This window comes from Penicillium canescens (genome assembly GCF_028828765.1).
Source record: "Penicillium canescens strain IBT 15451 chromosome Unknown utg000010l_segment0_segment0, whole genome shotgun sequence".
Taxonomy (NCBI): domain Eukaryota; kingdom Fungi; phylum Ascomycota; class Eurotiomycetes; order Eurotiales; family Aspergillaceae; genus Penicillium; species Penicillium canescens.
Window position 1 is genome coordinate 4,168,184 of NW_026703972.1, and position 71,612 is coordinate 4,239,795.

The 71,612-nt window shown below is 48.3% G+C and overlaps 8 protein-coding genes across 8 annotated transcripts; 5 read left to right on the forward strand and 3 right to left on the reverse strand.

The window, feature by feature from the left end:
- Positions 1–31,601: 31,601 nt before the first annotated feature.
- On the reverse strand, positions 31,602–34,840 carry N7446_012650 (DUF3723 domain-containing protein; the record flags this gene model as incomplete). The annotated part of the gene is made up of 3 exons (XM_058521392.1): positions 31,602–34,013; positions 34,074–34,372; positions 34,423–34,840. 3 exons carry the CDS (start codon positions 34,838–34,840, stop codon positions 31,602–31,604), a joined length of 3,129 nt encoding a protein of 1,042 aa, XP_058366758.1.
- Positions 34,841–35,094: 254 nt separating this feature from the next.
- On the forward strand, positions 35,095–36,506 carry N7446_012651 (uncharacterized protein; the record flags this gene model as incomplete). The annotated part of the gene is made up of 3 exons (XM_058521393.1): positions 35,095–35,664; positions 35,717–35,816; positions 36,322–36,506. 3 exons carry the CDS (start codon positions 35,095–35,097, stop codon positions 36,504–36,506), a joined length of 855 nt encoding a protein of 284 aa, XP_058366759.1.
- Positions 36,507–36,758: 252 nt separating this feature from the next.
- Positions 36,759–39,012, reverse strand: N7446_012652 (uncharacterized protein; the record flags this gene model as incomplete). The annotated part of the gene is made up of 6 exons (XM_058521394.1): positions 36,759–37,083; positions 37,133–38,270; positions 38,331–38,481; positions 38,529–38,582; positions 38,634–38,828; positions 38,884–39,012. 6 exons carry the CDS (start codon positions 39,010–39,012, stop codon positions 36,759–36,761), a joined length of 1,992 nt encoding a protein of 663 aa, XP_058366760.1.
- A 10,913-nt stretch (positions 39,013–49,925) lies between these two features.
- Positions 49,926–50,512, forward strand: N7446_012653 (uncharacterized protein; the record flags this gene model as incomplete). The annotated part of the gene is made up of 3 exons (XM_058521395.1): positions 49,926–50,152; positions 50,211–50,228; positions 50,332–50,512. The coding sequence occupies 3 exons, from the start codon at positions 49,926–49,928 to the stop codon at positions 50,510–50,512; spliced, it is 426 nt and encodes a 141-aa protein (XP_058366761.1).
- A 5,437-nt stretch (positions 50,513–55,949) lies between these two features.
- Positions 55,950–56,405, forward strand: N7446_012654 (uncharacterized protein; the record flags this gene model as incomplete). The annotated part of the gene is made up of 3 exons (XM_058521396.1): positions 55,950–56,114; positions 56,169–56,195; positions 56,256–56,405. 3 exons carry the CDS (start codon positions 55,950–55,952, stop codon positions 56,403–56,405), a joined length of 342 nt encoding a protein of 113 aa, XP_058366762.1.
- Positions 56,406–58,067: 1,662 nt separating this feature from the next.
- On the forward strand, positions 58,068–59,968 carry N7446_012655 (uncharacterized protein; the record flags this gene model as incomplete). Its single annotated transcript, XM_058521397.1, has 2 exons — positions 58,068–59,868; positions 59,907–59,968. 2 exons carry the CDS (start codon positions 58,068–58,070, stop codon positions 59,966–59,968), a joined length of 1,863 nt encoding a protein of 620 aa, XP_058366763.1.
- A 3,868-nt stretch (positions 59,969–63,836) lies between these two features.
- Positions 63,837–64,028, reverse strand: N7446_012656 (uncharacterized protein; the record flags this gene model as incomplete). The annotated part of the gene is made up of 1 exon (XM_058521398.1): positions 63,837–64,028. The coding sequence occupies one exon, from the start codon at positions 64,026–64,028 to the stop codon at positions 63,837–63,839; it is 192 nt and encodes a 63-aa protein (XP_058366764.1).
- Positions 64,029–67,836: 3,808 nt separating this feature from the next.
- Positions 67,837–69,868, forward strand: N7446_012657 (uncharacterized protein; the record flags this gene model as incomplete). The annotated part of the gene is made up of 2 exons (XM_058521399.1): positions 67,837–68,140; positions 68,199–69,868. 2 exons carry the CDS (start codon positions 67,837–67,839, stop codon positions 69,866–69,868), a joined length of 1,974 nt encoding a protein of 657 aa, XP_058366765.1.
- Positions 69,869–71,612: the final 1,744 nt, after the last annotated feature.

The window sequence follows — 71,612 nt, forward strand, 5'->3', positions numbered from 1 at the left end:
CTGCGGCCCCCAAACTTTATCTCAATCACCCTCCTCATCTTGATTACGACTGTAGCGAGAGAGATCTTTCTAGTACACTGCTGATCTATTCCAAAAGCCCTGCATGAGCAGGTCGAGACTGTGGTGGTTCTGCTCCAATTCTCTGGACTTCTCTTTTGGGCTGTAGGGCTGAATCACGAGCAACCTAGAAAGCATGTCCGGCAGAAGCCCGGGCCTGAATCCTACATGACCACCGCATTTTCTCACCGAGCAGGCGATTCCATGGGTCGTCCAAACTTAGCGGTCGAATGATTTGCGGTTCCGCTAATGATCGTCAGCTGCCCTCGTGATTCCACGGTCTCTGTCAAACTAATTTCCTCCTGACTTGGGCGTAGGTCAAAACAAATCGTACGCTTCACCCCAAGATTACCCTGCTTTCGACCATAGATCCTATCAAATCCAAGCAGACGTATTACCTTGAGCCAACAAGAATGCCGTATTTTCATTTTCCCAGAGCCCCTTGCTACCATGTCCTGTCTCCCTACGGGAACACTCATAGTATCGTAAATCCTTACACGCTGTCCGCAGTACTTACCGGGCCACATAACACTCCGATGAAATCCTCCTGGTTTTGCATGACAAGGATGAAAATGTGTAGGCTGGCCTGTTCCAAGGGCACCACCATCGTGCTCGAGTCCTTTGACTTTGGGACATCCTCTATATTATTGTCATTCCGAAGAAGTCGATTGCTCCTTTCTATACGGCATACATGGAATGGTATACAAACACGCTTATATTCCTCATGCTGAGGCTTCGTTGCTGATCACCGCCTTTATTATAGTAACATTTACTTGGACTAGTGTATCGTGGTAGTTGGCCACTGTTCCTTGGACATCGCTATGTAGCGATCCAGCCGATGAATGCTGCTAAAGTGCACGCTCTGTCCGCCGGTATCTCAGCTTCCTAGCAGCACAGACACGATGCACATAGTCCCACCTCCAGGATGACGACCGTGTTCTTTTAGGCCGGCACGGAAGCGGTGCTGGCGTCAAGCGGTCTGTGACAAAGGGTCAGCATGCAGTATGAGATGACTAAGGGTTTCGTACCTGAAATCAAGTTCGTTTGAGTTGGCCTTTTGCTGTCATCAGGCTGGTTAGGGTCGACCGCTAGAATCGGGTGGAACCATTTGTCGATGTTCCTTTGGGCCGGGGTCTTGGCTGAAAGACTCGACTGTGAAGCGCTATCGACCACCGAGCATCGTACGGGAACGGCTCGCTTTGGTTTGCCTGACTTTTGGGGAGCTTTGGTGCCAGTGCCACTCTGCTTCCGCAGAATATGGTACTTTTTCCCTCGTAAAGATTCAACGCTTCGATGCACCTGGTATTCTTCATAATATGCGTCGGAGAGAGCTTTCCACGGCAGCCCCGGATGGGCATCCAACCATGGAAGAAGGTTTTTCTCCTCCCATTCTGGCCAGCCGCATGCGTTACTTGGGGACATGGTTATGCTTGGGTAGTTGGCAGAAGTGGTCAGAACAGGTGAAGAAAACTGCAGAAAGTGAACTTGTAGATGTAGGTTGTTGAGTTTAAAAGATTGAAGTGTGGCAGATAAAACCGACTTTTATGTGTTTATGAGACTCAAACGAGCCCTCATTTTTGATGCAACGCACATCGTTGAGAATTAAAAACGTTGAACGCGGCCACAAGAGTCCGTTCTTGTTGACAATTTCCCGTTTTTTCACCCATTGTTGAATTCTATTGTCTGATCCGCCTCTTAGTGAGTCATTGTTAAAAAATGTGCAGATTCAGAAATAGATATCTACGGGCAGAATGTAGGAATGAAAAATGCGTGCACTTGCGAACCCCTCCTCAATTGCGAGCAAGCAGTCAATCCTGATCCCGCGATACAGCATGCTATAAAACCCGAGCGCCTCCTCCTATCACAGAAAACCAGAACTAGGACCACTCCTCACCCCAGAGTAACTCAGACCCAAGTATGGGCGGAATTCGGAAAGTCTCGCACACTCCTCGACGACACAACTTTCGAAGCCGATTGCAACGTGCATTGTCCTTGTCGTCTTCTGAGTCTGAGGATACTGGTAGTCCATCCATATCCGCTACAGGCGATACCACAGAGGACGATTCATCCTTTCAGGAGGAACACGACTCTGTCGACCAGGACAATAGCACCTCGGCCGATGAGAGTGAACAAGAAGCTGTACAACAGCGGATGACTGTGTTTGGACACCAAAGGGACTTGGAACCACGTGGGCAGACTCAGCTTTCCGGAGATGGCAATTCGGTTGCTCTGGAATGCCTGACGGAGTAAGTACAATCCTATCAAGCACATAATCATGATTGGCCTGCTAAAAGCATCTAGACTAGATAACCGGATGCGGTCAGTTGTGGTCCATCTTGAGTGACAATGTAAAGCGCTAACTGTCTCCGCAGGTCTATTGAGCGCTCATCGCAGGGCCAAGCAACCTGGAATGAAACCATTCGCAACGATCTGGCCGACATTTTTGGTCGATTGGCAATCGTCGAAAGTGAGATCCAGAAGGGGACCAGGCAGGGTTCAAACAAAGCTACAGAGGGCCAGAAGATTGGCCGACCCCTACGTCGGCAGCAGTGATGCGACTGGAGGTTTACTTGGATGCCGAACCATGTATATCAGACCAAGATCAGTCTGTATTGGTCTTGAGGTATGATCACCAGCTCAACCAACAGAATATGAACACGCTCATCATCGATGCTGGATAGGACGGTCACTGGACAAGGTCGATAGACTCACTGCCAAGCTGATGCCATGGCGAGTGACGTATCGTTTGTTGTTTCATTTGGGTCTTCGTATTTTACCTATGCTTCCCTTAGCTGTGCAGACGGAAAACTATGACTGGTATATGAACTGTGCCGAGATGGCTCTCCTGAACCGACGGGCTATAGTCACGAGCCACTATATGTTGCCGAGTAGAATAAGTATTTGATTAGTTCCATTATTGCAGATGATTTGTAACAGGAATATCCTGTATAGCTAGGGAAATACAATGGATGTACTAGGCGATTGGCGCAACGGAATCAAAAAGGGGAACTACCCAAAATGATGAGATCAAAAGAGTGTTGATTCCTGTCTCCTATCTACTGGGATCGAGGGGGTTAAAATAGCCTCGAGAATACCTGGTATCGAATCCTCTAGAATCCCAGAGGTACCGTTTGGGTCAATACGATGCTGATCACCATTTTCCTGACACAAAGTGAGTCGGTTAAGAAACGTTGGGTCACTGTTGAATCTACGGTCATAATATTGAGGCAACGGAAGCTGTTCATTCTTTGATCTTACCAAGAGCGCTCACAATTTTCATCTAAAAAACATGGAAATTTTCTGGCCTCGCTCGAGTGTTGATTGTCTGCGTTGTGTGTGGTTCTGTCCCTCTAGGCTGCGGAAAGCGTCAGTACTCAACCGGTCAACCCGTTGAAGCTTGGCCGTCCTTGTTGACGGGAGTCACCTTTTGAACTCGTGATCATGGTTGAGATGGATTCCCCTAACAGCACGCCAGACCAGGAAAAGGAAGGAGAACAACAGCCCAGTGCGTTGCCAACCATTTGTGAAAAGGGCAATTCGAGGAAGACTTCTAATCATGTCCCTCCACTGGTAAGTGAAGCGGCTCAGCTTCCAATGCTCTTGCTAACCATCGCAGCTCTCTCCCTCGCAACAGGAAGCAGAAACAAGACATACCTTGGCGACAGAGCCCTTTCAACCTATTTTGAAGGCGCATCAGACCTCGAACGTGACGATACCAAGTTCGCCTTTCCAGCAGGTCGAATTGTCGGACTCTATCGACGCCTATGGGAATCGTGCGTGTCCAAACACATCGATGATCAGAACTTAGAGCAGAGCAATCAGATCTTGAAGGAGGCTGGCACACACCTGATCAAAGAGAGGGACGGTCTACAGCTGCGCCACGACAAGCAGCTGTCTTGGCTGCGCTTTTTCGAGCAGGTACTGGAATCCTCTCGCTGTCGACTGACTCGCGTACTCGATGACTGGAACTACCCGTCCAGACTCAATCTGGCAGGGCTGCCAGACATGGCAAGAGAAGGTTGAAGGATTGTATATTCTTAATTATCCTATTTCTTTTACAGTGTGGAAAGTACCCTACGATGCATCCAACGATGTCGTAATGAAGAAAATTACCGCATGGAAAGCACCTTATATCTTTTCAAGAATTCATATTGTAACTTTGTGGAATGTGTCTGCGAATAATGCCGCATGTCCTAGTGTCGCTTTTATTAACCCAATATATTATAAACAAAAAACCACGGATCCAGCGACAATGTGGGCAGTGTAGCTAGCGGAGAAAGTGTCAATTAACTCGGCCGTCCCGCATTGCATCACGACAGCTACCCGAAGTAGATGTCGCCAGCTCGTACAGACCACCAAACCTTCTCCCCGGAGACCGCTTCAATAATATTTGTGGATTGTTGGCGTCTTCCATTCTGCTTCGAATGGTCCTCTGGGTGCAATCGTTCCTTGTTAGATCCAGGGATTTTGTCAAACTGAAATAGTTCAGTCTGGGATTGACCACAAGTGTATCAACAATCGAGGAATGCCCGCCTTTGACCGCCAACATCAATGGATCCTCAGAACATTGGTTCCTGAGGTTCACGTCAATCCGATCATGGCTTAGTAGTGCCTCGACCATCTCCAAGTCACCACCACTGGCGGCAATGCAGAGAGCAGTGTCGTGAGTTGCGATCGTACTTTCATTGATGTTCAGACGTGCGCCTTGCTGCACTAAGAGTCTTACCACATCGAGATGGCCATATGCAACCGCTCGACAAATAGGCGGATCTATTACATCCCTTCCATTGATCTCCACGCCCTTCATACTCAGTAGACAAGCAACCGTGTTCACGCGTCCGTGATATGCGGCCACGGAGATTGGGGAGTGGCCTCCAACACAGACATTCAGACTGGTCCCTGGCACCGCAAGCAGCCGTCGTAGGAGCACGGTATCCGACCTGGCCGCGGCGTGGTGTAGAGATGTAGACGGCGCTCAAGTCTTCCGCGGCCTCCAACAAAAGTGACGTTGATGTCTTTCTCGGCCAACAGCCTCTCGGTTATCTCGTCGCATGACGAGTAAATGGACAGCCAAAGTGGCGTATAATTCTCGATACATCAAACAAGTATGTTTCGGTAAGGTATAAGCATCGTATAGTATTATTTTGCCTGGTCTTCTTTATTCATATTGCTTACTTTATATTTTAATATGACTTACTGAATTTCTCCTTTTGCGAGCAATATTGTTTAGCTTACGTAGAATTAGTTACATCGTTGAAATTGATCTGTAATAGCCCTTGGCCACCAAACAAGAAGAGATTCCTCGCGTGGATACAATTACATTGGTGTCTTGTTGTCACAGAGAGCCAATAGAACTAAGTTCTTGGGACTTCTGCTGGTTTACAGTAAGATAGCTGTTCCTAGGAGTCCAGGAGCTTTGGGTTTAGGAAGCTACTTAAACTACTTGAGGGGTGACGACGGTATCTTCTAAGAGTTAATTGATAAGATAGAGAAGGCACAACTGCTGCCAGGAACGAATCAGGAAGTTGTCAAGGATATAGATGAAGCATGCGGAACGGATGGAGTTATGATCCGCACGGGACCCACATGATGTACATGGGTTCCTCTGAACGCGAGGAAGCTACCTTTCTTTTGCTTCCTCGCGCTACGTCTTGTATCTAGAGTCAACTATAGTTGTTCTTAATATTGATTGTTAATCTTGAAACACTATCCACCTCTATGTATACGTGAGACCCTCACAGAAGTAGCGCTTCTCCCCGCCAGCAAATATTCTAGCCCATGGATTGCTCGCAAGGCCTGTTACAGAACAAACGAAGAAGTCCCAACTAGCGATTCCCACCACGTATAGAACGGAAAGAGGAAATCGACCCAATGACGTACCTATAGGGTCTAAAAATTGTGAGGGCTGCTACAACACAAGATTCGGCGCTCCATTGGGGTATTGACAAGAACGGATTTGTTTCTCACAGTAATCTCAGTAAAGTTGGGCTAGGACGTGCAATTGCTTACACTTTTGATCCATAACATGACCCATGTACACCTTATCATTGCCTAGATACCTTGTATCTTCTTTGTGTCCGCACTTTCATTCTCGCGGAAAAGGTAATTAACGTTAAAAGATCTAGAAGTTTTAAAATTCACTGATTGAATAATTCTGGAGCCTTCTTCTCTCTCTTGCTCGGATGCGGGACCTGCCGCAGACCAGCGAATGGCATTTTGCCCACAGCTCATCTGTCTAATATTTCATCCTCTCCAAGTATATTCAGTGTCAGTGAACGCATCTTCGGAAAGGCCATGAAACTGAAGGGCCGTCTGGAGGTTGTGTTTGTAGTGGAGGTATTTATTCGCACTCTTGTTCAATATATCAAGATAGATTAATAATAAGCTGAGGACGAGGCGGAGTGCCACTCACTTAAAGGCCGAAGCAGTATGTTCGCGAATTTCCAGTGTTGTTGGGGAATCTGCCGCTTGCAGCTCCTTACTCAGTTCCTAACCGTTTGTCCTTAACCGTATGTTCTTACAGTAGCTAAGAAGAACGAGGAGCTTCTCAATCATATAACCGCTCCTCATCCGCAGCAACACACCTCCGGCACTTGTCTTCTGGTACAGTCTGTGAAGAAAAACAATCCAATAACCGTGTATCTGTATTGTTTCCCTCGCGACGATATCTTCGTACCTGCTCTATAGTAGTTGTGTGGCGAGGTGCATCTTGGCCTATTCCCTGGAGAAAATCGTGTCGGAAGCTGAGATGTGGTCAGATACCGCTTGTAGGTATTGAATCGTATCGTTATCATGGTCGTACTGATTGCTGTACCTCTTCGAGGTCTCTATTGCTGCATGTCTTTTGTCGCCAGTTTCGTGAGAGGGTTGAGGATTCGGCTGCTCTCTTTCTCCCTTCCAGTGGGGGTAGATCTTGTTTTCCTGCCTTCATCCAGCTTTCAGGCGATTTAGAGTCTCTTGAGCTAGCAAGAAGGGTAGCAACAGAGGTAGCTACAGTCATAGCTACAGAGTCAGACAGAAATCGGTCAACGAATGGTTGCGGAACCTGGTTTGCGTGCCGCGATCTCCGTGGATGAATTGGCCGACGACCTGACGGAATTTTTCACCCGATTCTTTGCCTCCATGAAACAGGTTTCTTAGCCAATGGATTCCTCGAGAAAGGGGATCAAAAGGATGATACCAGCTTGCCATATATGTCCGTTTTGTAGTTCTGTGTCTGGGGTAAGGGGCCTGTTTGATATCCGTGGCAGCTTATAATCCATGATTGCTCGGTTCCCCTAATGGATATTGTAATGACAAGATCTTGTAGGGGAAAGAAAACTTGAGAGAATCGACCACAAGGACAATTATGACCTTTAAATGCTGTGGGCTGAAGCGGTCATGTCAGCCTTTGAATAAATATTCACAATTATCTTTTCGCGAGTCAGCCTTATCGGCACCGGCTCCTAGGAGCACTATGGATGTCAATATTGCCTCAAACGCGGTATAAGGGTAAGATACCTCAGCAGATTAGCAATATCCTCAGAGTGGTTGTGTCTCTCCACTAAGCCATGAGCCTACATCGCTTCTCACTTGGAACGTTATGTCAGGTATCATCTCCTTCTATCCTGGAGCCTGATCATCCTCTCGCATATTTGCTTGGATTTCTGCTAGGTGTTTATAACAGGGAGTTGAGAAGCTCCACCATCGCTTCATTTCCATATCTAGCTGCCCATAATAGTGGTGTTCGACCCTCATTGTCCTTCGAGTCCGCCTCCACATCGTCTCGTTCCAGAAGCAGCTTCACCACCGCTTCACGTCCATACAGAGCTGCAACAGACAGTGGCGTTTGACCGTTACTGTTCTTCGGGTCCACTTGAGTACTACTTTTCGCTAATAGCAGCTCTTTCAGTCTGCCCTCAGCTCCTTCTGCGTGAAGGTGCAAGATTGTATTTTCTTCTTCATCCTGAACAGAAGTGTGTCGGAACGACAAGACTCGGACGAGGTCAGGAACGGCGCGTAAGAGTGATAACTGGTCACGGGGGTTGAGATTCTCAGCCGTGAGGAGAATGATCTCTCTCGGGAGATAAGCACTATCTTTTGACGTTCTCATCGTCTAGCGCGTGAGAGATGCGAAAAGATAATAAAACCCCACAGCAGTCTGGTCTTCTTCTCGCCACGCTTAGAGACGTCGTTAGTCTTGATCGCTGTTTGGGGGAAAATGTGGTTGCTAGCAGAGGTTCGGGCATTCCGTTTTGTTCTATTCCTGCCCATCCCAGATATCTCCTCCATTCCACTTTCTCGGGATCATAAATACAGAGAAACTTGGAGGTGATAACGTACTTAGGGGCGGGCTCTGCTTGAACTTGTCAGCCTGTCAGAGTCCTCCAAAGCAAAGTGAGAGTGGGGGTGAAACGTCAGCAGCGGACCTTGCCTTTTCCTAGTGCAAAGTTGACAAGCTTTCTCGAAGCCTTTTTAGGGCTTGAACCTTGTGAAAAGATCAGCCGTGGCTCAACGAATCGAACAATCTCGCTGCCTGAGTTACGCCGCGTGCCTGGTGATGGGCCGGCAGGCATTGGACGGAATGGCCGAGGACGAAAAGTCAATTTGCTTCACTCTAGAGCCGCATACATCCAATGTGCTTTGTGAAACCCATCCAGTTACTTCAGCGCTGCGGGCTAGTGCCCCATCGTATTGCACCAGTACACCCACTGAAAGGTGCTAAAACCGAAAATAGACTAGCATGAGTCATAATAGAGTTCGGGGAAGAGTCTCTAGTGTCTTCCCCCCTCATCTGTCCGATTCGCCCCATAAATAAAGTTATCGGGCCGATCCATAATGTTTCCGTGGGCGCAAAGCATAAACGCTGGCAGTAACCAGTTGAGCTGGGGAGAAAGTACATGAAAGGACCGTGGTTGGAAAGGCCCAATGATTTCATTTGTTGCCCAACCATTTCAGGCCTCCCGTTAAATCTGTTCAGGGATTTTCAATTTCATTAATGCTAGATCACCTCCATTTGTCCAACTTGAGAAATCGCCGATATGAAACATGAGCGAATTTGGAATTCTTTGCCACAATCCATAATTCGACGTGCCAACTCGGTGGGATACTAGAGTTCAGGCATTAGTCCCAAAGCAGGTCAAACAAGCGAGATTGGGGATGAATCCCAGCGCAATGGTGGCTTGCCCCGCTGTTGGAGGGATTTTTATTCATGGACACTTTGGCGCTGGTAGCCTTTTAAAACTCACCGCCAGTCGTTGCCCGCAATTGTTTTGCTTTTCTGCAACTTCCTGTTTCGAACGAATACAAAGCTGGTACAACTGTCTCAAAGACGAAACATCACTGTTACATCTCGTTGATTCCTTTAGCTCCAGTGAAACATTTCTTAATATTACGACCCACTCGTCTCGTAGTCGTAATTTCCGAGGACTACTTCGTTGTTAACGTAGCTCGCCTAGAGGTTCCGCAAAGAGCACAAGACTCCCAGATGTCCCATATGAGATGCTCAAGCTGATCAGAGATAGTAGTTAGCGGTGCGCAAGCGGAGCGTGTAACCCTCTCGCTCACCCAAATCAGGCTTGTCAAGATGGAAAATGTTGTCACGCAACTCAAGTGGAATAAAATCATCAGTCCAGTTGGCTATCATACGGTGGTTAACGTCAATGTCTTGATAGGCCTTACCGTGTTGAACTAATGAAGAACAGCGAGCACCTTAAGCTTTCCTATGTGGAAGCTCAGATTTCGTGACGCAGAGTGAATTCATCTGGAGTAACTAGAAAGTGAGAGAAACGTAAGAGCTAGAACACCGGTTCTTGATGCAGAATGAAATAGCAAAACACCACCGGGAATAAACAAAGTTTTCAATTCTAACCAAACCTTGATTCACGCCAGGGGAAAGCAATACCTACTGGCTTGGAAAGTGAAGCAGAGCGAGCCAAAGAAGGCAGGTCTACAGGCCCCTTCAAATGACGATTGCTTCTGTGGCACCGAATCGTCGCGGGAGCACTGCTTGTGCGCCAAACCACCAGCAGTCTTATCTTAACCATGCAGCCATTGCTTAGTTCACGGCTAGTGAATTTCCTGCCGCTGCTCTCTCAGCCACCATCCCGTCGTTCTTTTCCTATCAACCTCCGCTATGCCTACACCTCACCACCCTTACTAAACCACCTCAGAAAACGCTGGCTCTCAGTCCGTGTCTAGCGCGCAATTTTCCAGACCTCAGATATACCCTCAGCCATCAGTCAACTTCACCGATCTCCCTCTTAAAAAGCCACGAATTCCCGGATATAGCAGACCTCCTGGCTGGCCAGGGCCAACAGCGTACGATGAGCCTTCCGTTCAGATTATCGATGCAATGCTGATCCTCCACAAATAACCTAGAGAATTGGACAATTCCCAGCTTTATCGAGTCAAAGCCTTCAGCATATCCACCCTTAGACTTACGGGACTTCGGTGACCACAGAATAATCAACGCTTCTTTTCCCACCAGCATGCATTACCAAGACTACGATCCCCAGGTGCGATTATCTACTCCCTACTACGGAAACGAATCGACCGATGATACAAAAGATGTGACCCTACAGGGTTCCAAGCTGAAAGCTCGACGGAAATGCTCACCATGCAACAAGGCGACAGAGACTGGTATGAAACTACCGACCAAGATGCTCTGGGCCCGTGCTGACTACCACAGGGAATGTTGTGAGGGCCTGTAGTTCCTGCAGTTCTAGAATATCTGGAGAATACCCTTGCCTGCGATGCTCTCGAGCCGGTACAAATTGCAGGCACTCGACCCCATGGACCAATCAAAGGGGGGTTGCAATCTCAGATTTAGCAACAATTTGCAAAACCAGCATGTCCAGTCATGCCTATCCCTCGAACCCGATAACAGTGAAACTATTGCAGCGAGCTTTGTCAGGCCTGAGCCAAGCCCCACGAATGCCAATGAGATCAATAAAAGACAATGCCGTGAAGACTCGCAGGCATACAGCGAGTGCCCGCATGTCTTATACCCAAGAGACAGGTCAGGATTAGAGACTGGGTAAATATCATCCACTATAGCGATCCTCAGTAGCCCACTAACATATTCCTGCTTGAAGACCCCAGAATGAATATGTTTCTGTTACCTCGACATCGGAATACCAGTCGTCAGCTCCACCCTCGGTCTCTGATCGCGGAGAACAAAGAAGCGCCAGAACACTACCCACAGATTACACCAAACTACCAGAACCGCAAGACACCACCCCCATCGAAGCGACTAAGCAAACACACGAACAACCCTCTAGCACCACCAACACGACGAACGAGGGATCCCCCTGCCCCGTGGACAAGTCTCATATTAATGACAATATGTTCTGTCGGATTATCGATGCAAACCCGGCCTGTGATGGACCTCGGGCAGACTTGAAAGGGTTTCCTTTCTATATGAAGTGGCAAGGATTCAGCTTCGTTGAGGGAATGTGGAAGTAGGTGACTTGATTACCCTGAGTGAAACCATGCTTATAAACAGATGGTATCCCGAACGCAGTGCCCTTGTGGAACTGACAAAGCAAAAGCTTTATCGGAAATCCGGAGTGATTCATGAATTGCTGGAACAGTCATGCGTGGCCACGTGCTTAAGTGAAAACCCGACCGTTGGCTGGCTAAGGGTAATTTTCCAGAACAAGTATGTTTTCAATCCGTTGCCAGAGATACTCCAACTAATAATGGTACCAGCATTAACTGCGTGTGAGTCTGCGTTCTATGAATTTTTTCCGTTTTATTAACATGGCGAAGAGCATTCTCGATAACAGGCGCAATAACTGGTCTTGATGAAAAGCCGGTTACACATCAAATCAAGTTCTCACAATTCATTCCAGATATCCTTTCGAAGTTCAATCCAATCTTGCGTACTACTTTGGCTGTGGTAAATCATACCGACGGCCTCGCAATTTCTGATGCAAATGCTGCGGAGCATATGGAAATCAAAAACAATGGAAATGGTATGTAGACAAGGTTCTCTCAAAAGCAATACTGATAATATATCTTCTGAGCTAGTCAGCAACGCTAAGGGGAAGGATATCGTTATAGCAGAGCAGGCAATGCTGGCGCTCTTTCGCCGAGTGCGCTCGCGAACAACACTCTCACCCCCTCGAACACTGAAAGAACTTTATCAAGCTGGCTTCAACAGCCTCAGGGCAAGAATGTGTCGAGACCTTCTTTATAAGTGGGTAGCTATCATGAGAAACGCTAAATGGTCAGCATATGTGGAGAGACCAAGCTGGTGGCCGGAAAGCGTCAGATACGCGAGTGCTGGCAAGTTGCATGGCCCTGGTATGTGCGTGTGGAAGCTGATGTTTACACTCACTAACATCTCAAAGAGATAAAAGGAGTTCTCTTTTACATATTCTACGGAGAACACGGTCATGTTCGCTTTAGGGATTTTTGCACTTCCTGGAGAAAAATCGAAATAACCAAAGAAGACAAAGAAACCCTATCATGGATTTTCTGTATTCGGAGAGTCTTCAAGGACGATAGAAAGCTACGTGTGTACCCATCATGTCTGGATCCTTAATGAGCAACACCTGACAAGATAAAGTGTTGCACGAAAATACAACAGGCTCTCAATATGCGCATTGAACATCCCAACGAGACAAGAAGGTCACAATGACAAGGGAAGAATTAGACAACAGCAAAATATTTAGATAGCAAAACTGGTAAGAACTACATTGTTATGCTTTATGTATGCTCCACATACCTAGCCTCAATATTCGCACATTTTGTTCAAGAACCATGTTTTGTCCCTATCGCCGCTGGCGAAGATAATTACTCGCTCATTTACAGAGTTACAGATGACCACCCAGTCAGTTTAGCTGACTGCCATCCTTGCTCCATGTAGCTTGCAACCGCTGTACGCGTGCCTCATCTGGTGAACCGGTTCTGCGGTTCTGCTCTGTGGTTCTGCTCTGTTGATGACATCGAAGGGGTTAACTGGACCGTACTCCTGCGTCCTGAGCTGGAGTAGCCTGCTGGTCATGCGGAGACAGATGACCATTAGCAACACGATTTCAACTATGAAATGGTTTCCACTCGGCTCCACGACCCTGTGGACAAGGACACGGTTGACTCACAACTGTTCTTTTCTCGGAAGTTTGGCATTAGCCGTCTGGAAGCAACCTAGAGGGATGTTGACTGGATCTCATAAGATGAGCACACATACGGAGTCCTTTTATCCATAATCGAACACTTGGGGTGGTACCTGAGCGTTTTGATGCCTGTGTAGTTAGATGCCCGTTCAACACTGCCGGGTATTGTCTGAATCATGATTGCGTTGGAATTTTCATCCTAAGTTCTGGCTTTCAGCCATGTAATGTCGTTTTGAAAGTTGAATTTCTTCACGGAAGCCGGATAGTAGGGACTTGAGTGTATATAATTGAAGAATAGTTCCCTCTAGTTATCACTGAGGGAATGAGATCATGAAAGAGGTCAGAATATGAGGGGAATGGATCGATCATGGCCCTAAATGTTAGATTACCCCTAGTAATTTCCACTAATGTCTTGGCATTTTATGTACTCAGAAGTTGGCCATGCGGCTGGACGTGGAAACAACAGATCTGCTAGGTTCCGCGGGCCCCTGTAGACAAGGATCAGCCATGGCCTGTTTCATGGAACTGCTTATGCTTAGGGCTCCGAAAGGAATAAATGAATGCGAATATAGGGCATATTCATATTCGCACCCCGCGAATATGAATAAATGAATATCGTATTCGCGCGAATAAGCGCATTATTCATATTCGCATTCATATTATTCATATCATGCATTTTGCGCGCATTAATGGATCTTCCGTTTCCCCGGTTTTTGTATTACAGAAAAACACGTTTCCACTAGCCAACTTGTATTTCAAGTGCGATCACGGCCTCGGTCAAGCATAGTAGAAAATATTTCCCATGCAATCCATGTTCTGAAGTATATACCCTATATTGTAGGGCTCGGTAAGCTCTATATATTCTGCGTCATTATTTTTCGTGATTTTTTATAGGTAAATGTCTAGTTTTGGTGACCAACGGTTGCTACAGAAAGTCGAGCGAAATTATATATAACGTAATTCACAAGCGAGCCGCCACCCCAAGCGAGCCGCCACCCTACCTATATCTATTTATTTTAAATGCATTTTTCTCAACCAAAACGCCATTAAATTCAATAAGCTAAAAACTAGTTCTATTAGGACATGTAGTCAATTTATGACCCTGAATTCCACATATACTGCACTTTGGTAAGGCTCTCTTACGTGGCTGTGAAGGTGCCGGAGCCGATTCTGCCTCACGGGGGTTTGTGCTAAAACCGCTTGCTCTGGCTGCGCTACTAAGGTAGAGGCCTCTAAAACTGAGAGGCCTTCTTCGGAAGCTATTTGCTTTTTAGACCGAGTCCTTTTTCGCTTCTTCGTCTCGTTTGCAGCGCGTAATTCGCCTACTTCTTTCTCGAGAATAGCTGCCGATTGCATTGTGATTTGACAGGCCTTTAAAACCTGATTTATCGCGGAGTTAAGCGGGCTCGGTGGGCTTTTTGAACGCGCTTTTAGCAAAGCTTTAATTGAGGAAGCTTGCTTTTGTAATTGTACGTAGTTTGAAGGCGTTTTTGGATCCCACTCGCTTCCCTGGCTCCGGGGGGTGTCGGGGTTCGAAGGCGAATATTAAGCTTCGAGATCACTCGATCAGGACTATAAGGCACTAAACCGGCGGCGGTAAAGCTATTCTTAATAGTCTCCGATTTAAACGCCTCAATTCGCGCGGACGGGTAGGCTTCGAGGAAGTCTAGCTTATCAATGTGGTTGATTCTAGCACGCGTTTTCGATTCGATAAGCCGAGCGTAACCACGCTTTAACACCGCAAAACAGCCGATATCAAGAGGCTGTAAAAGGTGAGACGAGTGCGGAGGCATACAAATTGCGATAATATTGTTTTTCTCGCAAATTTCGTCGAATTTCGGGGTTAAATGACTTCCGTGGCCGTCGAGTATCAAAAGTCTATACTTCCCCTTCGTACGCGAAGAAGTAGACGGAATAAAGAGCTTTTGAAGCCACCGAAGTCCAATTTCGTCGGAGGTCCATCCGTTAGGACTAACCTCAAGTCTCCAATCGTCTGGAAGGCCGTCGAACCAAGATTCGATAAAGACTTTGCCCTTAAAAATGATACAAGGAGGAAGCGCCCACCCCGACGCATTTATACATTCAATTGTAGTCACCCACGCGCGGTTTCCGGGCTGTAAAACCGATCGCCGACCGTAGTATTCCCTTCTCGTAATAACCTTCGCGGTTGCGATTAAGCCCATAGCAAAACCGGTCTCGTCAAAGTTATAGATATCGTCGGGGTCAATACCATATTGAAGTATAGTCTTTTGGACAAGCGAAAACCAATCTCCAATTATCTTTGGATCTTCACACTTCGCACGCTCGAAATTGTATCGTTTTGAGAACCGAGATGATAGGATTGGGTGCCTTTTTACGAAGTTTGTAACCCAATTATCGCCGACCGAAAGAGGGGAGGTAGATCCACGCGCCGCGAGTAGTAGATCTGCTATTTCTCGTACGGTAGAAGGCCGAGGGGCTGCTCCACGTAAATCCATTGAGATAATCCATTTTTGAAGTGTTTCCTCCTCAATTTCGGTCAATTTATGTGAATTTGCGCGTACAGTAGCTCGTTCTGTACAGCCAGAGAGGCGGTCGCGTAGAGTTGAACGCGGTACTTCAAAAGTCCGAGCAGCGTGAGCAACAGAGCTTATTTCTTTGTTCTTAATAGCCTGGATAGCTAATAAGATCCTACCCTCTTGCTCTGTACGATTTCGGGGCGATTGGGTACGAATTGGTGGCATGGTAGGTGGTTGAATAAATTAAATGCTAATTTTCGACGCGTTTTTAGGTAGGGTGGCGGCTCGCTTGGGGTGGCGGCTCGCTTGTGAATTACGTTATCTACAAGTCGTCTTTCCACATCTTTGCTGCTCTAGTTAAATCGACTACCATAACTTCTCTTGTTCCCACTCGATCTACTCCAAAGTTTAGATTTATTATAACCATGACTATTGGCACGTAAAAACGCGTTTATCATGCCACCTTAACTCACTTCTCATGCAGGTTACAGATTGTTTACCATGAGAGTCGCGAGCGAGAAACCGCCGCGTGTAAAGAAAAGACCTATCAACTTTCCACTTTACTGGGATTGCATCAGGCGAAAGCACAGCTAGTGTTTCCCCATCATTGTTTCATTCTCACCGTTCATTTCCGACCCGCCATGCTATCAAGTATTGTCGAGTGATACTAAAGGTGTGCCCCGCCTCGCTCCCAGGTACCACTTGGACTACTAACACTGGGCAAATACAGAATGGCATCCTCACCTAACCCATTTGTGCGAAAGACGCGTGGTCTTCCGCGTCGCGACTACAATGCTCTGAACAATGGCACACCCTCCCTACTCCCTGAGCCATGGGAAGGAAATATTCGTGAAATAGAGAGCCCCTGCTCGCCAGCACCATCCGAGTTTACAGGAGGCGAAGAGGCGTCCCCATCCGTGCGGTCCTTACCCATTCCCAGGTCTTCGCCCGCACCGCTAGATCCCACGCTATCAGGGTTGACTAGCAGTCAGAGTAGCCCACCGCCTTACAAGAGACGAAAAGCCAAGTCATATTCTAGCTGGACCCTCGAGCATTTCTGGATCACAGAGCTAGACAACACCTGGCGTCGAAAGGGTGGGCCACCAAAGAAGGATCGGCTCTTAGTCTGTAGGCAGTGCAGTTGGTCATCCAGGGATTCGGCACGCTATGGCTCCACTTCGAATTTGTTGGCCCATCTCCAGGCTAAGCACCGCATCAGTTCCGGATCAGACATCACGTCATCGTCAACTATCGGAACGACCCTGGACAGTTTTTTGACACCTGCAAAAGAAAGGGCGGGCCTTGAACAAATGCTGATACAATGGGTTGTCCAAACGAGACAGCCGTTTACGGTAGTGGAGCATCCGGCATTTAGGGCACTTTTTGAAGCGACAGGGGCTATATTACCCATCAAGACGGCCGACACTCTCTTCAACAGGATCAAGGAGGAATTTCGCAAAAACCGGACTTGCGTGAAAGAAGAATTAGCCAGTAGTAGTCGCACGCTTGCGCTGTCTCTTGATGTTTGGACATCGGAGAATCAGATAGCGATCATGGGCATCATTGGCCATTGGATCTCACCCGAGTTTGAGAAGCGGGAAGAGCTTCTGGAGTTTACTGACATATGTGGACCGCACTCTGGGGAGAACCTTGCGGAAATTGTGATTAGAATGCTTGAGGAACTAGACGTCGCGCCAAAGCTCCTCACAATTACGGGGGATAATGCTGCCAACAATGGAACTCTCTGCGACAGTCTTCACGCCGAGCTTCTCAAGAACTATGACGATAAAGACGACCAATTTCGCATCAGACCTCTTATGCGGTTTCGTGGACGGCAGAGCTTCATTCCTTGCCTTGCCCACGTCATAAATCTCATTTGCAGGGACGTACTCGCTTCCCTGAGGGCCGGCTCAGCTCGAGAGGCGAAGGCTATACTGGACGACATGGCCACACAAAGTAGCCCAACATTCACCTCTGCCCACAGCACGAAGGGAGCAATCATGAAGATCCGGCTGCTGACCCTATGGGTTGCCCGCAGTCCACAGCGCCGCCAAAATTGGAAAGATGTGTCACCAGCCAAGCAAGTGGGCTACGATGTTGACACTCGATGGAACTCAACCTATATCATGATAGCGGACGCCCTTCGGCTACAGAAGGAACTTGGACAATTTGTTCGGATGCATCCAGAAGTTCACGCCCTTCAACTAAACGAGAACGAATGGTCGATTCTTCAACAAGTAGCGAAGGTTCTTAAGCCATTCTGGGATCACACCAACTCCGTATCAAAATCTTGTCCCACGATTGTTGAGAGCTTGCCTATCTATTGGAGTCTAGACGACCTCCTTGACGAGGTTCAAAAAGCCGAAGGTGATTTTGAAGGTGTGGATACCGAGATCCGGGATGCGGTGGAAAGAGGAATCCAAAAGATGAACAAGTTTGCAAGGAAGATGGACACCAATCTTCTTTACTACGTGGCTTCCGTCCTAGACCCGCGTATTAAATCGTCTTTGATTGGATCGCAGATGAGCGAGCAAGATGCGGGACTGATCATCTCTCAAGTGCGGGAGTTCCTAAAGAGGGAGTATCCGCAGGAGTTGTCCATGTCGTGTGTAGTGGATCGCCCGCCGGGAATGTCCGAGACTATGTGGAGGACGCTGCGAAAAGTACAGCCATCACAGCGGACGCTTCTTTCAGACATTGATAGATATCTAGACGCGCCACCGGTGAGTTGGTCCCACCATATGATTGACGATGCAGACGAGGAATGGGTTCTCAAATGGTGGAAGGCAAATGTATTTAGCTTTCCACTCATGGCAAAGGCAGCCCGAGATTACCTGCCAATTCCATCAGCGGAGGTAGGGATTGAACGCGAGTTCAGCAATGCCAGGGATGTATTGGGGCTCAGGAGACACTGTCTAAATGCGGAGACTATGCGGTGGCTTATGCTACTGAAGGGACAGTATCAAAAATAGCGTTCCAAAAAAGTGATTGTGATAATATTAAGATTTATGGGAATGTAATATCTTAGAGATGGTGAACGCATTTGTTATAGAGTCTTAGGCACATGAAAATGGGTTCCTGTATTGAGACGTAACAACATGAACGGTAATGTATGCTCTCTCAGTATATGAATAAATATGATCATTCATGAATATTCATGAATAATGCAATATGAATAAGTCTCTTATTCATATTCATATTATGCAATTCATATTATTCATATTCGCAAATATTCATGAATATTCATGAATGATCATATTCCTTTCGGAGCCCTATCGTCCACCGCCAAACCACGCTCATCGAATCAACCAAAGCCGAACTACAGGAGGTTAAACGCGAACAGACCATCCTTCAGGAACAGAACCAGAAGCTCCATGAAGAAGTCAAAGCTCTGCGGACACAACTCGACAGTCCGCCACTGGCGCCCTCGGCCCAGTCGTGGGCCGCCGTAGCAGCCAGTGCGGACAACGCGAACCCTCAGCCGAGCGGCCAACGCCCAGACAAAGGCCAGAATTGTGTCCGAATCAGCACCCAACAGCCTCCCATCGACGCTCCCGAAACGGAAGGAACAGTGAACAGATTTGGCCGATATATGCCAATCCCCGCAGCGAATAACCATATCAGAACGGCGTTGTTAAACGCTCCTTCTACCCAAGACGTACAGGTCGCAGGTATCGGTACCACTAAGACTGGATACGTGATCAGATTCAAAGACTCTGCGTCGGCCGAGACGGCGCGTAAAAATAACGAATGGCTGCGCGAATTAGGCAACGAGACCAAGCTGGTTAAACCGCGATTCGGTGTAGTAGTACACCACGTTCCAACACAAGGACTGGACCTCGAGGGAGACAAAGAAAGAGCCATCTGAAAGATCATAGAAGAGAACGACCTCCAGGAACGCGGTTTCCAAATCGAGGATATCGCCTGGCTGAAGAAGAGGGACAAAGTGTTGGGGGCATTCGCCTCAATAGGCATCTGGTTCGACTCACCGGAGGCGGCTCAGTGGATGCTCGATAATGGCCTCCTGATTGACCAACGTTATATCGGAAGGGTGGAGAAATGCGAAATCAAAAAGAAACGGTGCTTCCGCTGCCAACGGTTCGGCCACCTAGCATGGTCGTGTAAGGAAGACCCCCGGTGCGGCCACTGCGGCGGCCAACATGAACGAGCCCGATGCCCACCGGGTATTAGAGCTCACTGTCTGGACTGGGGTGGTGAACACGCTACCGGAGACCCGCTATGCCAGAAGCCGGCCAGCGCAACCACCTCACAATGTTAGAAAACAACCTCCGAATCCTCCAGTTGAACATAATGAAATCGAGGGCGGGCATGGAAGCCCTCATCAACGATCACCAGAGCCAGAACCTGGACGTGCTTCTTATCTAGGAACCGTCTACTACCGTATACCGAACACACGTGAACCACAGTGCATGGCGACTATACCGGCCGACGGTAGAGAGCGACTCAGTCCGATTTCGAAGCCTCATCTACGTTAACCGAAAACTCTCCACGTCCTCTCACCGGCAGGTGCCGTGCAACCACCCAGATTTAACAGCCATCAAGATTTGGACCGCCGATACCCAAATCCTAATCTTCTCAATCTACATCCCACCGGTACCGATGCACACACCCGACAAAGCGTCAGCGGCAACGGTACTATCAGCCATCCAAGACACGATACAAAACACCCTCCAAAACGACAGCAGGGACGCTTGTCTTATCCTGTCCGGAGATTTCAACCGTCACCACCCAGCGTGGGGCAGCAACCACATTCAGCCCCGATTCATCGAGGACGCCGGCGAGCTGATCGACTTCTTTCAAAGCAACGGCCTCCAAAGCTGTCTACCCCGGGGCACTGCGACTTTCTGGTCGCTAAGCCACCCGGGGAGAAACTCCACCATCGACCAGACCGTGACCGACAGACCCAATCTCCTTATCAAATGCCACCTTTACCACGATAACTATGGCTCCGACCACCGAGCAACTTACTCGGAATGGAACCTCCGAGCCCGGTGCAACCCCGCCGCCAAGGCAAGAAAAGCCTATGATCGAGCCGATTGGGAAAAGATTGGATGGGAGGTGTGGAAACTCATGAGACCCTGGGAGACCCCGACCACAATCGATGCTTTAGATGCTACGGTAGAAAATCTCAGAAGAAACTGCAAGAGCGGTCGACCGTCATACTCCGGACCTGTGGCCATCTCCGTACGCAAAGCGGTGGTTCACTGCCGATTTGAAATCTCAACAAAAAGAGGTGAACCATACACGGCGCAAATGGCAAGAGAGCTGCGCGATGATGGGACGGGATGACCCTCACACTATGGCGCTCTTCGAAGACATGCGCCAGAAACGACGGACGTGGACGCGAACAATTGAGAAAACCAAGGCATCACATTGGAGACAGTTTCTTGACGAGGCGGGCGAAGGAAAGCTATGGAAAGCGGCAACATACATGAAACCACGAGAGTCCTGGGGCTGTATACCTGCTCTCAAATTCGGCGACCGAGAGGTGACCGACAACCAGGAGAAGGCTCAGGCCTTCATGGACTCGTTCTTCCCTGCCATGGCGCCTGCCCGAGGGGAACCTCCTGCGGAGCCACAGCCGAACTCCCATGGCAACCGATCTCCGTGACCGAAGTCTATCGCTCTCTGAAATCTGCAAAAGGCTCGACAGCGCCAGGTGAAGACGGTCTCCCGATGCTAATCTGGAAACGTCTGTGGAGGCACCTAGGACACCTTATCACCCAGATCTTCGCAGCGTCGATCGAACTAGGATACCACCCCCAAAGATGGAGGTGCGCCAGGATTGTGGTACTACGGAAACCTGGGAAACCGGGTTACTCCCTCCCGGGAGCCTATCGCCCGATTTCACTTCTCAACACGCTCGGCAAACTACTAGAGGCAGTGATGGCCAAGCGGCTGTCCTATCTCGCGGAGCACTACGGACTTCTCCCAGACATTCAGTTCGGGGGACGCCCGGGACGTACCACCGAGCAGGCCTGCTGATATTAGCCAATGCAATCGACCGAGCGTGGTGTGGACAAAGAGTGGTTATCTTAGTGGCCTTCGACCTAAAGGGAGCCTTCAACGGGGTAAATCAGATAAGCCTAGACGCTCGTCTCCAAGCTAAGGGAATCCCTGCTGTTGCTCGGAGATGGATTGCAAGCTTCATGAGCAGGCGGCAGGCCAATATCAAATTCGACGACTACAGCTCCGAGGTAACGCTACTTCGCAACGCTGGACTAGCCCAAGGCTCCCCCCTATCGCCTATCCTCTTTGCATTCTTCAACTGCGACCTGGTCGATCAACCCGTCGACTTCCACAGTGGAGCATCAGCCTTCATCGACGATTATTTCCGCTGGCGGGTCGGCTGGTCCGCCGAAGAGAACTTAGCCAAAATCCAGTCCGAGGATATACCACGGATCGAAACATGGGCTCGGAAGACGGGGTCCAGCTTCGCAGCGGAGAAGACCGAACTCATACACATCACCAGAAAGAGAAGCGAACAATGCCAAGGCCAGATCACCACGAACGGCAAAACCATCACACCGTCAACAACCGCTAAGCTCCTAGGCGTGATCTTCGACCACGAGCTACGATGGAAAGAACACGTACAGCAGGTAGTTAAGCGAGCCACCAAGGTCAACATTGCACTTCGGGGACTGCGACAGCTCCGCCCGGAGCAGATGCGCCAGCTGTATGAAGCGTGTGTCGCACCGGTCGTCGAATACGCGTCGACGGTCTGGCACGACCCACTTCGAGACAAGACGCACCTGCGACACCTACGCACGGTGCAACGAGCAGCGCTCACCCGGATTGTCTCTGCCTTCCGCACCGTGGCAACATCCACGCTCGAAGTCGAGGCATATGTACTGCCAACCCATCTTCGCCTGCGCTATCGCGCCCAAACCACCATCTAGGGCTGTTGACGATATTGCCGATATACCGATATTGACGATACGATATCGACAGACGATACGATATCGGCAGCTTTTGAATTTGTCGATGCCGATTGCCGGTACGATATCGGCAAGCTTCAAATTTGACGATATCACCACTCACGATATCGTCATATCGTATCGGCATCGGCACATTTTCCCCTTAGAATCGTCTAGAGAGCGAACGGGCTTTCGTCGAACAGCAGTTTTATTTAACACTTTATGAATGCAGAACCGGATTATCGCGATGGCATAATTTAACCAAATCTCTTGACCGCTACCACTTATACCCATCGCGAATCAACATCAGCATTCTTAAGGTATCCCCCTTCAAAGAATATCTCCGGATGCCTAGCACATCCCTCGCTGTACTAAATACTCTCTCAACAGCAACTTCAGAAGCAGGAATCGCTAGATAGTCCCTGGCTGCTGCTGCCATCCGCGGATACTCGCCCTTGTGCATCTTCCACCAATTACAGAGCCAGTTCTGGCCGGTTGTATCTGCGACGCTGATCGGAGGGGTGTCGAAGTACTTATCAATATCTGAGAGCGGTGGATCTCGCGCCTGCAACTTCTTCAGCATTCTAGACTCCGCGTCACTATGCTGCAGGGAAGACGGTTTTGATGTAGCAGCATCATGCTCCGGGTTACTAGCCGCGTATATCTGATGTAGATTGGTGCGGATCGTTTCCAGAACCATTGTCCCTGCATTGCCGTCTTGAAGTTCCCGTAAGACCATTTCACCTTTGACTCGGGGATCCAAGACGAGGCCAGTGTAGTAGGTATCGCATTCATCCATAATGGAATAGTACTTTTCGTATTTCTTCATCCCTTCTTTCACTGCAGCTATGATATCTCGATCCAGTTTTGCGAATTCACCATTGCCTTCCGTCACGTCATCAAGCAGTTCGTGTAGCTCATAGTAAATCGGGACTGCGAGGCTGATTTGTGGATTGCGTTTCGAAATGAACAAAGTAAGCTCATTGAATTTGTGGAGTACTGTGTGAATCTGTTCCAGCCGTGACCAATCTTGGAGAGTGAACGGCGGGAGTTCCTCCTGAAGGTTTAGGAACTTGTTGACTTGTTGCCTTGACTTCAAACCATCATCCACCATGCGAAATGTCGAGTTCCATCGTGTCGTAACATCGTACGCTACGAATTTTTCTGGAAGATTGTTGAGTCTGCAAATCTCCTTCCATTTTTGTCGGCGCTGAGGACTTCGGTTAATCCAAAGAGCGAGGACCCGTAATCTCCCTATGGCTGAGTGATCGGTGATCGAGTTACCAGTCTGTAAACAGTCACAGGCAACTTGCGCTTGTTCCATCGTCCCCGACCCCACGTTACGGAGGATATCTTTCACAATCAGATTGAGGACATGAGCCAGGCAGCGGATGTAGCTGTCAAGACCTCGATAGAGTGGTGCTGGCATGGCGTCTGCCCCCCTAGGTCGGTCGGAAAGGGAGAAGTACAACTCCGATGCCATGGCCTCATTGTTACTGGCGTTGTCGCCTGTAATGGAAATGAGCTTGTCCTCGAGACTCAACTCAGTAAGCATATTTTCCACTGCAATTGCCAGATTTTCTCCACTATGAATGCCCTGGAGTTCGGTGAACACGAGTAATCTCTCGCGGTACTCAAATTCGTCAGTCAGCCAATGACCTATTATCCCTAAAATAGGAAGATGATTCTGGCTTGTCCAGATATCCAGTGATAAGGCAATGGTTTTGCAAGTCAAAGTCAGCTCATTCTTCAGGTTGGTGCGCTGTATGGCGAACTCTTGCATGATTCGATCCCGCAAGGTGTGGCGAGAAGTGAATGGAGGCTCAATCCCAGGAATGTCTCAGAACATTTGCTGAAACTCTGGAGACTCGACAGTGGTGAAGGCTTTCATATCAGTCACGATCCAGCGAATGGCATTCCTTTCCAAGACCTCTTGGTGGGTGAGACTCTGTTTACCACCCATAAAACTCCGAATGTCTGGTCCCTTCTGCGCTGGCTGTATACTGGAGGTCGGGCAGTAAATGCCATGCTTTGCCAAGTGGGTTTTCATGTTGCTGGTTGTGTTTTGCCTTTGAGAATCTGACGTATGCCAGTCACAGCGTGTTCCCGTTTTTTCATCTACATGCATACAGCGAATCTCTCGGTCGACCAGCCGCCTCTTGTTGGTCCTCTTGATAACCCATGGACAATCAATGGCTGTAGTCTCGAAGTACCCCCAGATCCACACTGTAGCCGGCGCTGGCCGTTTACACCATCGAGACGATACGTGGCTTGTGATTGAAGTACCAGCATCTGTTGAGCTCTCTTGGGATACTAGCACTTGCGACACAGACTCGGAAGGTAGCAGTTCGCAATCTGGTATGTTGGCGAGGATCACCGCGTCTTTTTGACAGGTTGGGAGCGTATGTGTGAGATTGCTCGGTGGCTCGCTTGATTCGCTTGATTGGTCGGTTTGATCCTCGGGCAAAGACTCTCCATCGCTCTCGTCATTCAGAACTCGGTAGTTGGGGCGTCTCTGCCGGGTACGCATTTTGTGTTGGATACACCGGGCCACTGGTGCAGTGTGAATGAATACAACTTGCTGATCACAGCTCACTTTTGATATGGACCCAGTAGCTCAGTAGAACCAGGGTTGAAGAGTCATATGTGGAGTTGGTTAGTTTCTGGAAGAGCTTCACTGCCAACGAAGAAGAGGTAGGGGCACGCGTCCCAGTCTCTCAGACGCGTCGCATCTAAATAGAGTTGAACCATAAAATGGGATTGAACCCTTATGACCTCTGGATATTCTGCCATATAGCATAACGGAAGAAGGAAGGCGCAGCCATAAAATAGAACAGATAATATGATAGTATATTGGCAGGAAAAAGCCAATGACGTAAATATATATATACGTATGCGCAGAGGAATGGAAGCAACTTAGAAAGGATTAGACATGTACCCTGCAATAGCAGAGTTGGTTGATAGGACGGGAGAGCAACATAAAATATATAAATATCAAGCCACATAGTACGGCAACAGCACAACGTAGGACTACACAACGGAATCGGATTGCCCTAATTAACGAGTATCTAAGCTTACATTCTCCTCTTATTATCCAATTACCGGTGACGATATATCGCCGACGATAATATCATTTGCCGATATCGTATCGACAGTTTAAGAAACTGTCGATGTCGATCGCCGATACGATATCGGCAGAGTTCGAAGTTGATGGTGCCGATTGACGATATGGGAAAACAGTGCCGATATCGTATCGTTAACAGCTCTACCACCATCACTAAACTCCATACGCTACCACGGAAGCACCCGATATGGGACACCTTACTTCGCGCCCAGAGACGACGTAATAACATCGGGACGTACGCGCGGTTCCCGCTTGCAGAAGCCCTAAAAACAATGTCCTTAGAGAGATTACACGAACTTTAAATGATCGATCCAACCCCACTTACCCCGTGGGGAAACGAGGCCTTCTCGAAGATTGAGATCGAACCCGACAGAGAGATCGCGATAGAGCGGGCGGTGGCGGCACGATCTAAGTCGGACGTCGTCGTCTACTCAGACGCCTCGGGACGCCATGGTCACCTCGGCGCTGCAGCTATAGGATTCAACAATAGCTCGCCAGAAACAACCGAAAGCCTACAAATCCAGGTTGGCCAGATGGACCGATGGTCAGTACTAGACCTCCGCACCGGCCCACAAAGCCCATAGCCCAACCCACCCCAGCCCATAAATGGGGCGGGTTTTGGGCCTGGCATTAGGCCCACTGGTAGGCTATGGGCCTAAGGTAGAAGCCCAATATGGTTTAATGGGCCCCCAAATGGGCCCCAAACATTGCAAACATGCCAATTCTTGGCATTTGCATAAGTTATGTAGACCTTCCTAGTAATTTTGAGTATTACCACCTGAGGCCCCTAATTGACTGAGATCTCATGGAAATCGACGCAATTCACTGATTTATGAGATTGATGAGATTAACTGATGAGATCAACTGATGAGATCGATTGATTAGATCCCAAGAGGTAAAACTATCTACATGCTAATAATGCTCATACAAATCATCCTCAACATGCCTCCTCTTCCTCCCTGATGTCCGCACTTGAGACGGTGCCGCATGAGACGGTGCCGCATGAGACGGTGCCGCATGAGACGGTGCCGCATGAGACGGTGCCGCAGCGATAGTAGCATCGTCATCGTCATCGTCAACATCTATCAGATCACCGGATCTATCACCCTGCTCTTCAGCATCACTGATCGCATCAACGTCGACGACAGCTAGCACCTCAGCTGGCTCCTCGGCATCATCACCTGGCTTTTGAGCCGCCTGAGCCTCCTCCACCAGGATCTGAATCTCATCAGAGCCAAAGAACTGCTCAAATTCCTTCGCCTCTTGCACTTCAAGATCAAACCTTGACGTACAGAGGTACAACATCAGCTCTTCGATAGTTTGCGCCTTCAAAGAGCCCCGGCGATAGTGGCAGATATCGCGTGCAGTGTTAAACAGACGTTCAACTCCAGCACCTGTGGCTGGAATTGCAAGGTAATCTCTTGCAAGTGCGGCAATAGCAGGGAAGCGATATTGATTCTCTCTCCAAAAGGAGAGCGGCTCATCAGATATAGTTAAACCTGTAAGAAATTAGTATCATGAAGATAGGGATGGGTTTTCGGCCGAAAAACCATCTCTCAAGAAAGAATAAACATAGAGATTAACTTACTGCCGTCGAGATACTGCGTCATCTCATCATCTTTAGTCGGGCCTAGCGTTGCTTTACCAGCTTTGCCTTTGCGTTTGGAGAGAGACTTCGGGGGAGCCATCAGGCCAAGAAGGAAGGATCTTGGCATCGATCCAGAGGAAGACACTTGCGGGCTATTTAAAGTAGTAAGACGCTCCTGGATAGGAGTAAGTGCCTCACGGAAAGCCACTCGATACTGCTCACGGATCTCTTTGGCATCCTCCCAGTTATCAGATAAAAAGAACTGGAATCTACTATCCGGCGATAGCATCGTACAAACCGCATAGATATGCCCGCGCATATGATCCGTCTTCTTATAGTACTCCGACAGTTTTGAATGGCTTGCTCCGAGGGAGGTAAGCATCTGCTGTTTCCATGGAACACGTTTTCGTTGTAGCTGCGACTTGCACTTCTCAAGGTGTTCAAAGAGCTGGTTATAGATCCTGAAGACAAGAAACGACGTCGCCTCTCGTGTCTTCGAAAGGGCGAGCGTAAAGTCAAAGAATGGCTTTGTGAGATAGATCAGATAGTCAATTTGGCGCCATTGTTCATCATCAAGTTCGAATTCTGTACAGTTGAACTGACGACAGTATTCATTGATAGCAGTACGGAGTCTCTTCGCCCGGCGTAGCATCAGAAACGTTGAATTCCATCGAGTTTTGACGTCCTGGATCGGCATAAGTCCTTGCCCTGGAACTTTGCCTTGGCCTTTGTCGAGGTCGTGTTGGACTTTGAGGAAGTGATCTCGACGCCGAGGGCTCCCGCGGATATAAACAGCAAGAGATCGTATCCTCTTTAAGGTATGCGCAATGTCCCGTTTCTTAGACCTGGCCTCCGCATTCGCCTTAGCAAGGCTAATCTGTTGTTCCTCTGTCCAGACAGTCTCGGCTTGTTCATTCTTTGGGCGTGCTTTAAGTCGGTGAAGTAGTTGGTTCAGACTTAATTGGATGACATGAGCGAGACAGGGGACCCGGATGACGTTAAAACCAGTAGCCGAAGCCGAAGGCTCTTGTTGTAAAGACTGTTGTAGTGCCTTAACCAGAGTCTCATTATTCGATGCGTTATCGGTGGTTATTCCAAAGACTCGGTCCTTAATGCCATGTTCGGTAAGCGTCTCCATCAGAATAGCACTTAGGTTTGCACCTGTATGCGAACTATGAAGGGGTTTAAAGCCGAGTAGCACCTCACGGTAGACCCATTCGGCATCGATGAAATAGCCAGTAATAGCCATAAATGCCTGCTGAAATGGAGATGTCCAACAGTCTAACGCAATCGAGATCTTTGCATGTTCTGGAAGCATTCTGAGTGTATCATGCTGTCGTTCTTTAACACGGCCAGACAGGCGACGTCGAATTGTATCAGCGGAGGGCACGATCGGAGGGCTTAGGGCGGATTGTGCCTAGATTCAAGACTTAAGATTTAGTTAGGTGACGAGGCAAATAGAGGCTGATTGGTAAAGACGGCGGATTTGGAGGATTTGGGCCATTTGACGCCTACGGACTGGCGTCTGACGGACTTACCTCTGCGATGAGCTCACGAAATGCTGGATTTTCAACGATTTGGAATGGAAGCCGGTTAGTAGTAATAAACTCCAAGATTTTACTCTCAAAACCTTCTTGCGAGAATGTCTGGCTATGACTACCCTGATCATGATGCTAGTTAGTAGGGTCTAGTAGAGCTAGGTATGATAGTATACCGTTTGAAGGAACCTCGTCAATTCAGCCCTCTGCCGGCGTCCACTTGTAGCCTTTTGGCAGGCTGAGGTCTGAAGATGACGGGTAATTGTTGTCGTGCCATGACGACCAACCCTCCCATTGGCATCCTTCTTAGTAGTATAAGGGTGCTCAAGAATTGCATCGCAACGCTTACACAAGACCTTTGGGTTTCCAGTCGCCGTATGGGCCACTTGCTCAAACTGTTTCCAGGTCTCCGAAGCGGAGCCATGCTGTGACTCCCAAGCGATCTTGTTTTTAGATCCATAGTCAGTCTCCAACCACCAGTTGACCCAATCAGTGTGATTCATCGCGTCGTAAAGGAAAAACTGGCCTCCTCTCCTACCAGGACCGACACGTTGGAAGCGTTCAAGGGGATCTAGGGCGATAGACGAAGGAACAGACGGCTCAACGAACGAGAAGCTATCAACCTGCCGAGAGGTGGACGGAGTAGCTGGGCAAAGAGAAGGCGTAGCAATTGACGAATTGTCGGGCTCAGTGTCGAACAGGCCCAACTGGGAGGATCTAAACTCCTGGCTTTGCGACATGATCAGGATGACAACTTGATAGTAGGTTCAAAATTGGATGAAGGGCTTCAGGGGAATAGCTTCAGGAGGAAGAAATCGACATACCTTCTTAGTGAGAGAACTGTCGACGTATCGACGCCGTAGCAAACAGATATTGTAAACAGAGATCACCGTAGCAGTCGACATTAAAACGGAATATCTTGATTCTAGCATCTGATTGGCTAGATCATGCATATGCAGTGAATTCAGCCCATCCAAAGCCCAAGAAAAGTCCATGGATAACCCATCTCCCCGCCCATTTTACAATTTGTTCGCCCAAAACATTTCACCCCATGGCTCATGAGATATCTTCAAACCTCTCATATCTCTGTAATCCCCAGAATATTACGTTTCTGTGAAGACAGACGTTAAGTCTGAGAGATTGGCTATCTTTTGGTATAAATTTCAACTCTATAAACCTATAATTCATAGATTTGACCCTTGAATCTACAGTTCAACAGAAACATGCACCTACTTCTAATTATATGAGATATATATCTCTACATGTTGACACTTTGGAACTCTCTAAGTACCAGAATACTACGAAAACTTGGTGAAATTGGATTGTTTTTTGGATGACGCCGGTAAACTATAGTGCCTACTGTAGCTGGCTTCATCTACGACCTTAATTACTATGTCGTCGCCGTTGGATCTTGAGATCTTGATTCTTGGGGGAGTTGAACCCCCGGATTGGGAGTTGAAATACTAGATCAGGCCTGGTAAAACGTCGGGCCGATGTATGCCTTGTAAAGGCTTACAGACTGGAACATGCGTAAAAAACAGGCATTAATCAGCGGTTTTATGAGCGCCAAGATCGTAGTTATGCATAGAAATGGGCTATATTGGGGGCCTCATGGGCCCCCACTCATGGGCTATGGGTTGGGGCGGGCTATAGAGGTTAGGCCCACAGCCCACTGCTGGTTGGGCTATGGGCCTAAAGGTCGGGCCCATTTATGGGCTTTGCGGAGGTCTACACACACGTATTGACTGCCATCTGGCAACTATATCCCCACCGTGCCCCATCCTTTCCTTATTACCCCAGCCCGGTATTAAGTGTATAACTTTATCAACTTTTATTAGTAGATTCAAATCGGATACCGAATGGGCTTCGAAACGGCTAGCTCGGTTACGATGGGCAAAATCGCGTTGCATACTTGTGAGCCCTTGCACAGCTTGGTCTGGCCTGGGCTATCTGTGAATTTATCTACCTTAGGAGTGGCGAGAGAGTCTCCACTTGATGAAGATTAGACTCAACTTAACAGTTACCCGCATTGATCTAGGTTCTCGCAAAGTCAGGCTTCTCGACGAAACGATCAACGCGGGAGGGTTGTTGGGTTCGTGTTACCAGAATTTGTTATGCATGAGGTTGTGAAGTGACATGGGTGGCGATAATCAATAGGTACTTGGCTCGCAGGATAGCCAGAAATTGGTGGAAGAGCTCGAGTTTATGCCGCTGGCTATAGTCCAGGCTGCTAGCTATATCCGCGATCGAGCGCCTCTCACTTCCGTACCTCAATATTCAAGGACCTTTCAGAGAAACGACCTCTAGCGAAGAGGCTTCTCAAGAAAGAGGCTGGTCACGTTGATCGGGACTGGTCTGGGCCTAGAATGATTGGACTAGAAGAGAAGTGGTACGAAGAACCAGTTCATATGACGTGCGGCCTTCTGTGTCGCCTGTGCTCTTCAGCAGGCCCTACTGTGACTGATTTCCTCTCAAGAGGATTCTCCCATGAGCCAAGCCCTCTCGAAAGAAGTCTCTTATTTTCCGCCTTCCAAGTAACCCTCACTCTTGAAATGAGCTAGCTGAAAATAGTCTTTTGTCAACGTCCTTTCATGTTATCACTTCCAGGATACTCTACATAGCTCTATCAGAGACACAAAAGCAGAATCTCATTCCAGTACCACTCCTGTTAGATTTCTCTCGGGGTGCCATACGTCTTATCTGTAGTACGCTCTTATTTCAAGCCACATAGGACTATGCATGTCCTAAGATGGATATCTCATGAGTGCCTAGGATCCCTTCCATCCTCTACCCGGTCTAAAACTCGAGATGCCATCCACAGAAGGTTCTTCTCCTTTACAAGTCGACCTTCGTCCGCCAGCTTCTTTTCCTCATGCTCGGACACCACAAATAAGGCATTGCTGCCGTCAGCAGTCGCTGCGCGGTAGCATTGGGCCGGCCTTAGGTTGTGTAAATCCTTATCGTACAGTGAATAATTTTTCCATAAATATTTCTGCGCCACTCGTTCCATCAACGATGGATTCGACGGATCTATGTGGAGACGGTCAGACCGTCTCCACTCTCCTCGTTCAAGGGACCAGAGTTGAATCTCAATGTGATTTTGAGGGACCCGATCCTCGGCCGTTTTTGATGGCATATGATCGGCTGCGGAGGGTGTATGGGCACGCAGATCTTCGACAACTGGAGGAGGCGGTGGGTGATCTACAACGGGGTCTGGCGATCCTGGGTGGACATGTTCTGCAGGCGCCTCGTCGGTGGTGGTCTCTGAAGCAGCTGCAAGAACTTCTCTAGTCGCAGGCTCTTCCTGTAGGTTTTCAGAGCTCGACGATGATGGATCCTGTCTGTCTTCTAGTCGAGAAGTCTCGTCAGGCGGCTGCCCTGGTAAGTCAAACTCTTCATTCAGCCGCTCATTTTCCAACCTCTCTTCCAATTGTTCCTGTTCTTCCTGGGCTCTCCTCAAACTGGCAAGAAATTCATCTAAGTTTTCCTGCGGGGGTTGGCTGTTTACCGAGGAATTGCTTGCCTCTGGTTCTGGAGAAACTCGCCGTACGTTACCATCGACCCGTGTCTGGTCATCAGGAGCATCGTCTTTATCGGCCTCTTCGACCATTGTTTGCTCTTCCTGGTCCTCCACGAGCGGAACTGCGTCCAAAGAGACTCGTGTGCAGTCACTCCTACTATCGTCAACATCCGGCACAGCAGAGACATGGGAAGATTGCGTGATGACCGTCGCTGGTTCGACCGGTTCCGGCTGGCTTTGAGGCCCGACTGAGATAGAACTTTCTTCAGGCGACCTGCTCCGGTCTAACATAACCTGGTCATGATTCACTTCGGGCAGTTCCAACTCCATTGGCTCTTGGTGCATATCCCCCTCCGGACGCGAGACAGCTCGGCGTATTTGAAATTTTCGCCGTCGACGCCTCGCGTTTTCTTTTTGGTCCGTCCGCAATGGCTGCTGACTTTCACTGCCTCCTCGTCCTGCAATCACTTCAGCTGTCCGCTCCTGTGTCTCTCCCTGTTTCCCGTGAGGTGGATGGGGGTCTGGTGCGGGTGTATGAGTAACAGGGGGGTCGTCCTCTTCGACGAACATTGGCGAAGGAGGCATCTCCCCCATTCCTTGATCTGGACCAATGTCCTCGGATTGGTTGACATGGCTAGTCGCAATCCGTGCAGACTTTCCGAAAAATGCAAAATATACACAACGGCGGACGAAAAAGCTGGTGACATTTTCGGCAGCCTCAACATCAGCGTGCAAACGGTCCAAGAACAGCAAGGGTCCATCCTGCTTGTGAGTCCGTGTTTGGGGCTCCCCGGAACGAGTCTTTAGCTTCATTGCGCTATCCGCCAGAAGGCCCTGAGGCTGCTCCGGTCGATCGGAAACAGCCTTCGCGAAACAGCTCACAATCTGATTGACCAAAAGATCAAAATCCTGGCTATCGTATCGATACCGGTTGGGCTTTCGGGCTTGTAGGAGGGCGGATCGTGCGATCTGATGATCAGGTGAACTCTTGATCAGTGCATCGATTTCGGTGGACTGAAAGCCAAGCTGTTGAGCGAGTTCAGCCATCTCGTAAATCGCCCTTTCATCGGGCTTGGCACGAGTTGATTTTGCCAACAACTCGTCATCGCTCTTTGGGTCCGGTGGCATTAACGTATAGTGCCTCATTGCGTAAAGCCATATTTGTAAATATCCTGTCTCGAGGCGTTCCATATCAGTTGCCGGCTGGCGTCGGAAAGTAGACTCGGAGGTCTGGATGAGGGAATCCGCTGCCCCTGAAGGCGCGGTTCCCTCTTCTGAGGGTGGATTGAATATTGAACTCATGGTTCTCCAGATCGACATATCGATCGGACCACAGAGACGCTTGACACAGTGGGCACAGGCCTCTAGGTACTTGAAGTCTTCGAAGAAGGTGTACAAAGACGGGATCATGCTGTCAAAATTCTGCATTCGGGACCATATGATCCGTCGCTCTTCGTCGCTGAACTCAGCGAATGCTTGGCCACTAAGGATCATTCCACAGGCTGTTTGCCCATCAGTACGTGATTTACCAGGTGCCAGCAGCTGCAATAGCTCCACAGTATTCTGGTCGATCCTCTTGAGGGAAGCGTGGTCCGAAGCAACCAAGGAGGACCAGAAGTCCCAGATATGATGCAGATAAGTTACAGTCTCCTACTATGGACAAAGCGTTCAATTGGCACGGTGGAAGAGGGGCAGTTTTCTGAAACTCACTTCAACACATCCGGAGGCTATCAGTCTGTGAACTACACTAATCCTCATCCCACCTGGCCAAAGTCCAGGAATTGTTAGTAGCCTGTCAAAGGCACCTCGAGTACGGCGGTTTTTCTTATTGTCCAACTGATCCAAACGCTCTTGGTTGCTGCGCGATAGACGTACAAACCATCGCTCCCGGAAGGTCTCATCGTAATCGCCCTCGTATTGTCGAATCTTGCGATAGATTTCACCGTCGGTCGGCTTCCTTTCGTTGGCATATTCCTCCACCAAGGAAGCTCTGAGTTCTGCACCAATATCTACCATGATTGTCAGCACATGATTAGCCATCTTTTCTCGACATAGTTACCATCTGAGTAAAGATCCACCGTCCACCAACGATCAGCAGGAGGTAGCACCTCAGCTCCGGCCTGGACGCGGTGACGACCATGAAGCCCAAGTAGCTGCCCTTCCAGAAAACTAATTCTGGGTAGTTGACGAGCATCCGTCGTCAATAGTGACTGCTGTGATATGTTGGCCTTCCTCAACGCATCGGCGAGATCATGTGGCGACACGATAGCAGGGACATGATTGTCAACATCTAGACGGCGACAACGGTTCTGGCGGAAGACCCTGCGAAGTCGATCCAAATTCTTAGGATCTAGATCCCGAGGCAAAGGAGGATCGAACTGGATTTGACTAATGCTGACTTTCGCTGTTCCAATATATTTCAGTCGCCGCTCACTTGCCAGTTGCACCTCTTCTTCGGTAAACAGAGCGCGGCTCATTGCAAGATAAAGCAACAGGAAAGAATAGGATCTCACGGCATAATTCAGGATCGAGCGTCATTTATACTGGCCCTGGCCAAATTCAGCCAATCTGCCTAGCGTGGTACTTCTTTCTTGCCACATCCCTGCAGGGCCCCTCAGTGACCCGCAGCACATCACACCAGGGAGCCGTTAAAAGACTACGACAAGTAGTCCTTTGCAAAGCTATCTTTTCTTTACTTTCTCACCTGGATTGAACTATGAGCAGCCCGATCATGAAGTCAAAGGCTGACAAGCGAGCCACAAGAGTCCAACCTTCTCAGATTGCGCTGCTGCTGCAACTCCCACCCGAAAACGAAGCAGTATCGCCATCTTCCGACCTCAAATCAGAGTCGGGGCACTTCGTTCCCAGATCCCATCCAAATATATCCCCTCCATCCTCACTCTCTGAGCCTGGAGGCAAGGTCATCAGAGGTTCGCCACGAGCTATGAGTCTTCAAGCGAACAGCCCTACCGGCTCGGATTCTAATATACGGAATGAGTCCCCTTGGGATACTTACAAGAAATACTACGAATGTGATTTAGCCGGAACAGTGATTGTATGCGTTCGAGCTTCCGATGGGCGTGCTGCACGGGCGATTCGGCGATTCTCCAGCAGGGACAGTGACAAAATCCTGAAGGTTCTCCGTTCGACAAACCATAAGAATGTCGCCTCCGTCTGGGAATTTTTCCGCACCTCCGATGCCCTGTACACTCTTGGCGAATTTGACCCGCTGTCACTAGATCATATTGTTGCCTGCAAAGCTTTCCCGGACCAGCAGCAACTCGCTGCTATTATGTCCCAGGTTTGTGCATAGAATATTTGCACTGAAAGACTGAGTTGCTAACAATGTGTAGTTTCTGGAAGGACTGGCTCATTTAGTAACCCAGGGATTCCATCATACTGCTTTATATTGCTCCAGCGTCCTCATGAATCTTAATGGAGAGGTCAAGATCGGTAAGCCGAATGCAAGGACGCCTCTTCCGAAATGTTGCCTGACAGACGAACAGCGCGGGTTGACTGCTGTATCCCCCGGCAGACAAGCCGGGTCCAAGCGAGTGACCTAGCGCCTGTGTCGAGAATCATGATGGAGTTGATGCAAAAATACGCCAAGGACGACGGGGCGGTCGGTATTGATGATGTCGATTCCAAAAGATACGGTACGCGCTAGTTCTACAATAGACCATTGATCGGCCTGTTATCATAGAAATGAGTGTAATTCTTAGTACTGCATGCTGCAGCGACTATTTATCCCAGTGTGTGCTTAGCAAGCGGGGAAATGGCTTGGCGAAGCGGCCATCTATACTGTAGCAAATGAGTAAGCAGAATGGGTGCTGCTAAAACTCGAGTAAGCTAGTATTGTAAGGACCACTTTTCTTGACAGATGATCTTGAACGCTGGTCAACTTGCCCAGCTGCCATAGAATTTCTTTCCGCGATTACCTCGGCCAGCTGCTTTGAAGAGCTGAAAAAGGTTTGTGAGCCGCCCAGTAACCTCGCTCTGAACTCGCTTATTGTTTTTCAGCAACCCTTTTTGACAGAAATTCGGTGGAGTCTCGGTGATCTCATCGGCCTGGCCTGGTTTGCTCTGATATCCGCTCGTACGTTCTACTCGTACACATCGAATCCAAACGGAGGTATAGCATAAAGGCCGAGGCAAAAGGGCCGGATAAAGCAGTTAGATCAAAGAAGGGAATTTAAATTGACATTCGTTGCCTTTAACAACCGAGCTCTAGAGATAAATGGAGGATTATGCGTACGACTGCAGAATTGTCTAAATACCAGTGGGAAGACCCAAGTCACAAGAATATGAGTGGCGACGATTACAGTATTCGAAAAGTCATCTAGTGCATATCTATTTCCAGGATTACGACACATGGGGTCTACGGTCGCACTGGTGCTACTTGTCCGATTCCCAGCCGAGATAATCCACCATTTTACGCCTTGCATTCTTCACAATGTCCACAGCTTCCCAGCAAGTCTGAGAGAGTTGAGTAAGTAGGGCTTGTTCGTCCTCGTTTCGAACCAGTGCTAATTCTTCAGGCCTAAGAAGACCGCCGTCATTATTGAAGAGAAAGGCATAAGGATCGTGTGTGACATGGCCAAATATGAGAGATTTGACCATGGACTCCGTCGCCTCAAATACACGTTTGGACCCCGGCTGGGTTTTCAGAGAGAGTGTGACGAAAGCTTTGAGCTGAGCGTCAGTAAAGCTCTTGATGCACCTATTCACAAGGGTCAGCCGAGCCACGCATGAACCAGCGGAAGACATACATGTCGTGTACTAAAGAAGTGTTGCCCAGTAAAAGTATACCGACTCCTACGGTACCCGCAATTCTCCACCACCATTTGCCGCGACGAAGGTGGTAGCCTGTGACCCGATTGCGGCGAACCTGTTCTCCCTTATTAAGGAGAGGATCGTCCTGGTATTCCTCGAGTATGTTATTCAGTACACCAGTCTTATCAGCCTTGTCCGAGGTACGATGGGTTAACTTGTTCCGGTTTCTGCAAAGGTCTTCGTAGTTGAAATACAGCAATACCTGTCCAAGGCGCACTGCAATAGGGTTCAAATGAGATGGCTTCCCATCGGAATCAAGTAATTTGAGGTAATTTGCAGCTGCACCTATGCCTCTCCATTGCACTGGGAGGCCTAGCGCCGATACGTCGAGTGACTCGGACAAATTCCAATGGCCCAACAGGGGCCATAGCGTTTGCTCGAGACCCTCCGCAATGAGGGGATTTGCGCTCACATGGAGGATGCGCTGAACTCGAAAGTCATTAAGCGTAGCATCGCAAGAAAAGAGCAAACGTTTCACGTTCTGCACCCTATAATTGAGCGCCACTGGAACGGATAAATCGTTCGCGTTGGTACTAACAAGCTCATCCATATTTTCTGTTTGGCTAGCCATAAGGCGGCCAGATTCCGGCCGAATAGATTGCTCTCCCACATTGGAGACTTCGTTGCCATACGAAGGTGGCGTCGGATAATATGAAGCTCCTTCGTCAACATTCGGTAAAATTATAGGGGCGTAAGGCGCTATCATAGTGTGAGTCTCCGAGCCTGGAAGCTCGCTTTCGCCCGGACTCAGATACGAGTCCAAAGGCGAAGATCGAAATGGCGCTCCATCTCCAGGTGTATGTGCGGTCACGGGTGAAGTCATTTCAAAGCATGAGTTGGGATCACTGTCAAGGATCGGTTCGGTGAAGGAAGAAGCACTTTCCGAGGGCTTATTGGTGAGCAAAGGCAAGTCCGCCAAACTGGAGTCTATGTCATCAAGTAGATTCAGAGAACTTATCCACGGTTGAGAATCGCCAAGGGCGGTTAATGCATCGTGTGTTGAAAGACTAAGGTCGTAAGGAGGCTGTGGTGGAAGGAACGGAGCGGGTTGCATAGCACCAGTAATAGTGCTTTCTTCAAAAGAGGATTAGCAGTCAGATAAGACGAAAATACCGCGGTCGCATTCAATATTACCTGGTGCTGGTATAGACCAATTCTGAACAGCCTCTGCTGCGTAAACTTCATCCACAAATCCAGCACATTCGAGTCCAATGGCCACTGTACGCAGCTGAGGCCTCGTTAGCTTCCGAAGCTGTTCCAGGTCGGCTCCAAAGCGCCGAACGAGCTACCGAAAGTTAGGGCGAAATATAGTAACTGAAGCAGACGACTTACAGCTGCAAGGTGCTTCTTATCCAAAAGAAGAGCGTCCGCCGCGCGAACGCATTCCTGATAAGTCAGCTCGCAGCTCGTCTGGAAGCTTGAGGAGAATATGCTCACCCTGAAGCCAACCAGAACAGTGAACGATATATGGCAGTTGTTTCGATAAGTTGAGGAAAAAGGCATCCCATCGAGGGTCGCCAGCATGTGCCATCTGGCAAAGCCCGCCCATTTAGCACGCTCCAAGACTTCTGCCATCTGCCTCTGATCTAGTTGTCCGATCTCCTCCAGGATTTTGCCGAGTCTGTTTACCAGCTATTCCTGAGTTAGCACCGTTCAAAAGCGAGGTAACGAGTTAAGGCTCACTTACGTCGGAGGAATCGTCTTCATCCCACTCTTGACCGCATTTCGGGTAAGAATCCTGGGAGAGAAATGAGAGGAACGTTATTGAGTTTACTGGACGGGTGATTACCTGCAGACCAACCCAGAGAAGCGTCATGGTGGTATTAACAGTTCGCGTAACACACAGGCAGGAATGAATGAATGGATAGAATCAGCGATCAACGCAAACGGAAGGAAAGGACGCCGTTTAGCAGCTAGGAAGAAAGCTCCAGCCTGACATTTTGGAGGGAGAGAAGCAAGAAGAGGAAAATAAGGCCTTTAAAAGGCCTGGAAGGAGTGGGGGAGCTGGTGACCGAACCCCTGCCCCTTCGTAAAGGGAGGGTTCCCCAAAACCATAGTGAAGTCGTTGAAATCGTTGAAGTCGGCACAACTGTGGTCCGCCAGGAAGATGAGAGGTGCAAGCGCTAGTCGCTGCAAGAAAGGCTCATGATGTACGCGCCCAGAAACTCTGATTCACGCGAAAGCAGAGCATTCTCAGAGCGAGCAAAACGTTCTCACCTCAAAGAAAGTGGAAGGTGAGGATTGGGTGAGAACTGGGTGATGAGGGTGAGCAGTATCTAATGCAATATAGTTCCTCCGAGAGAAATAACCCCCGGATGGACCCGCAACTGACCTGCACTACGGGGATCTTGTTGTAATTCAAAAGGAAGATTGATTCTTCTATTATTCAGTGGGAAACTTGAGACTATATATACAACGAGAAGAACAAGTTGATTTCCAATCAACTTGGTTCTTCGTATACATATCTCGGGATTAATTCCGATGGTTCGGCTTGGTTCCTGATCTGCACCAGCCTCATATCACAACACTAGCTATTCCAAAATTATCGCTAGATAACATTCAAATCGCCGTACAGTCCAACGGCAAACTCTCCCTTTAGTTTGCTTTTTCATGTGGAACCGATTCTTAGTGAAGTAAGACAGGTTGACTTCGTCATTACGCACCGAATGGACCCTGCGCCAAAGCCTACCTACCGAGACAGATTGTTCAATTCAACGACTCGAATTCTGGAAATCGCGAGATGTCTAGGTTCTAATGAGATGATTGATGCTGCCTCTCTTGAGGATGGGGTTCTCGCGCTACATGACACGTTGCTGCTTTCTCGGCGCGAAGATGTTTCGCTGCTTACCCCATTTTATTTGGTCTGCCTCGAAGTCTGCCAAACTTTCGTCAATTTAATCACACCTGATATGAACGTGTCAGAACTCAAAAATATTTCAGTCATTGGATACAATTCGTGTCAATTGACTCCAGTACTTTTGACACTGTTCCATGCGCTCAGCACTTTTGTCAATTTCATATGCTGGTAGGTAAATACAGTCAAGTTCGAAGGATTGCCTGACCACTTAATTAGTGTACCAAGCAATCTAAGTGAAGCCACCAAGGAGCGATGCCTGAGCTGCGTCTAGGGCTCCGAAAGGAATATGATTATTCATGAATATTCATGAATAATTGCGAATATGAATTATATGAATTGCATAATATGAATATGAATAAGAGACTTACTCTTATTCATATTCGCAAAATTCATGAATATATGAATAATTCATATATATTCATATACCGAAAGAGCATACATTACCGTTCATGTTGTTACATCGCAATACAACAACAATAGGACAATAGTCCATGGGCTTAGACTCCATTACACACAACTTATCACTTAAGATATTAAGTCCCCTTGAATTTGAATATTAACACAATTCCTAGCCTTAAACCTATTTCTGGTACTGTCCCTTTAATAGCATAAGCCATCGCATCGTCTCTGCATTTAGACAGTGTCTCCTGAGCCCCAATACATCTCTGGCATTGCTGAATTCGCGTTCAATCCCTACCTCCGCTGAGGGAATTGGCAAGTAATCCTGAGCTGCCTTTGCCATAAGTGGGAAACTAAATACATTTGCCTTCCACCGCTTGAGAACCCATTCCTTGTCTGCATCGTCAATCATATGGTGGGACCAACTCACTGGCGGCGCATCTAAATATCTATCAATGTCTGAAAGAAGCGTCCGCTGTGATGGCTGTACTTTTCGCAACGTCCTCCACATAGTCTCGGACATACCCGGCGGGCGGTCCACTACACATGACATGGACGGCTCGTGCGGATACTCCTTTTCAAGAACTCCCGCACTTGAGAGATGATCATTCCCGCATCTTGCGCGTTCATCTGCGTTCCGATCAAAGACGATTTGATCCGCGGGTCCAGGACGGAGGCCACGTAGTATAAAAGATTGGTGTCCATCTTTCTTGCAAATTTGTTCATCTTTTGTATTCCTCTTTCCACCGCATTTCGTATCTCGGTGTCCACATATTCGAAATTACCTTCTGCTTTTTGAACATCGTCAAGCAGGTCATCTAGACTCCAATAGATGGGTAGACTCTCAACAATCGTCGGACAAGACTTTGACACCGAGTTCGTGTGATCCCAAAATGGCTTAAGAACTTTCGCTACTTGTTGAAGAATGGACCATTCGTTATCGGTAAGCTGAAGTGCGTGAACTTCTGGATGCATCCGAACAAATTGTCCGAGTTCTTTCTGTAGCCGAAGGGCGTCTGCTATCATGATATATGTTGAGTTCCATCGGGTGTCGACATCGTACCCGACTTGCTTGCCTGGTGACACTTCTTTCCAACTTTGGCGGCGCTGCGGGCTGCGGGCAATCCATAGAATCAGCAGCCGGATCTTCATGATTGCTCCTTTTGTGCTGTGAGCAGAGGTGAATGTTGGGCTGCTTTTCGTGGTCATTTCATCCAGTATAGTCTTTGCCTCCCGAGCTGAGCCGGCCCTCAGGGAAGCCAGTACGTCCCTGCAAATGAGATTGATGACGTGGGCAAGACAAGGAATGAAGCTTTGGCGTCCTCGGAACCGCATAAGAGGTCTGATGCGAAATTGGTCGTTTTTATCGTCATATTTCTTGAGGAGCTCCGCATGAAGACTGTCGCAAAGGGTTCCGTTGTTGGCAGCGTTATCCCCTGTGATTGTGAGGAGCTTTGGCGCGACGTCCAGTTCCTCGAGCATTTTCATCACGATTTCCGCAAGATTCTCCCCAGAGTGGGGTCCACATATGTCAATGAACTCAAGAAGCTCTTCGCGCTTCTCAAACTCGGGCGAGATCCAATGGCCAATGATGCCCATGATCGCTATCTGATTCTCTGATGTCCAAACATCAAGGGACAACGCAAGTGTGCGACTACTGCTGGCTAGTTCCTGTTTCACGCAATTCCTGTTTTTCCGAAAATCTTCCTTAATTCTGTTGAAGAGAGTGTCGGCCGTCTTGATGGGTAATGCAGCCCCTGTCGCTGCAAAAAGTGCCCTGAACGCCGGATGCTCCACCACCATAAAAGGTTGTCTCGTTTGAACGACCCATTGTATCAGCATTTGTTCTAGGCCCGCCTTTTCTCTTGCCGGCCTCAAAAACTGATCCAGGGTCGTTTCGATATTTGACGATGACGTGATGTCAGATCCAGACCTGATGCGGTGTTTAGACTGGAGATGGGCTAACAAATTCGAAGTGGAGCCATAGCGTGCCGAGTCCCTGGACGACCAACTACACTGCCTGCAGACTAAGAGCCGATCTTTTTTTGGTGGCCCGCCCCTTCGACGCCAGGTGTTGTCTAGTTCTGTGATCCAGAAATGCTCGAGGGTCCAGCTAGAATAAGACTTGACTTTACGTCTCTTACAAGGCGGTGGGCTACTCTGGCTGCTAGCTAATCCCGATAGCTCGGGATCTAGCGGAGCGGGCGAAGAGCTGGGAATATGTAAGGACCGCACGGAAGGTGACGTCCCTTCGGCTCCTGTAGACTCGGATAGTGCTGGCGAGCAGGGGCTCTCCATTTCAAGGATATTCCCTTCCCATGGCTCAGGGAGTAGGGAGGATGTGCCATTGTTCAGGGCATTGTAGTTGCGACGCGGAAGACCACGCGTCATTCGCAAAAATGGGTTAGGTGAGGATGCCATTCTGTGTTTGTCCAGTGTCAGTGGTCTAAGTGGTACCTGGGAGCGAGGCATGGCACACCTTCAGTATCATTCGATAGTACTTGATAGCCCCACGAGTCGGAATTCAAAAGTAAGAGTGAAACAATGAGGGGGAAAGTGCAGCTGTGCTTTCGCCCGATATAATCCCATCAAAGTGGAAAGTTGATAGGTCTTTTCTTCACACGCGGCGGTTTCTCACTCACAATTCTCGTGGTAAACAACTGTAATCTGGATGATAAGTGACCTGAAATGGCATGATAAACGCGTTTTTACGTGTCAATAGTCATGGTTATATCATATATGAATTTTGGAGTAGACCGAACGGGAATAAGAGAAGTTATGGTAGTCGATTTGATTGGAGCAGCAAAGATGAGGAAAGACGCTTTGTAGATATATATATTTTCGCTCAACTTTCTGTAACAACCTTTCTAGTCACTAAAACTAGACACTTACCGGTAAGAAATCGCTAAAAGTATTCACAAAGAATGCGTAGAGCTTATTGAGCCCTAAATAGGATATACACTTCAAGAACATGGTTTGCATAGGAGATCTTTCCTACTTCTGCTTGGCCGAGGCCGTGATGGCACTTGAAATATGTCAGTGCATGGAGTTCATTTACCACTAGCATGCGATTGGTTGCCCAGGAACCCACCTTTCTTTGTGTTTTGTATAGTAATTTGGTTGAATTCGCAATCTCGGTGTTATAACCACCGAGTATCACCACATTCCGGGGGTATTTCAACCTGCCCTCGACCGCACGCTTTCTGTTCAATCAATCATTTTTTCATCTTGAATTGGTTCCGCTTGATCTCATTCGTCAAATATGCATACTAGTCCATACACTTTTAGCTTGAACTGATAAAATATAAGCTCAGTAGTGGAAACGTGTATTTCCGTAATACAAAAACCGGGGAAACGGAGGAACAATTAATGCGCGCAAAATGCATGATATGAATAATATGAATGCGAATATGAATAATGCCTTTATTCGCGCGAATACAAGATTCATTTATTCATATTCGCGGAGTGCGAATATGAATAGCCGTGTCACGGGACGACCCCCAACCCTCCGGGTAGGGGGTGTCCCACAGCCATAATGCAATTAACCTCCATAATGCAAATTTCCTACCTTTTCAACTTTTACGCGTATTTCTACCCACCAAAAATGCCTAAAAAAGCTCGTGATAAAGAGGATCTGCTAGCTAAGGCATTACATGCTTATACTACGCGAAAATTTTTATCTCTACGTAAGGCTGCGGACCATTATCGCGTGTCTTATTCGAAGCTTCGCGGTCGCAAAAACGGACAGACATCTCTCTCCGATCGCCCTACCACCAATAATGCATTGAATTCGAATCAGGAAAATGCATTAATTAGCTGGATCGAAGTGCTAAATTCTTGCTATACACCTCTAACTGCAAAAGATGTTGAAATTGCCGCAAATCGCCTGTTAAAAATAGCGGGTTCGGAGAGAGTTGTTAGTTCAATGTATAGCTATCGGCTTATACGGCGTCTACCTCCACACATCAAGCTTATTACCTAAAAATCAAAGGAGTCTTTACGAATTCAAGCTGAGGACCCTAGAGTTATTAGCTATTGGTATGATAGGCTTAAGTGTCTCTACCGTGAGTATGGTTTTGAACCTTATAAGATCTATAATTGGGATGAAACCGGCTTCCAAAATAGAGAAGGACTTAACTAACACGTCGTCTCTACGCGCTAAACTGCTAGTATTGCTACTAGAGATCGAGGTGAAACTATTACTAGCATTAAATGTATTGCCGCTAATAGCTAGGTGATGTTTCCGTGGTTTCTAGTCAAAGGTAGCGTCTATATAGAAGACTAGTATAGTAATATGTCAACCTCTTCTTCGGCGTACAAAATTATCCACTTAACGTCTAGTGGCTAGACGGATAGTGAGACTGCTTACCGATGGCTATGCTTATTTCATAAAGCCACAAAAAACCGCGTACGACGTAGGCGACCGAGGCTTTTGCTAATAGATAATCATACGTCTTATATAACTATCGAATTTCTCGATTTTTGTAAGGAAAACCTGATTATTCCTTAGTATTTTGTACCTCACACGACTTATATATGTCAGCCCCTTAATGCTGAGGCTTTTTTAAGCCTAAAACATAAGTTTAAAATAGCGAATACTAAGGTTGTGGCGTGGGGTGGAAGCAACGAAAAACGCGATTTTTTCCGTAATATTGACGCCGTCCGACGCCACGCCTTAAAGTCCAAAACTATCTAAACCTCGTTTAAATCTACTAGTATCTGGCCACTAGATCCGACACAAGTTTTGGGTAATTTAGGGCAGTATTCGGACGAAGAGACCTTACGTATATACGACGAGCCGTCACCTACCCGCGAATTCCTAAGTTTAGCGACCAATTCTCCGCCCAATTCTTATGCGCGTATTGAAAAATTGGAGAAGACAGTTTTCCCGCTACTTAATAACCCGAATCCTGATTTACATAAAATTCGGAAGCATCTGCGGCGCGCAATTGATGCCGGAAAATCGTCTCTATACAATGCGGAACTTGCTGAGATAAGTCTTGCGCGCGCCCTTAGCTATAAAACGCCTGGGAAAAAACCTACAAAAAGCAAGCGATAGGTGAAGGGTGCTACAAAGAGTCCCCTTTCATCGATTTCAGGCAATAGGCTAGTATAGCGAAGGTGTGAGAAAGAAGATAAGTCGAAGCTTCGTGCTTGGCGGAAAGACGCAGAGAAAATGGCGGCCGATTTAGCGGCTAAGGAATTGGAGGAAACACTTGAAAATGAGGAGGTTGATACATTATTGGCTAATAAGGCTATTGATAGGCTTTATTTCTTGGATTCTGGACCTTATACGTCTAAAAAGTGAGCTAGAAGTTGAAGAAATTGAAAATTTGCATTATGGCTGTTAATTGCATTATGGCTGTGGGACACCACCCCCTACCCGCGAGGGTGGGGGGCGGTCCTGTGACACGGCTATGCCCTATATTCGCATTCATTTATTCCTTTCGGAGCCCTACTCCTGCTGCTGCGCCGGGTCCGATAATATGTGCCGAGTCTGTGCCTCAAACACAAACACTGCTGATCTCTTTGCCGTTGTAGGAGCAGCCCACCGCCAACCGCGAAAGTCTTGTGTCGAGTTACCTATTCCGGCCGAGTCAGACAAGACCAAGGGGCCGACGCGCCATCGCGTCTTCCCCCTCCTCACCGCCTTCACACTGAACGGTGGAGTGCCTCAACCTCTCGCCGCCTACGAGCAGCAGTTTCCCAATACGACTGTACAATTTCTTGTCACACGTGAGTTCGTCATGCACCTTTGCCGTCCTGTGAACTTGTTGGTTCATCCATCGCGGCTTCTCGAAGCGACAGCCAGAGAGTGCGACGAACTTGGATTCAACATCATGTCAACATGGCATATCGGTGACTGCATTGCCGAACTGAATTGGCGGTGGTCTAGTTGGTAAGCTGGTATGATGACGATCCTAATTGACCATCGGACAAGCATACACTCGGATTCTTCACGAACAGCATAAAGCACAACACCATGTCCAACTGGATCAACACTTGCTGACTCGGGTCTCACCACACGAAGACACCCTCAGATTCCCATCACTCGAATGCAAGCGAGCAAATCTCTTACCTAGTCGACCTTCCCTACACCAATACCATGGTATGCTCTGTTTTTCCACATGACTTCTGGTGGCATCGACGAGTCGCTACCTCGACCTTCTCCCAGTCGATTTGGTCCATCAGATCATGCGTTGGTATGCCTACCTGATGCAGACCCAACAGAGCTCATAGCAGTGTCTGTCTCTCGGCATTCGAACACCCACAGGGGATAGCCTACTTGCGGCTTGGCTCCCCGGCGTCCAGTGGGTGACCATCGTTGTCCTCAGATGGCGTCTGGCGTCTTTCGAGCCTGAAAATCTGAAGACACCGGGAGGAGCCGATGTTTCGTCTTGCTAAAGCGTATTTTCGTACACGGGTCGAGTCTGCTTGCAAAGAGAATGTAAGGCGAGTCCCGTCATCTCTAGCCGAATCAACTAACAATAGCCATGCCAGCTTCGAATCGATGGACAAGACCGAGGACGGCCAAACGAAAGAGAGAACTCATGACCCAAGAACCCCGTCTGATAGAGTCCCCCTGATCCCTCTTACTCTCCGCGTTGCCGAGCTTGTCGACATGTACGAGCGAGCGGGAACCACTCGGACATACACGGAGCTGCATGCTATCAGGATTGTTTGTCTCGTCCCTGTTAGACAGAAGCTTGGTGATTTGATTCCTAAGCCTGTGTTTTTCTATCCAAGCCCGAGCACTACGTGCAAAGCCCATACACCTTGAATGTCACAGCAGCTGGAGGTCAGTCAAGTTATCCAGTTCCTTCGTCCATTGAGACCGTCGTCTAACATATCGCAATTGGCGGCGCAAGCAAGTCTTGTCAAAATCACAGACTGCTCTACCTCCCGAGCGCATTGTCCTTTGAGCATCGATGATGTATTTGTCACCGCGCCCAGGACGATATCCGGCATATTACTGTTTAAGCAATTCATCGTGACGGTGGGTTTGATATCTGTAACAGCACCACAAGAGCCCTCGGGTTGTAGGACCTCTGAATGTCCCGTACAGCCAATACTTTATTTTCTACCCGTAATAAACCCTTATGCCATATTTGCTTGAGGACGAATTTCAGCAGACGCCCTAGGGCCGGATGTGGATTAGAGCATCCCTGTACGAATACCACCCGGTCCTGAGCGGCGATCGTGGAGAGTGTCTTTACCAGTTCTGGTTCTAGATGGCTAGTTGGACTCCGATCGCACTTAAACTATATCAGCAGCAGAGCATGCTGTGTCGCATGACTCAGGAATACGTCCACAAATAGTAATGCCCGTCGCTTTAATCGCCGGACTGGACTTCTTCGAGAGATTGGTTGGACTATGAATCGTAGTTACTGACGGGATATTATTCACAAAGATGCGACGGCTCTTACATGTAGAAGGAGCGGATCACATATTCCCGAGCGAAAGCAACTCTCACTCGAGAATGTAGGCATTTTATCATAAGGTACGTCCGAGCGACACGCAATATTCATGTGGAGAAACAGCTCTGACTACACAAGGAATAGAGCCTATCGTACCGTAATGTTCCCGCGATTCGTGTTTTCGAGCGAGACCCCATCACATGGCTCTACACTCCGTAGTTCTGTTGAGCGTACAGTATATTGCGTGATCATAGTTGAGCAACTTGTAGACTAAATCATCTCAACTGAGTTGGAGGCTGTACGTCAAGCGTGACCAACAGGGATGGAAACTGCCTTGCGGAATAAAAAAAAAAGCAATTGAAGGTTCTATGATGTGGGTGACATGGCAAGAAACCGCACTGCCTCATGTGACGTTGACCACCCCTCCTTCACCGCCCGACCGATCACTACAACAGTGATGTTTCGGCACACACATTTCACCACATCGACATCAACACTGAGCAACAACACACCAGCACATTGACTTCAACACATCAACATCAACACATCAACATCAACACATCAACACATCAACACATCAACACATCAACACTGTTGAGATGAGTGATTTTCTGATTGAATGTTTTATTGATTGATTGACTTATTTACAGAAGAGGGGTAGCCCGTTTTTATATCTCCGACCCTAATCCACTCCATAAGCTTAGCCGCCGTGATATTCAACAAACACATCAACACATCAACTCTCAACACCTCAACACATCAACACATCAACACCTCAACACATCAACACTCTCACCACCAACTCTCACCAACTCTCACCAGCTCTCACCAATTCTAACCGACATGTTTGATCTACGCCTGAATGAAGGGTGCCATTTCAATACCGCGAAAGGACTATCGGACCGCAAACTATCAGCGCAGAACATTTGGGAGCCTCCCTTTGATAAAAACGACACTTTAGTTGTTATCTTATAATTTTGGCCATTGGATTTAACACGATCTATCTAGGGCTCATTCTACCTATCCAATGATGATCCTTCGGAAAAAGAAACAGATTATGAGGAGGTTGGGCAGGTCTTTGCTTCTTCGAATACTGTTGAAAACTCGAATACTGGTCTCTAACACCACGGAGAGGTGCCTACACATCGCCAGAGGCCTTGTTAACGCAGCAATCCCCTGCAGAGCACGTTTGTTGACGCAGAGCTCGTCCTGCGAAGCACCTTTTTACACTCGCGGGGCTCAGGGCAGCGAGGGAGCACACTCTTACACTCGCGGGGCTCAGGGCAGCGAGGGAGCACACTCTTACACTCGCGGGGCTCAGGGCAACGAGGGAGCACATTTTTACACTCGCGGGGCTCAGGGCAGCGAGGGAGCACATTCTTACGTCGCTGGCAGCGACAGCTGTGGTCACGGAACCTCTCAAGCCCGCAGGCAGATAGGGACACTTTGATGCGTCAAAGTTTGAAGACCAAAGTGTGAGGAGAGAAGTCCTGAGTTTTTGGGCGGGGAATCCCGCCCCTTTTATAATTTTTCGGCTACGTCTCTACCAAGGAACCAGTTGCGCACCTGCTAGCGACACTCACCATCTGGCTGCTCAAGAGTTGAAATCGTTCAACGAAGGGTTGCATATGTTTTCGTGATTTTCAACGTTTGGGACAGATTCACACCCCCATTATGCCCGTGGTTGCCCTGGGTTGCCGAGGGGCACAGTACCGCGGCTTGGTTCATGTAAGTTTTTCGTCTCAAATACATGCGTTGATGGGGAATGAATACCTTCAACGTACTGGTGCCCTCACAAAAGAAACTCAATGCTGAGGCGTTGAGTTATTGTTCTCACTAACATGTATCCAAAGTGTCTTCTGCACTGTGTCCAACAATGCAACGGCTTGTTCTGCTGGGTCTCTTCAACAAGTCGACGTCCTTTGATTTTTGCCACCCAAAAACTCTAAGGAGAGTTCCTCATTTCATCCACGATGACTCAGCGCGTTCCTGGTATCATGGTTTTCACACGGCATCATTAGTAACATCCCTTCTCCCCCTTTACAACCCTCTGCAATGTACGACCATTCGCAGCGACGAACTGAGCGCAGAATGGGGAGTTTTGCTGCCCGATTGTCAAAGGCGCTGGCAGAAGAGTCCTCGATAGACTCTGAGTCTTCTGACCGCCCCGAGGACGATGAACCTCACGATGAAGCACATGATCCCGTCAAGAAGAGACAAGCTGCGAGCGAGAAAGACTCTCTCAAGAGATGTCCCCAGGCGCACGCGAATGCGGCCAACCAGTAAGTGACATGCACAGTACGACTAGCATCATTTTTATGACTAACGTAACGACCACAGGCCAATTCGGCGAGTGAGGTATGTTTGTTTGACGGGCTTCGCTAGAGCTACACTTTAACCCTCTCCTTCATTCTGGGTCCGGGCCTGTACGCGAAGAAGAGGAAGACTAATAAGACAATAGAGGTTTCGAGAAGATGAAGACTGCGCACGGAGGAAAATCGAATACTTGGAAGGGGAAGTCGAAGCTCTCAAAAGAAGGTGCAGGTTCTTATGAAAAAGTGGGATTTCGTGGAACCATTTTTGGAAGCGCAGTGCAAGGCAGAGGGGGTGTCCACCCCCAAAAGAATCCCAGTCGTCAATAGGTAGCGTGGCTGGAGATTAGTTGCATTTCACTCGATTGAACACGATGGATACGCGCTGCTTCGACTACATCAACCGCGAATTCCACGTTTCTCAAACATTGTAATGCTACTATCACACTGATGAGTCTCTGGAGATAAATAGCACCAGAAGAACCGGTCAAACACCACGTGTGAATTTAGACAGATGCTGGTACTGATCGCAGGTCCCAGCGACGACCCACGGGGCAGTAGATGAAGGAGGTTCTATTTATGGCCCGGAGAAGAAATTGGAAGGTCCAGACACGATCCACAAACCCAAACTTGACGGCCGTCAGTGTCCGATGGAAAAGGACTTTGTTGCGTAGAAGGTACGGTCGAGGTACGGTCCAGGCAGGTGAGGTATTTGGAATATCACGCGGAATTCTGGCAACAGAATGGTAGGCTAAATCCCGATCCGTGGTTATGCTTTCCTGGTTCCTGTCATAGGAGAGTAATTCTCCTGTCAAGTGGCAAGCTGCTTGTCTATCTGGTCTGTAGAACGTTCTAGAAGCTATGTCTTCTGTCCAGCATAAAGCTTCGTGTAAGAGAATACTCTCTTTGAATCCGACACAACCCTATCATCAGCCGCATTCAATGCCAGTCCGATACGTCTAGCAGAGAGCTTGTAGAAACTATGCCAATCATGGACAGATCTCATGAGCTTATGTAAGCATGTATCCGGATTTTGCACTAAAACCGAGGAACCGATTGGCTCCCGAAAATGGGTTGAGGTTGTGGGCCGGCCCTCCTGCGGCCCCTAAACTTTATCTCAATCACCCTCCGCGTCTTGATTACGACTGTAGCGAGCGAGAATCTTTCTAGTACACTGCTGGTCTGTTCCAAAAGCCCTACACGAGCAGGTCGAGACTGTCGTGTTTCTGCCCCAATTCTCTGGGCTTCCCTTTTGGGCTGTAGGGCTTAATCACTAGCAACCTAGAAGCAAGTGGGGCAGAAGCCCAGGCCTGAATCTTTATGACGACCGCATTCTCTCACCGAGCAGGCGATTCCATGGGTCGTCCAAACTAAGCGGTCGAATTATTTGCGGTTCCGCTAATGATCGACAGCTGCACTCGTGATTCCAGGTCTCTGTCAAACTAATTTCCTCCTGACTTGGGTGTAGGTCAAAACAAATCGTACGCTTCACCCCAAAGATTACCCTGCTTTCGATCATCGATCCTATCAAATCCAAGCAGTATTACCTTGAGCCAACAAGAATGCCGTATTTCCATTTTCCCAGAGCCCCCTTGCTACCATGTCCTGTCTCCCTACGGGAACACTCATAGTATCGTGAATCCTTATACGCTGTCCGCAGTACTTACCGGGCCACATAACACTCCGACGAAATCGTCCTGGTTTTGCATGACAAGAATGAAAATGTGCAGGTGGGCCCGTTCCAAGGGCACCACCATCGTGCTCGAGTCCTTTGACTTTGGGACATCCTCTATATTATTGTCATTCCAAAGAAGGGCGATTGCTACTTCCTCTACGGAATACATGGAACAATATACAACTACGCTTATATTCCTCATGCTGAGGCTTCATTGCTGATCATAGCCTTTGATATAGGAACATGCACTAGGACTAGTTTATCAAGATAGTTGGCCACTGTTCCTTGGACATCGCTATGTAGCGATCCAGCCGATGAATGCTGCTAAGGTGCACGCTCTGTTCGCCGGTATCTCAGCTTCCTAGCAGCACAGACACGATGCACATAGTCCCACCTCCAGGATGACGACCGTGTGCTTTTAGGCCGGCACGGAAGCGGTGCTGGCGTCAAGCGGTCTGTGACAACGGGTCAGCATGTAATATGAGAGGATAAAGTGTTTCGTACCTGAAATAGGGTTCGTTTGGCTTGGGCTTTTGCTGTCGTCAGGCTGGTTAGGGTCGGCCGCTAGAATTGTTTGAAACCCATTTATCGATCTTCCTTTGGGCAGAGATCCTGGCTGGAAGACTCGACTGTGAAGCACTGTCAACTGCTGAACGTCGCACAGCGCCTGCTTGCTTTTGTTTCTACCGACAGATACAACATGTCAGAATCGCAACCGCTAGATAGCCTCATATCTTACTGCTAAGCACCCCAATCTTTGACCATTGGGTATTACTGAGGCCAAGATTGTTGAATACAATTCAATTTCAGAGAATTTCATTTCGTAGGTTACGTTGAGACTACATAAGACAATTTGTTTCCTGAACAGCCGTAAATAACAGTAAATCGGAGAGATGAATCATCATTTTTATGCGTCCTTTTGGGAAAAAATCGCCCAGAATTATGCAGTTGAGGGTCGTAGAGGGTGGCTGTGGGTGACCCTCAACGGACTTTAGCGACACTCAGGGTAGGGTCATGGTAGCTGGCCTTGAGGGTCTGGTCGGTTCCATGTTCCAGATCTTGAACCCAAGTGAGGGTCATGCTGAGGTCTACAAACAGGATGGAAGCGGTTCCAAAAGCAAGGGAAATGAACACTAAGTATTGATTGAAACTATTATATATTCGATTTCTGGGCACCAGAGAGTGGTTCCAGTTGAGTAATTTCAATTTAAAAATAGTCGCTTTGCTGCTCGACTTTGAAGTGTCGAGAGAATTTTGGCCCAGTGTATAACCCTAAGTAGGGGGAAATACCCGAAGGTCTAGTCTCAGACTCTTAAGACTGGAACCATTTCACAGTATACTCCTTCCCTGCCTCAAACAACCTCCAAGCGTCAGGAACAGATCCCCAACTATTGCTGTCTATGTCAATTTTATCGATAACGTTCCCCAAAACATCATATATAATGAAACGATACACGCCTTGCTCGCCGTTGCGAATCTTGAAGGCTACGTCGATTGCTGACGTGGTAATGACTTCAATAATTATTGAACCGATCGAGAAGCTTGTCATTCCAGATCGTGGAATTGTCACTGGATGCGTGGTACGAGATACAAGAATATGTGTATTTGCATCCGAGTTCCTAATAAGAGTCAGTTCATATTTTCTCATAACATTAGGATGTCTTTCATACTCCGGAAGATGGTGGACCATAGTGGTTGATCCCGGTACATCTCCCTTAGGAGTGAGAGAGTTTGGAGAGACTGGGACCACATCAACAGTCCTAGAATGGGGATCAGAGACTGGCCTGCACCATCCTGGGAGAGCCAGTAGGCCAAGAGGGACGAAGTAAATAGGTCTCATTTCTGTCGTTGAAAGATCACTGAAATGAATTAAAAGTAAATCAATGTAGTACAGGTCACAGAGGAAGACAGCCGCTGCGAAAGACCTGGCGAGCGTTATATAATGCTTTTTGGACTATTACTTAAGTAGTTCTTGGGGCTGACCTCGAAGAGTAACGTGGCGTCACCTGTATGGGATACTTGTTCTGGAATGGAACCAGGCAGCAAGGAAGTGGGGTTACTCGAATTCTCGGGGCACTAAACTTTTCCTCGCGCATGAGTGTAACAAATTCTGTCTCTGCAAGTGCTACCTGTGAAGGGTCGAAGCGAGTCTTGATTCAAACTAGCTAAGCCGACATACTGTCTATCAAAAGCTTAAGGAAAGGACGTTCTACACGGCCATACGGCGGTGTAAACAGATCTGGTCACGTGGTCAGCACGTGATGTCTACGGGCCCTGGCCCGTTACACTACCATGGAGTCTAAAGCAAGATTCAAAACCAAGCTGATTCTCTGATGCCGTATTTTATATTACAGTTCCTATTAATACGTAGTTATCAAGCCGACAGAGCTTCTTTAATCGTCTCTCAGCTACCTATCTCGCACAAAATCATGCCTTAATCAAAAACAGTCGAGCCCTTGAAATAAGGAACTTTGAATTAAAAATGCGACTATTTCGGTTCTGAAATGTGCCAAGAAGTGAAGTCGATTTTGAGTTAGCTAAATCCGGCGCAGGGTTTAGGGGGCAAAATGTGCCTTCAAATCAGTGCAGCAGGAGTAAGCCAATACCCACTACTGCACACACGTATTGACTGCCATCTGGTAACTATATCCCTACCGTGCCTATCCTTTCCTTATTACTCCAGACTGGTGTCAAGTGTATAACTTTCTTAACTTGTTTTAGTAGGTTCAAACCGAATACCGATTGGGGCTTCGAAACGTCTACCTCGGTTACGATGGATAAAATTCATTGCAACTTTGAGCCCTTGCACAGCTTGGTCTGGCCTGGGCTATCTGTGATTAATCTACCTTTAGAGTGGCGAGAAAGCCTCCACTTGACGGAGCGAGACTCAACTTAACAGTTACCCGCATGGATTCAGGTACTCGCAGACCAAATAGGCTTCTCGAGGAATTCTCAACGCAGGAGGGGTGGCGGGCTTATGGGCGATTATACTGTGCTTCTGGGACACCTTGCTAACCACTAGGCTGGGAAGCAGTACCACACTCCATGCAAATCATATCGGCTAAGTTCGCATGGAAAATGCAAACGGATGATAGAGACAGGGAACAACAAAGATATAGCGCCGAAGTACCGCACAAGCAACAGATTAAAGCCAATGTTGCAGGCATGGCTAGTGTTGGTTTACAGCAAGGATGTTCGTTATCTTGCCCAGGGGATTGTTCGTAGATTTGCTTTAGAAACGTACGAGGTACTTTCATCGATAGGTTGTTTTAGGCTGCTTCTGTGGATTTCTCTGTCTGCCCTGCTCTGAGATCGGGGGCTGCCATACCTTATTTCGGATTATTGCAGTGAAGAATAAGGTACTCCATACTTTAACCAGAAATTAAGATTGGCTGGTGTTACTTGCGGTAAAATAAGATTTTAGCGCATTTAGCCTACAACCATAGCGTGCTTTTTATTCTTACCGGTTTTACTCTAATCCTCAAGATGGCGACTTCGATCAGCCAGGGAATAGTTAGTATTTGTGCTGCATACCATACTATACTTGTTAGTATCAGTATAGTATACCCTTCGCTGGCACTTGCTTGTCAGTTTCGTGTCCTTTCTCTGCCCCAAACAGCACAATCGCCTCCTCCCCCCGCATAACAAAAGGGACACATGAAAATAGATTATCCAGGTCTGCACAAAATAATGCTAAAATTGATAAGGCCCAACCGGATTGATATTTTCCGTGCGTTTTTAGGCCTAGATTTAATCTTTCTTTTACATTCTGAACAATCCAGTAAGTTAGTAGTGGGTCTTCCCACATTCACAGTTTAGGAACCGTGAGCAAATAATTTAGATTACCGGCGCCAACTAGACTAGAAAACATGTGCTTACGGTAAATATACAACTCACACTAAGTAAATATAGCCTACTAGCACCTTTGGAAGTGTTTATACTCCTCAGAAAGCTAGCCAGCAAAATTATAAAAGGGGACAGGTTCCCAAACCTACTGTTGGTTACTACTTTCTGGTTATCCTTTACTACGCAGAACTTTTTACTACTTCAAACTTACAACATAAGCCCTGCAAAAACATTTCAAGTTTCAAAATGCAGATCGTCGCAACTCTTGCTACTCTTTCTTTACTTCCCTTCCTGGGCGTATTTGCTGATGAGCACCCGCAGTGTTGGTGTGCTTACAAGGTTGGAAGTACCTGGCAAGCGGATGAGGCCCTTACTTTTAATACTTGCCACAGGAATGTTCCCGATACAGAGGTACAGTGTTTTCACCCATTGCCCGTAAGGTTTGCACAGCTAATAGTATTTTAGGGTCAGTATGATTTTGGCGTTGAGAGAGTAAGTATAATATGCTTCTGATAACTGCCGTCTGAAAATTATCTAATAAGTTATAACTAGTGTGTCGCCATTCAGCATAGGCGTCTTGATGGAGACAGGTGGAACGGCGATTGTGTGCAACAAGGAAAGGATGGCTGGTATCCAATCAACGACGGTGCTATCGACTACACTCAGGCTCCTAGGTATGGGACTACCAAGGGCTTCTGCTAGGTGCACATACTATCCCTGGCTGGCTCATACTGCCAAGCCTCACTAAGCGACATGTCTACAGGAGGTTTGGACTTACCAGGAATATGGGGATCAGTATTGTATTGACTCAAACGGCGCCTCTGGGGTTACCAAGGATTCAGCGTCATGCAATACTTCCCCTCTTTGGTTTACCGTCCTTTTGCCACCTTTTGCCACCTTTTGCCACCTCAGATTTGTAACCTCCGAGTCAAGGCTATGCTCCAGGGTATTTCAACCCCCTCGAGCTCAGTAGATATTTCACCAGAATCAAAAGTCTTTTCATCTCATCATTATTTTCCCCTTGTTGATTCCGTTGCTCTGATTGGCTGGTGTATTTCCGTAGCTATACAGGCCATTCCTGTTAGAAATTGATCGGGAAAAAGAATGTGTGATTGTCGTACGGTCTGATAAAGGCCTTGAAATTTTTACGATAGCAACCAAACCCGTACCAAAACCAGTTTCATCAATATTTCATGTCTTCCTGTAAGATCCCACGGTCGCATATTACGTTTCGATCTCCGCATTGGCATACCGGGAGTTGTCCTTTCCGTGGGAATCGGGTCTTTGGCTCATCACGACGCTTAGTAAAGTTACTACCCGATTTCTTTCCAATCTGCAGAGGTGACGTTGAAGGATCTCCTTAAGATGGAAGGATATCAGCTATATTGCAGACCGCGAGCAAGAGCGAGCTGATCGAGAGCGGGTACGCATTCGAAATCTAGTAAAGGAACGACTCAAACATCAGAAGCCATTACAACTCAAAGGCCGCGAGAATTTCACAGCACGGCCCAATTCAATAACACTCGATGCACGTTGGGTACGGGTAGGTAACATCCTATCCCAGACAGGCTTCTTATGCAGAGTGTAATTATCCTCGATCAGCATCTCGGTTGACTGAGCAATGAGGCCAGTAGATCTTGTCCTCAGTTATTCTCCTTTGACTTGCAATAGATGGCTTCATTTTGTCTCCTCGATCTCTGAAAGTGTCGTAAATATCACCATTGACTGCAGATATGGACATAATGATGGATGTTAATGACTTAGAGTTTGCGCCGGAAATGTTCAGCTCATGGAATTTCTCGCTTGCCCAAGGAGCTCATACACTCCATGTGCCAATCGGTACTTAAGTTTATGACCAGAAACATAATTTAGACGAGCCAAGCTGATATCAGGTAATTATCTAGTCAATCAGGAATGCCAAACGATACGCCTTGGGACGTCTGGATGAATGTTGCTGTCACAGCTCGTCGTCGAAAAGTTGACGATTTCGAATTTCTCGCCAAGAGCGTGACGCTTTCCTTATCGAGATAGCGCGGCGTGACGATTTCTTATTTAGTCTTAACGTCTAGCAACAAACGGAGGCTAAGATCGGGCTCGGCCAATCAATACGGACTGAGTCCTTGAATCCCTGTCAAAACAGGTGAATCCCTGTCAAAAATGGCACAATTCCTATTATGATTGGTTGATTTCTATCAACCACATGTAATATGTCAAGCAAGTCGAAAATGGATGTATCAAATTCCGTCTGATCCGGTTCTAGCTTTTCTCGTCTTTACGCCCCCTGAATAGAAAAACTTGAAATGGGTGGATGCCCATTCTATTCCACTTTGTCCGTACTTTCTTCTTGATGATCATAGTTTTAACATGACTCGAAAAAGCCTATCTGATTTGAAATATCCGCAAAGGTCCCATCCGCGCTTTAGCGTTGACGAGGCTAAGGAGCGGATACGGGAGCGGCAACGCCAAAATAGGGCTCGTCGACGAGCAGAGAGGGAATCTAAAGAAGACCGGGTTGTTCCCCTAGAGGACCGACCAGCTCAGTCCCGTCCTGAGATTTCGGAAGAGGAGGGGCTAAAGACATGTTTTAACTCCAATGAGCATGAAATAAGCATTTCTAGTGGTTTGGACCGCGCGATTAATATGAGGTTTCCCTCTGATGCAGATCAAGATCCTCATGTCCTTCACCGCCGTCGTCTCGATGCCATCCGTGCTAAGGAGTACCGCAAACGCCAGAAAGAACGATACATTGACACTACCACTTGTGTCTTAGGCTCTCTAGGGGCTGAGCAGCCCTATCCGGATCAGAGCAATGAAGCTAGCTCGTCCCTATCGGCATCACTCTCAACCATACACGATACCGTGATAGAAACTAGTCTTGGCGACGACGTCGATTACTCGCTAGGTGATACGCCCACTTGTCTAGGAGAGGAGGCCCATACCGGTGAGACAGGTGGAAGTGATATAGAGTGTGACCAACATCACCAAGAAAACTTCGTTGAGGTGGACTCGGCCGATAATGAAGAATATGAGACCGACTCTCAGATTCCGGAGTGGTATGCTGAAGACCAGCCAAATCTTATCGAGGATGACTCCTATACCGATCTAGAATATGCGACCGAGAAGCTGGCGCAACAATTTCTAGGCGGGATCCATGGATGTAGCGCTGATCAGCACCGGGAATCTCTTACGGCCCATGTCAGAGCTGAGGGAGACGTCAATCATTACAAGTTAAATCAGCTCTTCCACCAAGCTGTCCCTCATACTCTGGATAAGCCACAGCTCCTCCCACAGCAAGTTTACCAGGAAAAGTCGCCCCTCAGCCCTGCCCAATGGCAGGAGTTATTCTCCGGGGTAACTCCCTCGCACTTGGATAGCAAGCCAAAGCAAGTCTGTCTTCATGCTGAACAGGCCCAGCGAATACCGCCGAAAACCTCCTTCGACGTGGACAGTATCTTGGGCTTCGTGGACTCCCCGGCCGTAGCAGTGCACGGGATCCGATTCTATTCGGCCCCGCAATACTATCAAAACATTCATAACGATGTCCATCTCACTATCAAACGGGTGACTGATGACCACCACCGGCCCCGATTGCTCACGTCCAGACTAAAAGACGTGCCACATTTCCTCTTCGCACGGGTTGAAGGCGCTGATTTCCTAACTCTCCATCTCTTCTTTCCGCATTTACTCTGCCATCAGGACTTTACGAGGTTGACCGACAAGCAGTTCACACGGTGGTTTGATCAGATCTTCTATCCTGCCCTCCGTCGAGTCTGCACCACTGATCACCTCCAGCGCCTACCGGCGAGTTATCGGCATGCCTTAGCCACCTGCCGTGCTTCCCGGATTGAGAATCGTTTGCACGAAACGCCCGGCCACCAGCCTCAGCTACAGATGTCGTATTTCCTACCGCCGCAATGCCTGACTCAGCTGTGGCAGTACGTCCTCGCGACGGTCGAACAGCCTGGATTACAAGATTTTCGTGACCCCGAGCTATTAGTCGAGGCGAAAGGGACTAAACTACGGTTTAAATCTGCTGATACGCCATCCGATATGCTCGCAGTCATGGAGAGTTTCGACCGCGAGCTGCATCGCGTTTTAAATTTCTCTCACGTGTTACACGAGCGGCTATACGCTGACGTGGGCAAGGAAACCTGCCCGCAAGACGGTATTCCCCAAGGCGATAAAGGCGGCGATTCATCACAGGAAGCACAAACATACATCTGGCGACGCTGTTGCCTCCGGAATCATCTCCATCAGCTTTATGATGGGAATGTCCCTAAGTCGAACCAGAACTTCTATCATGAGGCGATGCTCCGAGATGCGGGTTCTCTAACTTGACTGGTATCGCTTGCCCCTTCGTCGACGGACACTCCCAGGTCGGGTGTCCGTTGGCGCAGTGACCGCATTTGAATAAGTTGGAACGGTGTGACTGGATATGCCCCGGCTTTTGGCATTTTCTGCATAGCTTTATCCGCCCCTCACGACAGAATCGTGATGCATTGTGAATTTGCTTCCCCCACACGACTCCCGAGATGATCGCGCGATTAGCCACGACTGGGCTGGTGAACTCGATCAGGATGGAGCCCTCCGCCCTCTCCCCCGGACGGGTTAGCCACCCTAGATACTGGATCTTAGCGCCTTCGCCCCAGTTGTTCTGCGCGAGCAGCTCGGCCGCAACGTCAGCCATCGTCTCCGGGGTAACCTTCATCGATTTCACGGGGATATGGTACGCCACCACTCCCCATGACGGTTCTTGGATCACCGAGCCTGGTCCAAAGGCTCTCAGCCACGCAGCATGTTTGCGGAGGACCTCTGCCCCCGCAGCACTGCTGGCGATCATTGCCACATCCCCCGACGGCAATTTTCGAGCAGCGACAAATGAAGCCTGTCCGGCCAATACCCCTGAATTCTTCTGACGGGCATTTAATACCCTCTGTCGTTCGGCCCTCTCGACCAGATCTTTTGGTGTTAATCCACGGACTTGCTCGCGGTTCGTTCCGACCTTGACGATGACCTCTCGCTCCTCGCGAAGTTCGATTTCCGGTACTCCTGGAGACGATGTGCCGCCGCTCCGGGTGATGGGAGCCCCAGCCGTAGCCAAGTCGCGCTGCCATTCTTTGGCCCGGAAGTTGCGCCACGCTGCCGCAGAGTTCGCCGCGGGGGTAGATAGTGCCGTCGATAATGTGTTCGTTGTCTTTTCAATGGTACTAATTCGCTGGTTCAGGCGTTCGGTACCAGCGTTGATCTTGGTCAGCGCCTCGAGCACCTTGGCCATCCCCTGGCCGTCTCCCCGTTGGGCGTTGAGTGCGTACTGGCGGACAGCACGAATATATCCAGTGACATACCGGTCCTCCGTGTCATTGTTCTCGATGTGGTTGAGCACCCTGCGGGCCCCTTCCGCGATGTCGTCCATGGATCGGGGTGGATCCGCGAGGGTCGTGGTTTTTGGTGTTCCTCTCCTGTCAGGGGGCAAAATCTGTGCGTTCGCACCCGTCCCAACCATCGCTGCCATCTCCCCTATAAAAAGGGTATCAGGTCGTAGCGCTTGAGGTTACGATTACGATGAACTAATTCACGATGCCGTGAGACCTCTGATTGGCTAGATACTTCAAGAAAACGTTTTTGCCAAGAAAGAGTTCGGTGCTTACTATTAGCATCATCTGGCACCGGGTGTAAAAAGGGCTTTTTCAGCAGTGCATGAGACACCTTTTATTAGTCTCGAGTGTCTCTTGATGAAATGACTATTCACGACTTTGCAACGTATATGCGCTCAGAGAAGTTCAATTATAGTGGCAGCAGTTAAGTCGCGTGGAAAAGCCGATGGAGAGCGAGAGCCAAGAGGCACTTGGAGAGGATGAAGCGCTGAAAGTAAAGTTGAGAGGACGCCACGCCAATCAGGGTGATGAAGAGGTGGAAGAGAGAGAAGACGTCGAGAGTATTATTGAATTTGAAACTATGAACCAAGCAGAAGGTATGCTAGCAGAGACAGCGGAAACAGACTGGCCGTCACTGCGCAACCAAACGAAGATGCGAAGCAGATCTGCTTCCACCCAAATCACGCAACTGGGTAATAGTAGTGAGAATAGATCTTCTGGTAGGGTCACAATGTCTTCAGGTCAACTGCAAGACTACGAGCTATATTTATTTATCTTTATTATGAGCCGGTTTCATTTTCATTTGTCAATAATATTTGTCCTGAATACTCCTTGCCATAGGCTAGGACAATCGAACATTGGCTTTACCATTAGTTACTTGGGCCCTTTTAATGCTTAGCTAAGCTAGTCGCCCCAAACACCTCTGCTAAGCATTAAAAGGGCCCGAGTATATAATTTAAAAATACAGCACAATTTTATGTAAAATGACATGTCAAATTTTTTTCTTTTGTGGTTTACACAGGTGGGGTACCATTTAGTCTTGGGTTGGGTTTTGGGCGGGTTTTCGCGAGGTTTACTTTTCCCTTTCCTCTCGCTTCATTCTTTACAGGGAAAATCACAACCCCTTCCTCTGCTACTCCCCAGTACGAAATGATAGACTTGTCCATAAAACCACTCGCTTGAAGGGAAAAATAAACCGAGGAAAGGGAAACGACGCCTTCTTAGTAAGACTGAAAAATATGTGGAGAGTGGCCCTAATATGAGGGGCTGGAAATTCTGCTGAATGATCATATCCTGAACCGAAACCATGGTTGCCTTTTACACCATCGTGTTGGTGGCTTGGTGTGGTGAATATAAATATTGTGACCAGGTATTCTGATGTTAAAGAACCTTTCTGCAAAATACTGTGCCGCAATGCTTCTCGATAGGCAATATCGCTACTAAGCAAGCGGGAGCATCGAAAAATTGAAGCCGCTTGTTTGTTCAGGCATTCAGAGCAAGTCTGCGTGGTTAGACGCCGGTTGGAAAGATTGGGTGGAATCTGCCAGTGCACTGAGAATTCTGAGCCATTCCATTTACAGATACTGACTCGGTAGTAACGGCGCTGCGCAGTAGCCGGGAAGTCTCGGCTGCGTTTCATTTGCGAATCTCGAACAATTTCCTCAGCGTCCTTAACGGGGCCTTACGAACCAAACCCTATATTTCACCGAAGTAACGCAGTTAGCGTAGCCTTTGTGGGACAATAACTTATTTTACTATTGTCCTATGCACGTTAGCTTGACCGGCTGGTCAGTTCCACTCATAAATTCCGCATTTTCCGCAGACAGCAGGGCACAGTACTGGAAACTCTATGCAAAAGCTCCACATGGCTTGATCCCACCGAATGTGGCGGGAAGTTTAAATACCAGCATTTTAATCTAAAGCAGCCTGTCAGCTCCAGCCAAAGCTGTAACTTCACATGTGCATTTATATAGATTTCACATTGATCTGGAATAGGGGGTCAAATAAATACCGCATTGCTCTCAGTTAAATTAGCCAGGAATTATCTCGCTCTCACTTAAAGTCATTGTCTCTCAAATTTTTGCGAATAATTCAGTCCAAAAAAAGGCCGACGTTGTGGCCCTGGCTATCTCTCCCGGCTTTGCTGAATTTGTTTTGTACGGCCTAGCAGGTCCCCGATTCTGATGGATTATGAAACCAACGAGCAACTTATAGCCCGGATACTCAGAACGCTTTCTCCATCTGTTATTGTCAACTCACCGGTGAGTATGGCACCCTCATCGTGTTATTTCCTATATCTGAGCGGCGTTATAAGGGTCTACTTGGGTGCTTTCGCGGCTTTGTCTTCCGATGCACAGAAATCGAACGACAGATCCTCTTCAGCTCGCCATCATACGAGGAAGGGGCAGCTACCATGGCCGTGGAAGGAGAAATGTCTATAGAACCTTGTCAACAAAGTTCTTCGCTTGATATCACCCCCTTCATAGCTGAAGCTGCATCAAGCCCTGTTGTAGTTGGTCCGGAACAATGCACTTGTTTCCCTTCCACTCCAGAGGGATTAGACACAACCAGCTTGTCGATGGTTGCTTCCAAATTGCCTTCATCCGTTTCCTCTCGGCCAGACAGGGTGATTGAAACTTGCTTTACTGATGCGGCCTATGCTCCTCTGGAGAAACATACGAATGCGGCGGCTTTCTTCAGGGCCAGATTGGGATCTCGAAATTCAAGGACAACCTATCTAGCCCGAGCGCTCCAGGGTTTAATCAGTGCCATGGAACTTGATGGAGCAAGGTACGCAAACCTTTGGTCCACAGGGGAAAGGATTTTCTCCGGCAGCGGTACAGGTCCAGTCGCTCGTCTTCAGCGACTGTTCCATGGTTTTCTTCGAGTGAAGCGTGGCCGCGACGATTATGACTGTGCCAGTCGACTCTGTCACATATTCTTGGAACATGATCTTGAACAGTTGGCTACTTCTGACTTTCTCCGCTTATCCCGTGGCCGTGGCAGAAAGTCTGCAGCTCTGTCTTTGCAGGCAGCGAGCATATCAGCCTCCATAAACGCTGTGAAAGCCGATCGTAAGTCTGGCCAACGATACATGCAAATTCTGATGGATGCTGGCCCTGGGCTATTGCTCATGCTTGGTAGCCAGGTAAACACAGTGTAAGTGTGTTACTATGCCTTCCATACGTTTGCAATAAACTGACTAGATTGAAATAGGTGGGAGAGAAAACTAAGTAAGGGAGACGTATCACTTCTATTGGAGTACCTCAGGTTGCAGCAGCCTGGAATTCTGGAGAAAGCTTGCTCACTAGATAAGGTGGCCACAGCACTGATTCTTCGGGGTTTCATAGCATATGGCTGGACATATAAGGAACTTTCAGAACGCCCGTCCAGAGTGATAAACCGACTGCGCTCGTACATTGATATTACAGAACTAGCATTACGACATGATATAGATGCAGTCACTCCTCATTTCCCCCTGATTGCACATTATCCCGCCCACCAGCTATGATGGGGATAAGCTGACTCCGGATAACGCGCGGCTAAATTGCTTCGACCCTTCATCCTGTGAGACTCACGAAACACACCTGTGCCTGTTTTAGCTAAACGTAACTGACGCTCCATTGCAGATAGGCACAATGATATCACGAAGGTGATCGCTGATAATTCACGAGAGGTGATGCCTCACTGCTGCGACGCTACTTAGGAGACCATACCTTCCCCTGCTATTGACGACACGGACGATCGGAGTTCACGCGCATAGATGCACAACCCTACCATGGTATGCTGCTCTGCGTGTTGTTGAGAAGTTCGAAAAAGTACTATAATGCTCCACATGACGCCCAAGCGGCTGGTATACATCGCGTGATCGTGACTCCGGATCTACTCCACGGGTGTATATCTGGAAGTATACAGTGGCTTCAGTACCTGCCCCTCGGGGATATACCAAGGAGAAGGAAGTGAAGGATATATAAGGACAGCCATTCATGTACTTGGTTTATTTCTTCGTTTTCAAACATTGTTGCCTGTGTTCACTTTTTGGACTACTGTGACTCTATTCCACGGGCCAGCTGCAGTCTGGTAGACTGCCGGCTAGGGATTTTTCTTAACTATTGGACAAAAGTGAGTCGTATGCCAGACTGTAGGTGAACAACGCGTTCGCTTCATTCTAACACGCTCCGCTTTCGACCATCGATCCAACCAAATCCAAGAAGACGTATTACCTTGAGCCAACAAGAATGTCAGATATTTTCATTTTTCCAGAGCCCCCTTGTTACTATGTCCTATATCCCTACGGGAACACTCATAGTATTGTGAATTCTTACACACTGTCTGCAGTATTTCGCGGGCTGCGTAGGATTCTGATGACATGTTCCTGGTTAGTATGACAAGGGTGATAATGTATAGGCGGGCCTGTTCCAAGGGCACCACCGCCATTCTCGGATCCTTTGACTTTGGGACTTCCTCTTTATTGTTCTCATTCCAAAGAAGAGCGGTTGCTCCTTTCTATACGGAATACATGGAATACCACGCTTATATTTCTCATGTTGAGGCTTCATTGCTGATCACAGCCTTTATTCTAGTAATATGTACCAGGAATAGTTCTTCAAGATAGTTGGCCACTGTTCCTTCATCGCAATTTAGTGCTCCTGCCGATGTAATCCTGCTAAATTGGACGCTGTTCGCCGGTATCTCAGCTTACTGGCGGCACAGACACGATGCACATAGTCTCACCTCCAGGATGACGATCATGTACTTTTAGACCGGCACGGAAGCGGTGCTGGCGTCAAGCGGTCTATGCGGGATACTAAGAGATCATTGTGATTTCTCCTCTGGGCCAAAAGTTTGAACCTCCTGATATGCTGTCCCTTGGATCGATGCTGGGATTCCAATCGCCGGTCCACATTCAAGCGCAGTATTCTCTGCCATTTACTGTTTTGGATCATTTCACTTCTGTTTATTACGAGATACATGTCAAAAAATTGCGTATTTCAACATCAAGAGATAAAAACCGGTGGGTGGATGTCATCTGAATTCAGCTTGCATGAACCATTCCATTTCCAAATTGTACATTGCCTCAATCCGGCGGAAAACTCTCTGGGTGTGTTTCGGTAGCAAGAGAAATCGGTCTTTTAGATCTTCGAGGCGCAGTATTGGCAAAGAAGCTTAGTGTTTGAAGTTTCGTCTTGGTTGCGCTCGGCGGCTCTCTGACTTTGGGAGTCTATCCTCGAGGAACTTTAAGAAACGGCGAAGCTTCTGCACGCTCGAAAATCCACGGATACAGAGAGAGAATTTAATCGCGACGCGGTTCATTCGGAGGAGAAATTCACGATTCTGTGAAAGACAGTGGACAGCAACGCGGCGCATGCCAGAAACCAATCTTTGCCATTTTTGTATGGTGTTAGAGGCTTGACGGCAAGAGCGACACTGTGTCTCGTCCCAATGGCTATTGAATTTGTGAATACAGTATCTTTCTAGGGCTTACCATATCTATCCAATGATGATCCATCCGATTACGGAATTGGTGGATAAGACGTTGCGCAAGTCTTGGCTTCTTCAAATACTCTCGCTGTACTCGAATCTTAGTCCCTAGCGCCGCGAAGAGGTGCCTGCACGTTGCGAGTGACCTTGCGGACACAGCAATTCCCTGCCAAGTACGCTATAGCAACAGAGTGCTCATTGCCTGTGAGTTTCCCTGGCTCACTATTTGTTAGCTAATATTTACTGTCATGGTGAAACTGGTGACAAATACTATACACCGTATCTGGGATGTCATCAGAGCCTCGAGGAAGTGCATGCACGCACAAGAGAAGACATACTAGACGCATTGCCTACCGATGACTACATTTGTCGATTTTCAACGTCGTGATACACCTCAAGGATGGAGCAACAACCATGAGGCCATGAACTGGTCCTAGACGACAGGAAATCAAATTCTCAAAATAAAACAGAAACTCATAGGCGGCCTGAGCACAAGTATAAAGATTGAGTAGGCCGACACGGATGATGTTAGGCACGCATCAGAAATCGGGGGCGAGTACTTGCTGGGCTACGCGTGAATTTAGCTAGACTGACGCAGGTACGGTTCTGTGATGCAGGTTCCAGCGACGACCCACGGGACAGTAGATTAAGGAGGCTCTATTTGTGGCCCAGAGAAGAAATTTGAAAGTCTTGCAAAGGTCTAGGCATGACCCACAAGCCGAAACATGATGGCCGGTATTTCTCTATGAGTGTATAGAGAATGAAAATGGGTTAGGGTGGTACACCCAATAGCCAAAGGCGGCCGAGAAAACAGACAAGAATGCAACCGAAGGAGTGAATCTCATTGTGGATATCTTGGACTTTTAGGGTTACCAGAATATATGAATCTTTGAGAGGTTTTTTTTGTAGAAAGAATCAGATGGTCAGGAGATATATAGGTGGAACCGTTGAATTTATACCTATTCTGCAATTTTGGACAGCACCTACACAGACCCACGTTGCTTTCTTCGGCTTTGGTTATATCTAGCGGTCGTTAGTCTTCAGTTAGTGTATTCGATTGGAGGCGCATTTGCCCTTTAAAATATCGTACCGATCCAGCGGAGCACGGGAGGGTGAAACACGGAAGAGTGAGATAACCCAAAACACAATGCAAAATGCGATAAAGTACAGCTCCGGATCTCAATAGCCGTGACTCGTTTGGACACGATATTAAGCCTGTGCAGATCCATCAACATCCAGGAAAATCGACAGGCAGCGCCACCGACTATCACCCCAACATGCGTGGGACTTTCGTTCTTTCTCTGCTTTGGGCGCTGGGCGCCTCAGCTTCGCTTCTCAAGTCCAACCTCAAAACTAACGTCGACGTGCTGGCGCTTGACTATTCTTTCAACCCCGTTAAGGCATCGTACTGGACTGGGTACCCTCATCACCGACGTACCCCATTCGCCGTCTCGCCAGATGGAAAATCCGCATACATCGCGTACCTTGATTCTAGTGCGACAGATGTACACGTCCAGCAATTGGACCCTGGCACCTTCAAAGCCACCGGAACCACCGTCACCGTTAGCGGCGGAAAGGAAGGTATGCTAGCCCTAGCTCTCTCGCGCCTGAACAAATCCATCAACTAACGCCAACCCAGCCGGCGGTCTCGTCGCCCACAACGATGGCTTTGCCCTCCTAACCAACGAGATCATGCCCTCAGGAACAACCAACGCCCCACCAAGCGACACCCCAGTCCCAGTCCTGTACCGCTACACCAGCGGCAAGCAGACCTTCAAGACCTGGCTGGGTGGACCAGATGTGCACACCTCAGATGGACTTTCAGCGTCCCCGGACCTAAACGGCGACCTGGTCTACTCCGAAACAGCAGGCCTTTACGGCGCCTACTTCGTGGTAACCGACTATTCAGGGGACGCCTCAGGCCACTTCGGCGACAGCATCGAATACGTCTCAACAAACGGAACCCTGGTAACCATCGCCGGCGCCTCCAGCTCCTGGGGCTGCAGCCACAACACGGGTCTTGCTTTCGAAGCCGCGGACGCAGCGCCCTTCGCTAGTATCTGCGCCGAAGACCAGGGCGCTATCTGGCTCAATACCAAGACTCAGGGTATGAGCACCGACGGCGTCAAGATCTCGAACGAGAATACCACCAATGGTGCCGGTGGTGAGGCTATGGGCGGTATGTCTGGTAGTTACAGTGCGCTTGCGCGTTTTGCTGAGACTACGAAGTATATCTTTGCTTGGGTGTCTCGTGGCGCGATGGATGTTACTGAGAATGCGTGGATGGGGAGTGGATATACGAATGTGCAGAACCGGACGAATGGGCGCAATGTTGCTATTTCGTTGTTCACGGATAAGTATACTAAGGTTGGTGACCAGGCTACCTCTGTTGTTGGTACTGAGGATGGTGATAGCCAGGTTAATTGGGTGACGAGTGGATCGAATGATTGCTCGAATGCGCATGTTGCTACCTTTGGTAGTGCCAATGCTCTTGTTTCTTGGGAGGAGATCTCGAATCCTACTTGTGATTTTATTGCTATGGGATGCCGGGGTACTTTTGCCGGTACTTTCTTCCAGCAGGTTGATTCGACTGGTGCGAAGGTTGGTGAGGCCATTTCTAGTGAGGATGTTTATGTTGCTGGTGATATGGTGACTATGTCTGATGGCCGCGTTTGCTGGCCTTATGTTAGTATGACTTGGGATTTGTCGCAGGCTGTTGATGACTCTTCTTCGTCGGGTACTAATAAGATTAGTGTTGCTTGTTTGAGTCTTGGGGTGGTTGATACTTCTTCTGCTGCCACTACTGCTGCTGCCACTACTGCTGCTGCCACTGCTACTGCCTCCGTTGACGCCTCTTCCAACATCGCTTCTGGCACCTCCTCTGACGACTCAGCTAGCGCCTCTATCGAGGTCGCTTCTAGTGCGGCTCCTGCTGCCCCATCTGCTGCCGTTCCTGCCGCCTCCGGTGATTCATCTCGTGCTTCTTCAGATGCTTCACCCAAAGTCTCGTCAGTTACCTCGTCCGAAGCTTCAAACGCCTCTGCTGTCGTTTCTGCTGCCGCTTCCGCTGCTCCTGTTGTCCCCGCCGCCTCTGGCAGCGCCGATACTGGTTTTGAAGATGCCGTCCACTCCGCCATTCCCTCTGCCATTCCCTCTGCCATTCCCACTGGCATTCCCGCAGACAAATTATCCGATGAGGTTGCATTCTCTGCCTGTGCTGGAGCTCTTAAAGCCCATCATGGGAATCTTGGTCATCACATCCATCACGGCCACCGCAGTCACCACACCAGCTTGCTGCCTGACTTCTAGAGGAAGGTTTGGGTGCGTAGGTAGATATATGCTGTTTTGTGTGAGGTGCAATTGATGGTCGTTTCGCTGTTAGGTGACGAATTTAGGAAAAGAATTTGTTAAGATTTACGATGTCTCGTAATAGAAGAAGATTGAAGCCTGCAAGTAGTCTATTCCAGAGAGGTGTTTTAAGTCTGGTTAGTGTCTCTTTCTCAATGAGAAAGAGACACTATTTAAATGGAAAGATTTCCCCTGAACTATACTCTTTTTGAGGAAGGATTCACGCTGACTGATGTCGCGATTTGTCCTGTATCCGGCCAATTGGAGATGTCAATGACTCTGTATTTCCATTATCCCTATTTCTCGCTAACGTACATCACTGTTGGAGCACCTGAATAGTCCTGCACCTCATACCGCTGTTTGACCGTGTCTATGATATGGGGCGCCCCCTTTTTGTTCAACACAGCGCCCCACTTACAATGCGCTAAACTAAATTTGGCTAGCTGAGGTACCTTCCTTGAGGCGTAACACCGTATTATTGGCTGCGGGAAATCTGAAACCCAGCGATCCGGACTAGACGTCCTTGTGGGTCCCCGGGAAAAGAAAAAGTGTGTGTCTGGGGGTAAACTGTTTTCGAAATCCTCTGTATAGTAGCTTGGGTGTTTGGTCGCTGACCAAACATTGTGCCTTTTTGGCCAGATGGCGTAGTGGTAAAACCCAAGCATCCATGAACCGTCACAGGGGGCTACGTGGCTCCTAGAAGCTGCTTCTTTGCTCCCAGAAACGGTTCAGAGGCTTCTGCGAGCAAGGGAACTCCCAAGGTCAAGAGATAAGTTCCTAGCACTAATGAAACCATCTACGAGAGCGTGACCGGTTCTTGATAGTGACGATGAAGACATGCAGGTATCTGGATACCGCTATAAATATCTAGTTGCTGGTTATACGGACAGAGACAGAAAGTGTGCATAAAACAAGGAATGGTTCATCTTATGATTCCGGCGTTGAAGGCCATATAGAAATGATTTCAGACCAAATTACCCCTAGAGAACTAATTTTTTGCTTGACTCTGGAGGCAGCACTCCAATGGGACGACGCCCGTCTGAGCACCACTTTACGTTCGCGTGCTAGAGGTTGAATACCTCTGCAGGGATTTGCATACAGGCCAACCTCAACTTGCAAATCTGAAGCGCGGTTTCTCCGTCGACGTAGCTTCTTACTCTCAACAGGGCAATCTGTTGTATGTGTTTCCTCGGTGCAAGCGATAATGAAGAAAATTGTCACTGAAAAATGAGCTAGGAAAAGCAGGCAGTCGCTTGAACCAAGGTTTGCGAATTCGGATCTTACTTTGGCGGATTCTCAAGGTAATAAGATATCTCGTGACCCTGCCATTGGTATTTGCATTACCCGGGCTCCCGTGATCGGTGAGCTATTTGTAGTCGAGCTCGCAGACCGTCGAGAAACCCAAGAGGTGTCATATTATAAGTAATGTCAATCCCTGGGATGAAGATAAAATGCACAAACTAACCAACAACTCTAAAGGGCGTATTCAATCACCATGGCCCAAACCTCCGAAAATGACAGTTCCCTTATTCTTGTTTCGTCGGATTGGGAAAAGGTCTCCAATATATCATATCGATGGAAGTCTTCAAGGGAAGCGCTCAAATTGGAAAATAAAGCATAGCTACAATACAGGCTACTACTACTCCCCGACTGGAGCGATAGATGCAGAACCGAATCACAACCGATAAAGCAGCATAAATCTCTC